Source organism: Nuphar pumila, chromosome 1 (assembly GCF_984573655.1).
Source record: "Nuphar pumila chromosome 1, dmNupPumi1.hap1.1, whole genome shotgun sequence".
In the NCBI taxonomy this organism is placed as follows: domain Eukaryota; kingdom Viridiplantae; phylum Streptophyta; class Magnoliopsida; order Nymphaeales; family Nymphaeaceae; genus Nuphar; species Nuphar pumila.
The window spans coordinates 24,069,459-24,140,300 of NC_143249.1; the positions used below are offsets into that span (position 1 = coordinate 24,069,459).

Below are 70,842 nucleotides of genomic sequence, written 5' to 3' on the forward strand. Positions count from 1 at the left end.
CATAGCTTGCAGCCAAATAAATGCATCTGTCACAGTTAGTGCTGTCTCCTCACTCATTTAATTAAAGATTTTTAAAGAATTTGATTTTTGTAGAAATTGCAAACAAAGAGTTGGGGACACAAACATGAATTGTAGGCTAGGACTGCACAACGAGCCAAGTAGCTCAGCTCAGCTTGAGCTAGTTTCTTTATTAAATGAGGCAAGCTGGAGCCTGAATATAGACTCGATTTAGTAAACATGCTCGACCTCAAACTTTTAAGCTCGTTTAACATGTATACATGTATATTTAAAATCCTCCCCACTTTATGAGGTATTAAAAAAATATGCATTTTCAATAAATCTTTGGCTCAAGCCTAGCCAAGATTGAACACTTACGCCCAAACTCGGATTGAGCTATATATTCTTCAATATATATGTTCTGCTCAAGCTTAAGCAATCTTGATGGGCTTACCCATGACTCGGCTCGAATAGCGCTGGCTTGTGCACACACACAATCGAACAGACAAAGGCGAAAGAATAGTTCGCTCTGTGCTCACCACGCAGCCCGTCACAAAAGAAACAAAACCTAGAAAAAGTGCAGATTTTGGATTTTACATAAAAAATTATCTATTGCAGACCAAACCATATATATATATATATATATATATATATATATATATATATATATATATATAGAGAGAGAGAGAGAGAGAGAAAAGAAAATGGATTTAGAGCTCATTCGTACATGTAAAATATGCTCAGTAAGCTGAACATTGACACAAGTGTTTGACTTAGCATAGCTCGTACCGGATTATTAAGTAGCATAAATATATTGTAGAGATATTTTATATCATACAATGCAGTGGTAATATTTAGTGAAGGTGTTTGGCTTCCACCAATTGGTTGAGTTGCTTCTAACATTAAAACCACGTTAGCTTGGCTCGATAGTTCTAGAGGTCAAATCCTATTACTATTACTTAGAGTTTTGAAATAAGGTATCTTTTATTTTGTAAATGAGCAATCTCAAGCTTCACATATAGCTCAAGCTCAGCACAGCTTGCCACAAAAACAAACCGAGCTTGAATACATATTCAGTTCGTTCGGATTGTTTACCAACCCTACCTGGAAGATATGCTGCTGAAAATCTGAGTGGCAGTTAACATTGAAGCAGAACAAGGGCAGAACACAACCATGGTCATATGGGCATGCGGCTGCTGGACCCGCAGCCAAAAGTCCTAACCAACGGTTCTCAGGTTTGATTTCCATAAGCAGGTTATCCTGCAAGCTTGGCCCTCAGAAACTAAAAAACATGGGTTTCTGATACAGTCACACCACACCAGAAGGCCGGAGCTTGTTAGAGTTATGAATGCAAATATTTATCAAGGTGGAAGCTCATAAAGTTGTCAATGTCAAATCGAGACTTGAAGATAAACTCTACCTGATGATCTTAAGTCATATCGACAACGGATTGTATTCCTCACCTACCTGTCAAATACCAGACCAAATATAGCTCATGCAGTCTATGCAATAAATCAACTTACACGCCCCTACTATTGTGCACATCTACTGTGCACATGAGTGCAATTTTGAGAATTGTATGCATCAAAAATTCAATAACTAAAGGGTTTTTCTTATCCTTATCATCCTCTTTAGATTTATGATAATGATTGGAGAGAAAATACTAATAATAAGATCTCAATAACAAGTTTTTGTGCTTTTTTAGGAGACTCATTGGTTTCTTGAAAATGAAAAAAGAAGCAATAAGTTTTATTATCTTCTACTGAAACTAAGTATTATGCAATAACTACAACAACAATGAAACTTGTGTGTTTAAAGAATGTTCTCAAAGATTTGTAGTTATCTTCAAACCTTCGAAAATGTATTGTGATAATAAAAGTGTAATTTATATAGGCAACAACCATATCTTTCATAAGTGAACTGAGCACATTGAGATGTACTATTAGTATGTACGTAATGAATATATGAGAGGAACTATTGAATTATTGTCTCTGTCACATGGATACAGGTATGGGTACGAAAAGTACGATACAATAATTTTAAAAAATGTGGGTACTGAAATATATATATATATATATAAATATAAATATATATATATATATAATGCCACATAAATAGAAAATAAATTCAAAATAAACTGAATATAATCTAAATATATATGCTATATCTAAAATATATCTTATATACTAACAATATAAAGTTATAAACTGAAAACATAATTATAAATTATAAATTGAATACAAATTTGTGTGTATGGTGTGTCCAAGTGTTGATGTGTCTTGACATGGGGACACGCGTGTCAAGACGGGTATGGCAGGCAAAATGAAGTGTCCGTATGACAGGTTGTTGTATATTAAGAAAAAGTACCAGCTTGCATATTTTTTCACCAAAACTCTTCTTGCACCTCGATTTATTTTTTTCTCAACAAACTTTCGATGATCACACTGTAAGTTTGAGAGGAAGTTTTAAAATATGTAATATCATAGTTATATACATGTATAATTATATTTATTGATGTAATAGACAATGACCACCAATGGTATTTTGGACATTTTACACATATAATATAGAGACTATCCATTAAGGGTAGTTTAGACTTTTTTCTGTATTTACTTCTCTTTATTTATTTTTTGTCTTTTTTAGTTTTTGTAAGAGTTCTATGGTCTTTTGACCGTAGACTCGTTGGGAACTTGGGATAGCCCCCTACTCTTGTTAGCTCCCCAAGGCCTCTATGTGTGTATAAATAGGGGGGGGGGGTGGTTCCCCTCCCTTGTATTATGCATGTCAAGATTTATATTTTTAAACTTGTATTCTCTTTTAACTCTTTAAAGCCTTTATATGTACTTTGTGCATGTGTAGTACCTTAGTGTTATTGTATTGTCCCTTAGTGAACTTGTGTTTGTGCTTGTGCACATTGTATCTTTGCTTTCCCCATATTTCATTACAGTTTTACACCAAGTCAGTACGAAGCAAATATTCTCATCGCAAAAGAGGATAACTGAGACAAAATGTTTCACAGTAAATGCCCAAACATAATGACACATGAAGCTATGTGCATGCTTGTCCGCACAGAGTAGCCCAATTAGTTAGGTGATGAGTGGGGATATCCAAGGGGGCAGACATCACAAGTTGGATCCTCCCTGGGCTCAAACTTGTAATAGATATGGAACAACAGTATGGGGCAGCTCCACTCTGCCAATGTTTACTACTATAAGGTGGGGCCAATAAGGGCTAAAAAATAATGGGTTCCTCAAGGAGGCATGTATTAAAGCCCATAAGCATGTGTAAGTCCACAAGTTGTGGAGATACCAAAAATGCTTGCAAAGCTAGCAATCAGGCCTACTTCCAAGCAGGTACCTGCTGTTTGATGAGATATGGCATATTTAGGGAGTTTGGTTGAGATTTTGGATGGTATATAGCAAAAGATACCCACCTTTTTACTTCTCCATTGCCATTGACTAAACTTAGGTATTGGTGAAATTTTGAGTTTGCCACCAATTGTATACGGTTCTCATTTTCTTGATTTTGATACTCATCAATATAGTGAGTCTTTATGCTAACAACTTTATGAGCTTCTCAAAATTTCGAGGTTTTGTGCTGATAGCTTTGAGTATCGGATTGTCATTAAAATTCTTGTTCGTTGAACTCATTGTTAGCTATATCTTGACAATTTTCTAGCATATACAACATATTTGTTGTTGGGATTGCTGTGTTTGGTGTTTTATGTAACCTTTGAATGTTGTACTTGGGAGATACTGAACAGAAGGTATCCAGGCAAGAAAATAAGCCTATCCAAGATTTCTATATAGAAATGCAACTATAGGATTCTCTTGCTTTAATAAAATCCAATAAGTGTGAAAAGTGTAAAGATGGTAAGACGTGTGCATAAATGGATAGTAAGGGATTCTCTTGCTATGATAAAATCCAATAAGTGTGAAAAGTGTAAAGATTGTAAGAAGCGTGCAGAAATGCATACTAAGGCAAGGAATTTGTCAGCTTCTCATAGTACTAAGTTTTGAATTTGATAATATGAGAAACCCTATGATTCATAGGGCCATTCTCCTCCTTGTTGCACAAGATCTTTTAGAGCTTACTGCTAAAGAAAGTAGGATGAACTCTTTTGGGACTTGCCTTTCAGAAAAGCTCTGATGGATATGGTGAAGAAAAATTGGGTTCAACATGCCCACATAAAGGTGACACGAGTTGTGTGACATGTCACTACTATACAGAATGGGAACAAATAAAGCAAACGTGTCTAACAATGAAAAAAAAGGTACTTTTGCATCCAGTGCCAGGAAACCCTTTTGTTACAGGGACTACTACTTTTGATGCACAACTATATGTCCACTTAAGGTACCACAAGAGATTAGCTTCTTGTCGAGTTATCCATCTCAGTTGCATCTTCTAGTACCTTTGGTACTGCCTTTGAAGCAGCCCCTCCTATACAAATGAATAACTAAATGTAGAAGAAGAATATAACATATTTGATTTAAAATTTGTGTCTTTATTTTTAAATGCCACATATTAAAGATTCTCTTATTGAATATAATGGGGTCGGTGTATGTGAATATGGATCAATCGTAAATACACTTTCACGACAGAAGTTCTGAACCTTATATATTCAGAATTGATCGATTCATTGAAGCATCACATGCTTATGTCGATTCTAGTAGAATGTGATGCCCATATCAAGACTGCACGAATAAAAAATATAAAGTTCTACCACTAATCAACTCACACTTGATTGGACATGATTGTTTCATGAAATATATTCAGTGTTATGTGAGTGTATCTCAAACCCACGTAGATGCAGTGCATGTACGTCATGATAAGAGTGACGATACAACAAAGATTCATGATCAGGTTGAAGAAATGGTAAACAATGTTATTATGGAAACAACATTAGATCCAGCTCCAGACGATGAAGAACGCAAGCCCCTTTAAGACTTAATGGGTGATGTTTAAAGCGATCTATATCCAGATTGTACAAAATTAACAAAACTAGCTTTCATTCTCAAGTTGTTACATATCAAATCAATGAATAGTTCAAATAACAAATTGTTCGACATACTAATTGATTTGTTGAAGGATACATTGCGCAATTGAAAAAGATTGTCAAACTCTTACTACAAGGCGAATACATTTGTGAATTACATCGGCTTTGATTACATGAATATAGATGCATGTGTGCTTTTCTAGGAGTAGCATAACAAGAAAGAAACGCGTCCAAAGTTCAATGATTCAAGATAGAAACCACACAAAGGCAAAGGAATAAAAAATCCTCAAAAGGTGTTATGATATTTTTCAGTAAAGTCGAGGTTGTAGTGCTTATTCATGACAATGAAAATAACATTAAATATGAGGTGACACGAGACCCGGCGTGCAAACAATGAGAACATATTAATTCATCCATCACATTCTATTGTATAGATATCTAAAGAAGACAATTGGCATACTTTTAATCTGTCAACGATATGTTTCGACGGTTGTGTGCAAGTATGTTAAGAAGAGATGCTTTAACAAAGATAAAAGAAAATATTTCAGTAATTTTATGCGCTTTGAAGAAGATATTTTCACCCGCATTTTTTACCATCATGATAAACCTAACAAAAAAATGCAAGTATTTTATATTAGAGATCTCACAAAAAGCAAAATGCATATAGCACAAAAGATAATACCAAGAAATGTGTACAAGATTTTACCATCTTTATCTGAACGGAACGAAGAACATGACAATGATATGTATCAGGAGGATGATTGTCGAGGGGTTGATTCATTACCCCCCAACACCATCAACGAAGATCTCATAACGTTACACCGAGATGATTTAGATGATGATTGATAAATATTCTGATACATAATTTCGTAGAAGATAAAGGTTGCAACTGAATCCAAATATCATCAACACAACCAGGCCGACTTTCATGTATCAGAAGCAAATCAAGCAACAAAAGACTTCAGTAACTATCAAACCTGGTACATCTTCGTACCTTCAAAGCTATCATATGAGGGTAAGTTTCTTATTCCCTAAGTTTAGTTTTTTTATATAATATAGTACTTATCATGATGACTCTAATAGATTCTTAATTCGTTATTTGCATACTAAAATAGATCGACAAGAATCGACGGCGAGTGTGTTCTATAAACTAGTGTATCCTTTTCATACCTCAACAACTATCATATGAGGATAAGTTTCTTATTCTCTAAGTTTTTTTTTTATATAGTATAATACTAAATATGTTTGATCTAATAGATTCTTAATTTGTAATTTGCATACTGAAATAGATTGACAGGAACTGACGATGAGTGTGTTCTATAAACTAGTGGATCATCTTCATACCTCTAAAAGTATCATACGAGAGTAAGTTTCATATTTTTTAAGTTTATTTTTTTATATAATATAATAATGCATATGTTTGATCTAATAGATTCTTAAATTGATGTTTGCATACTGAAATAAATGGACATGAACACTAGTGCAAGTTTTTATTTAAACTGATGTTTAAAATGTATTTTATATTTGAATAGATGTATATTTGAGAATGTTTAAAGTGTATGTTTGAATGATTGTATATAAGTTTTAGGATATTTGGCATGTATTAATTTTTACCATAATGAGATGTTGTAATTAGTGTGAAACTGATTATAATATATATTAATATATATATATTGAATTAAAGTTGATATCTTCTTGAATGTGAAAAAATATTTTATTATTATTATATTTACACTTTTTCAGATTCTCATGAAAGTGTAGGAAAAGGCGAAAGCATTATCAAGTCTTCAATCATAATGTGATTAAAATATTTATAAGTTATCAAATTGAATTCTCATATTGCTATCATCATCATTAACATTGTCATAATTGTTTCTTTTTATAATTTTTTTTAATTGTCAGATTATACTCATTCTTGAAGTGTGTTTGTTGAAAGTCTAGAGAAAATATAGGAGAGGGAGTTGGAGAAGATATATTTTGTTTTTTAAAGTGTGTTATTTTTTAAAATATATGTTTATATTTCAATATATGTTTGAAGGGGTTGGAGAGAATGAATGTTTGAGGAAGTTGGAAAAGTGTATGTTTATATTTAAATGGATGTATGTTTGAGGGGGTTGGACAGGATGAATATATAAAGAGATTTGAGAAGTTTATGCTTATATTTGAATGTATGTTTTAGGATGTAAACACTAGTGTATGTTTATATTTGAATGGATGTACGTTTGAGGGTGTTTGAAACATATATTTGAATTGTATTTACAGTTTTGTTTAATGTATTGTAAAAAAATTAAAATTAATAAAAAAAAATTATTTTTGTAAGTTTAAGGCATATAACAACGACATTCATGTATCGTCGTTATCGGCCTTAACCTTATATCACCGTTAGAACCTATAATGATGACTTACTTCTCACCATTATCGGTTATAACGATGAATTAATTCTCCCTATTGCAGTCTATAACAGTGATACAAAAATGTCAGCGTTATAGGGTATATCGCCATTATTGGTGTTCCCAATTCCGATGAGATTCTTTGCCAATGTTGAGTCACACATTAAAGGCGACCTATAAATGTCGTTATTATTCAATTGAGGCAAAAAATTGACAGTTATAGACTTATATTGGTGAGAAAACTCATCGTTATTGACCCTCATTCTTGTAGTGAGTTACAGAAGAGTCCTAAATTGAATCAGTTTGAATAGGTCTATCTAAAAACTATTTTTCAATAAAAAACAAAAAATCATAAAAAACAAAGAAAATTAAAAATAAAGGAAAATTATCTAAGACAAGAAATATACAGCTAAAGTAATTGATGATTTATAAGATCCAACCAATTCCAAAATACACATTAAATGCCTAAACAACATAATAACAAATGAACATCATAATTATCACAAAAACTTAAGAAAAAAGAACAATTCGGGCCCATTTGCAATCGAATCAAGAGGTGCCAATTTGATTCGACTCTGATAACATAAGTTACTTCTTGAGAAGATCCACATGAATGGATGCCCATTAACATGTGTAGTCCACAAAGTTATGGACACAAATTTTCCTACGGTTATAAGCATGTGTACTGAAATAGAAAAAGAACAATAGGATGCCTCTTATGGGCTTTACAAACACACTAAAGTGTGCATAAACAAACAAGGACCACTTATGGGTCAAATCATGGTCACATATATCACTTATATTTTTAAAATATCATGATATTAACGTCATAAATTAACAAAAAATTAATGTTAAAATATCCCAATATTTTCAAAATATCATGAATATATATATATATATATATATATATATATATATATATATATATATATATATATATCACGATAATATCGCTATCGCAGCACAGCAGTGCTTGCCTTTTCAAAATAGTTTAATGTAAAAGTATTTTAGGTTTTTTTTAAAAAAAGAAGATATGTATGTCTTTACAATTTTTTTAATAGGTTATTTTAGGTATAAGCTATAAAAGATATGCTTTTTTTTACTTTGGTTAGGGTTACTTTTAAAGTTTTAACTTAAAAGAAGAAACCAAAGCTCTGTCTCCTCCACCTAATATTACAGGCTTGTCTCCTCCACGTCCTCAGGTTCGTCTCGTCCACTTCAACCTCGCAGACTCGTCTCCACCTCCTTGCAGGTTCATCTCGTCCACTGCCACCTCACAAGCTGCTTCTAGACAGAGTCAACACGAGGAAAGAAAGAAAGAAATAAGAGAAAGAAGAAGGGAAGGGAAAGAAGGAAGAGGGTTGTCGTTTAGCAGTCATGCAAGGCTGCAACAATGGGCTGTCATTGGCGGCCCACGCAGCAAGGAAGGAAAGAGAAGGAAAAAAAGAAAGAGGAAGAGAAGAAAGAAAAGAGAAGGCAAAGAGGGGTTGTTGGTGGCTGCCCTGTGACAAAGAAAGAAGAAAACATGATCAATTTATTTTTTATTTTTTATTTTTTATTTTATTTTTTTAAATCCCAAGAAATTCCCAAGATTTATTAAAAAACCTATAATATTCTGATATTATACTTGGTCGAGATGTAGTCAATAGACTCGATACCTATATTTGTAGCTATGGGTCAAATAAAAGAATATACACACAAAGCCACTAATGGGCAAGAGACAAAGAGGTAAAAAATATAAATCATTATTAGAATAATTGCTTAAGACAACCTTGAAAGGAGGGAGAGATACTTTATATACAAAAAGGAGGCTCAACAGAGCTGTTGGGATGCGCACAGCCACTAGAAATAGAGTTGTAAGGAGCTTGTAATAGCTAAAAATAGAGTTGTTGGGAGCTACTGGCTCTATTTCGTCATTTATCAAATAGCCCCTATGAAAAGGGGAAAAAGAATATAAAAAATAAAGAAAAGATAAATTTGAACCTAATGGGCAGTATATTACAGTTGACTGAAAAGATAAAAGTCCCTAATAGGTATTACATATTACATCTTTATAAATACACACACACACACACATATATATATATATATATCATGAGATATATAAATAATCTTGCCGATATATCACAAAAATTGCCTAAAAGTTTAAAATGGCAGTTTCTCACAAGATTTTCAAACTGTAACAAATATTGCTATATTTATATTTTTACAAGATATTTTTCGTGAAAACCCCCAAGATTTTTATTTTTAAATGTGTTTTATTTATATTTTCTTATAAAATTTATTATTTTGTTTTTTATTCCCAAGATTTTGCCAAAATGGGGAGATTTATGAAAATTTTCAAAAACACCCAAAAAAAATTTTCTGCCCAGATTTTGCCGTTTTAAACTTTTGTCACTATGCTAGTAAGGTGCTCACATGCCCAGGTGCATTTTAACACATCAGTAAGTTGATGCAGGGGCATCTACTGAGTTCAGCTAATGCCACTACGCTTCTTATTTTTGTCTTTCTAAAATGCAAGTTAGCAATTTAAGCCTGTCAATGGCTTAGCCTTGAGCCGGACCCAGGCCCTAATTTGAGCTGCTGGATTCAAGCCCAGGTCCAGTTGCAATTAGACATGTCTTAGGCAGGAAGAGATCTCACTCTGAACCCAGATGGTAAGAGCCAGACCCAGTCAATTAGGTAAAAACACTTATTTTTTATTTTTTTACATGTACAATTGTTAGATCTTAATCGGATCTCTGGTCAGGCTCATGATTGATCTATAAACTTCCAAACAAGACCCAGGTTCATCTACTATCTAGCCTTTATGTGTCCAACTAATTCAACATACCTAAATTAAGCTCATGCCCTAATACTACCTATCTTTTTTCATGAGGAATATCAAAGTACCGAAAAAGGCCAAGCCTCAGGAAATAAGTATATCCCTGTTCAATTTATGCCTTACAACTTACAAGTCACATGTTTGATGAAATGGCAGAAGTACCATAAGGCCTCCTAGCAATGCACCCGCTTGCAAGTTGCATCAGAGCATTGCCACATCTTTGACAAACTTCCCTCCTAAAGTATATCAACTATTCTTGGCCATTATCTGAAGAAAAATTGTATTTTACACTTGCAAGGTACAGACCACAGGCAGGAGCCATGGGAGGAGCTTCCGTTATTGTCTTCGCATTCAGAATTCTTTCCACTGCATCAATCATCAGCAAGGATACCCCTTTTGGTGAAGTTCTAAAAAAAGGCAAGAAAATGACGGCAGATGACAAAAACTAACCATCATCGATTTTCAAATCCCCAGTGCCAACAGACTTAAGAAGACCAACAAGCAGCCGAACCTGAGAATAAACGCACGGTTCAAATATTAGCAATCAAATCATATTTCGAAAACAAAATCCAGAAATACTCCTTTACAAGTATAATTTTTGTTTAAGCAAAACAAATGCACTATATTATTGTAGCCATTGAAATGTTCTCTTTCAAGTCTTGTAACTAACCTACATTATAAATTTACAATGGTGACATCAAGTGAAGAACTACAAATTAACTCTGCCATTAGAACCTAGATGACAATTTCAGTGGTATCTGCAGAATGCAGCATTTAGAATTTACACAACAGCTACATTTGTAGCCCTGAAAACCAAATACAGTTTTATCCCTCTCAACAATGTAAATGAAGACTAATATAACCAGATGATGCAAACTTGTTTATTGGATATGCAGTAAGTATAAAATATCTCATTGATTGTAGAGATGATGATCTAGCACCTCTATCCCCCTAGGACAAAGCAAAAGAGCACTAGGTCCAATGAGAGCAGAATGGTTGGGTCACTGTCATAACCAAGGGATCTTGTGCTCATATCCCACAAGGGTTATCTCCCAGTTTGCCTATAAAAACCAGAAACACGTTAAGAAATACAAAAGAAATATTTCAAGGACTTCTCAGCAAATTCTAGTTTCGCGACATATAATCTAACATTTTGAGCCTCTCTCTCTCTTAAAGACACACAAATGCATATAATAACTGATGCAATTGCATAATCCCAACCCAAGCACATGAACCATGACCATTTGCAAACTATGTTCTGGATTCAGCAGATAGTGCACATTCAAGATTACAAATCTATGCAACAAGAGACGTGTAAAATGCAAAATAGAACTCTAAAAGATGGAGCAAGCTAATGACATGGTTATGTAACAGCTAGTTCAAAATATCACCAAAAAATGAAATAATTGCATATTTTTCAACTAATTAAACTGCAGTCCATGATTAAAATTTCAATGTATAATAGTATAAAATTATTTTATGACGAAAGACCTGGTGATATAAAAAGGAGGGTGCCCTTGCAGTTATCAGATAATAATGATGCCTTCTACTCTCACCAAAGTATCCTCCATATTCTGCATCAGATAAATTCAGTCTTTAGTTCCTCAGGCGGTTCAACATCGGACATTTTCAAGCATGCAATGTGAATTGGTTGAAAAAGAATTACTTTGTCCACTCTCAGTTGATGGGAAGTATGATGAAGGGATCACTTCAGACACATGTAGCTCATCCAATGTTTTAACAGGAGATTTTGCCTGTGAATTACATAAAAACTTTAGGTCATCATGGAAAAATGGGCAGCACTAACCAGATATGGATTATCCTTAATATGATTTTAAAGAAAGCTGACAGCATCACAAGTGTGGCAGGCAGCCACTTATTAGAACGGACAACTGAGTGCACTTATATGCAGAAAGCAGGAAGCCGCTTTACATTTTTTTTTGGGTGTGTGTGTGTGTGGGGGGGGGGGGGGGGGGGAGGGTGCACATTAGAGAGAGAAAGAGCTCATAAAAAATGTAGGAGACAATAATTAATCACACTCTTTTTCACTTTTAAAATGATAAACATAATCATAACATTGTGTATCAAACGTGGTGCATTATCATTGACTGGGTCAGACATGGATTTGACTATGTCTTGACCAATATGCAATAATATTGCAGTAAACTTGGTGGCATGATATCTCACCTATGTCACATGGACTCGCCTAGCAGGCTGATGCACGAGCATCGACGCAACGCAGGTGTCGCATCCGGAGTGGCTTTGTCCAAAATGGACTCGGTCAACTTTGACCGAGTCTATTTTGGTCCATTAAAAATTAAAAAAGAAAAGAAAAGGAGAGAACAAGAGAGAGCCTCAGCCCACCAAGGAGGAGGGAGCAGAAAAAGCGAAACAGAAGGGAGCAGGAGAGGAGGAGGCAGAACAAGAGAGTGAGAAAGAGAAGAAATAGAGGCGGGGGGGGAGAGAGAGGGGTACGTACCTGAATGGTGGGGTCCTCCTTGCTCTCTTCTATTTCTCCCTTTTTTCCGGCCCCTCCTCCACACTAGGTCTCTCTCTCTCTCTCTCCCCTTTCCCCCTTTTTTATTTTTTTATAGTTTTACAACACATGGCGCAAACAAGCAGCCAGGTGTTAACTAGGTCAGACTCAGGTCTGATTTAGATCTGATTGACTTGGATCTGTTTAGACTCAAGTCTGATTCAGACTTGGGTCAAAGCAACTCATATTTAAACTAGATCAAAACCTATTTTGACCTAAGTCAGACTCAGTCTTGTGTCAAAGCAGACCTAGGTCAGAATTGAACCTGGATCTATTGGGTTTGCTTTGACTTAGTATGATTCAGAAACCTAGGTTTGAATCAGTCTGGGTATACAAACGCAGGTCTGTCCAAGATTTATATATATATATATATATATATATATATATATATATATATATATATATATATATATATATATATATATACACACCCTCCCACACCCCCACACTCAAGTTTTTTGAAAGTGCCGCATCGCCGCACCCGCACCTATGTGACATAGTGTCTCACCTAGTACATGCAGAATAAAGGCATGCCCCTAAAAGCAATGAAGATCAACGATAACATACCAACACAGACATATCACATAGAATTCCGATTCAGGTTTTATTCAAATTTTGTAATTATAAGAGAATTTTCAATTTTTGGCAACTTGGGATGGACAGACTTCAGTTCTTCCACTCAGTGTGAAAGTCTTACTGTGTTTATGGCTTAAGTCTAGATAAGTAGCCCCTAAAAGATAGAAGCTCATCATCAAACTTTAACAACAAACACCTGGCCATGACATTAGAGATCCAAGTGCATAAAAGGTCAGAACATTTTGTTTGTCCTTTTATAGCTTTCTAGTTTTTCATGGCATTTTAATCTTGTTCCCCACTCTCTAATTGTTCATGGGCTAGAACCACGTGGCCTGGCTCCTGTCCCAATTAGCAATAGTGCATGATAGAAGAAAGTAGTAGGCTTGGAGTTAATTATTATTTGAACATTCTGAAGAAAGACATGGATAAATGCACACCCAGACTTCAGATTTTCATCAAGTGCTGCATGATACACTGAAAATCAGGTTAGGTTTCATGACTAAATACTTCTATGAGAGAGGTGCTGGAGATAGAAGAACAATTATTGCAGAGAATTTGCAAGATAATTACAAGGTTGGCTTCAATAGAACATTTCAGTCCAAATTTACATGACAAAGAAATGGACAAACTGGAAAAACAAGGTGAACAACATCTCAAAAGGCAAAAGTAGAGATAAAACCTGACAACCAGCAGACCTAAAGGAACTGAAGTCATGGTGTCCAACCAGGATGCTGCATGCTTTCTGCTTGAACCAAACAGCACATCAGTTTTTTGGAGATAGAAGGAATTTTAGAGTAAAAATAACAAGCAAAAGGTAAACCTGCATAGCAAGAAGATCTAATTCCTCATGTATGTGCCATGCCCTTTCCTTCTCAAATATTGACAAAGGCTCTTGGCCAGAGAGTATACGATAGTAGTATCTGACAAATCAGAAGAAAACAAGTCTATGAGCTCCAATTTATTCTTTAACCTCACTAAGCATAATATAGCAAAAATATAGCCATCTTCAAAGCATAGTTCTAGCCATTCTCTATTTTCTGTAGAAAGCTAAAGCCATTCATATCAAGATCAAAGAATGGCACTTCACAAGAAGCCTCATAACTCAGATTGACTGAAATAAATATCTGCAGTAAAAGAAAAATGTACTAGAAAAGTGTGCAATTAGGATCTCAGTGCATGACTAAGCACATAAGAGAACATATATGTTACCTACATGCGCTCTTTAGCATTGAATCTTGCATGAAAGTTTGCAGGAACACATCGAACATCAAGCAACATGATGTCACCTTCATTTTTCTGATATTAAAAGCGAATAAGTTCTAGATGTCAGAAAATATACCAACTCTACTTTCTCTTTAATTCATCTCAAATGAAGTTCCAGAGTCAAACTGCTCAATAATTAAATTTTACCAGGACTTCTTTAACAAGCACACATCTATTGAGCATACAACATTTACTAAGGTTAAGACTAGGAGTGACAGGTTGGATTTGGGCGGGATCATACTGTTAGCATGCATGGAGTGCACATGGAATACAATATTTCTTGGCCTTCTGTATTTTTTGTTCTTTTAATTCTTTAATGGCATTTAGTGTTAAAATGTGTATATATATATATAATTAGAATAGTCCACTAGTGACTATTTTGTTTTTTTTCTTTTAATTTATTTGACGAAGGCCTTTTTGGTCTCCATATAGTCGCTGGGACTCTCCCCAATGGTCATAAATATGACCGCTAGGCTATGTCACAGGGACTCGACCAACTAGGTGTCGCACCTGCATCGGGTGCGGGGGTGCCCGTGCACGTGCGGGTGCGGTCAACGCACCCAGGGTCATTTATGTCCAACTTTTGGACTTTATATAACTTTTTATATTTTTGCCGCACCCCCGCACCCGCACCCATGTGACATAGCCGCTAGGGAGCTTCCAACGGCTCTGTGGGAGCCCCCCCTTGGTCTCCTTTGGCGTATAAATAGAAGGTGTTAGACCCTCTCTTCTCTAATGTTTTTTAGCATCTCATCAATACATTGTTTATTATTTTTATGTTTTTGTTTGTGTGAACATTGTATCTTGCCCATTAGTGGTTTCTTGTGTGGTTGTGCACTCTCTATAGCCTTTTATGGCATCTCTCTTGTGCACTTTGATTTCATTACATTTAGGTCATATAACAAATATATTTTGATGACTTGATCTATGCCTTTTATTGCATGTAAAGGAAAAAGACATACATTTTTACCTGCCACAAGCCTCTTCTTCTTTTCATGGTATCATAGCTATCAAATAATCACTCGGGGTTTCTTTAGGCTTGTAGCCTATCAAACCAAAGAGAAGAGCCACACAAGAGAGAAGAAGATAGAGGGTTTCAAGAGAAACTTCATTAAATACGCAACGTGAAAGAAGCAATACAACAATAACACCCCACATGAACATTGGCATATTACAAAAGAAATGAAAAAGTAGAGATTTATCTCCATAAATAATAATATACACATAGAAGGGGTAGCACAAATCTAGGTAACACCATTGAGTATACATTTTAATACTCCCCCTCAAACTTGAGATGATGCTAACAGAATCATCTTAAGTTTGGAGAGGAACGACTGAAAATGCAACGGAGCTAAACTCTAGGTAAAAACATCTGCAATTTACTCTTTCAACCTCAAATGCTCTAAGGATATAATCTCATCCTCATATACCTACCTGGTAAAGTGACAATCAATTTCAGCATGCTTTGTTCTTTCATGGAATTCTGGGTTTTTTGCAATATGAATTGTACTCATATTGTCACAATACAAAGAGGTTATCTCGAAAACTGCTACGCCAAATTCATTTAAAGGTCATCTAATCTAAATGATTTCAGCAGTCACTTGAGTTATAGTTTTATATTCAGCCTCTGTTGTAGACAAGGCAACCCGTTGCTTTTTACACTTTAAGGGGATCAAAGAGATTCTAAGAAAAAACACAAAATTCAATAGTAGAAAGACAATCCCAAGTAGAAACCTCAAAATTAGCATCACAATAAGCTCTCAACTCTGTAGAAGAAGACAATGAATACAACATTTCATAGTGCATACTCTCATATTTAATGATCCTAAGAACTGCAATAAGATGGACAGTCTTGGGATAGCTTATAAACTGACTAACCACATGGACTACATAAGTGATATCCGGTCTGGATATAGTCAAGTATATCAAGCTCCCAACTAATTGTCTATCTACCATTGGATCTTCTAAATTCACTTTATCTAAAGCCCTTAGCTTTAAATTTTATTCCATAAGAGAACTAACTCTCTTTGAATCATCTGCCAATTTTGCCTTCATAACCAAATCAGTTGCATACTTATTTTGAGACACGTATAGAACCCTCTTCGAATATGCAATCTCTAAACCAACGAAATACTTCAGATTTTTCAGTTCCTTCATTTCAAAATAGTCAGTTTCTTCTTACTATCATCAACCTTTGCAGATCGTCTTCTTTATAACAGATTTGATCACAGGAGATAAGAAGAGAGAGAGAGAGAGAGAGAAATTCACAAATGGCTGGGGCGGCACTGCAATACTCGACCTCCAAAACCCTAAACATTATAAAGTAAAAACATATACATTTTACAAGAATGCCATTAATGAGATCCTATTTAACATGTGTTGCATATAATATGTGTATGGATCCAGATCCATACGCAGACTGTATTCTAACACCCTCCCTCAAGTTGTACGTGATTTTGGAGCATGTACAACTTGCTCTTCAATAGCCAAAATTGACGCCATGTTAATCCCTTGGTAAACAGGTCTGCCACTTGATCTTCTGTTCGAACATGACGTAGTTCTATCTCCTTCATCTCGACTTTCTGCCGTATGAAATGTTGATCAATCTCAATGTGCTTCGTTCTGCTATGCTGGATAGGATTACATGCAATGTTTATTGCGCTTTGATTGTCACAGAAAAGAAATGATCGAATAAGTGTCTAATCCATGTGGCTTCTGCCGTGCCTGCAGCCATCGATCTGTATTCAGCCTTTGTACTCGATCGTGCCACTGCCTTTTGTTTTTTGCTGCTCCAGGACACTAAATTGTGCCCAATATAAACACAATATCCAGAGACAGATCGTCTCTCATCTGGATCCCCTGCCCAATCTGCGTCTGTATAAGTGATGAGTGCATGTCCTCTATGCAGATTATCGTTCTTGCGATAAACAAGTCCGTCTCCTATAGTTCCTTTTAAATAGCGTAAAATGTGCTTCACAGCTTCCATATGACCCTCCGTTGGAGCATGCATAAACTGGGATACCTGATTGACAACATAAACTATATCAGGTCTGGTAAAGGTCAAGTACTGTAACATCCCCACGAGACTTTTATACGTTGTAGGGTTGATACAAAGATGACCATCTTCAGAGCTCAGCCTTTGATGTAATACACTAGGAGTGCTGACTGGTTTGCAATTCGTCATCCCTGCTCTTTCCAGAAGGTCAAGAGTGTATTTTTGTTGCATGAGTGTCAATGTGTCTTGTTGTTTGTCAACTTCCACACCAAGAAAGTACCGCAACTCCCCTAAATCTTTCATCTTGAAAGTTTTCATTAAAAACTATTTCACGTCTTGCACATGACCATCTGAGCTCGCAGTGATCACAATGTCATCAACATATATAAGAAGAAGTATAACAATGTCCGCCTTTTGGTAAATAAAGAGTGAGTGATCCAGAGAGCATCTTCTAAAACCATAACTCTGAATCTGCATAGAGAAACTTTCAAACCAGGAACGGGACGCCTGTTTCAACCCATACAGATATTTCCTTAGTTTGCACACCCAGGCAATAGGATCCTTCTCGGCATAACCAGGTGGTTGCTCCATATACACTTCTTCCTTTAAAGTTCCATGCAAAAATGCATTTTTAACATCCATCTGGCTAAGGCTCCAACCTTGATCGACTGCTAGGGATATGATAATACGAATAGTACCCATTTTGACTGCGGGACTAAAAGTTTCGTCGTAGTCTTCACCATATTGTTGTGTGAATCCTCGAGCAACAAGTCGCGCCTTATATCTGTCAATACTTCCTTCAGGCTTATATTTTATTTTATAAACCCATTTTGAGCCAACTACATTCTTTCCTTCTGGCCGAGGGACTATTTCCCAAGTCTGGCATTCATGAAGAGCTTCTATTTCTTCATTCATAGCTTCAGTCCAATGACGGGATTGAAGAGATTGATTAAAACAAGTGAGTTCATCCTGTTTTGTGAGTTGAGACATAAACAACTGGAAATCAAGGGAGAAGGTCTCATAACTCACTCATCGTTGAATAGGATGCTTAATGCGTGACGGCCTTTGAGCCGAATCATTGGCGATGCTTTCCTCCACATTCCTCGGCTCTGTATTTTTGCTCCGTCTAGTGTATATCTGTCCAGAGAAACGTTCTACTAGGGTTGGCTCAACTAGAGATAATTCAACATGCATTTGTGAGTCATTCAACTCCCTACTCAAGCCGAAGGAAGAACAATTTGTTTGACATGTTTCTCCTGTATTACCGAAAAGATTTGCGCTCATCCATGGATCATATACTTCTAATTCTCGAGGTGGCAACACTGCAGAGTCATTGACCTGAAAATTTTGTTCGTCAAAAACAACATTTCTGGAGGTCCTAATACGTTTTGTAGTAGGGTCATAGCATCGATAACCTTTGTATTCATCTGCATACCCAACAAATCTGCACTTGACAGCCTTGTCCTGAAACTTATTTTGCAGAGATGAATCAATATGTACATAACATACACAACCAAAAACACGCAGCTCATCGTAAGAGGGATGTTGTCCAAATAAAGTATAATAGGGAGATTTCCGATCCAAAAGTGTCATAGGAAGACGATTTATGATATGAACAGATGTGTGAAAAACTTCTATCCAGAGACTAACGAGCACATTGCTATCATGTAACATGCTCATCGCGCTCTCAACAATATGCATGTGTTTCCTCTCCGCAACCCCATTTTGTTGAGGAGTATGAGGGCAAGAAACCTGTCGGCTTATTCCTTTATCCCAAAGAAAGGCAATAAACTCATTCGACAAATACTCTCCTCCACCATCACATTGTAAATGCATAATATCACAAGCAAACTTTGTTTTGACCATCGAATGGAATTCCCGAAATATTTGAAAAACTTCATGCTTGTGTTTTAAAAAATATATCCAAGTATAACGGGAATAAGAATCAATAAAGACAATATAGTAACGACTGCCAGAAAGAGAAGGAATAGGTGCGGGTCCCCAAACATCGGAACAAATAATCTCAAATGGCTTTGAAGCTCTTTTATTTATAATATGAAAAGGAAAAACATGGCTTTTGCAGAGTTCGCATGAAGAACATTTATTATTATTATCAAAAAATGAACTTAAACTAGACTCTGGAAGGAGACCATCAAATATAAGATTTTCAACGAAACCTCGACTACAATGTCCCAAACGACTATGCCAAATATCCGGTTTATTACAATGAGATGAATTAAAAACTTCCAATGAAAGAAAAAACAAAGACTCTGAAGGTGAAGACACTGAAGAATGCTTGGACGACTTCAACTGGAGGACTAGGACTGAGGGCGAAGACACTGAAGGAATCTCCTTGAAGACGTACATGTTTCCTTGTCGCTCCCCCTTAGCGAACGTCTCCTTCGTTCGTAGATCCTTAACATAAACAGAAGAGGGAGTAAATTCGACGGAAGAATTCATATCGTCAACAAGTTTAGCTACAGAAACAATGTTCTTTTTAATATTAGGAGCAAGAAGGACATTTGACAAATGAAGTGAGGATTTTGACATAGGGATATGTGCATTGCCAGTATGACTAATGGAGTGATAAGTTCCATCTCCCGTAACTATACTACCTTTTTCAAAATAAGGCAATAAGTTAGATAACTTACCCGCATTACCCGTAACATGTGTGGCGGCACCTGAATCAACATACCATTAACCTTGTTCATTCTGCTTGATCGTCATCTGTGACAATGCTGATAACAAAAGTTGTTGCACATCTGTGGATGAAACTTTTGTGTCCAGAGCAGTAGCTGATTTATTCTCAATTTTGTTTATTTTTCCTCTATTCTGTGGATTGAACCAACAATCAGCTTTCACATGTCCTCTTTTGTTACATAAGAAACAAGTGGGCACTCTCCTCTGATTCCCTGTATTAAAAGCCCCTGAAATATTAGGTGTAGGCAAGATACCATGTCCTCCCTGCCCGAAACGTCTGCGGCCTCTGCCTCCTTGATGCCCTTCATTCCCTCGTCCAAAACCTACAAAAGTGTCCATGGTCAAAACTGAATGAGGACGAGCTGATTCATTTCCTTCTGCCCTTTGCTTCATAATCATCTCATGCTGAAGAAGTTTCGCTTGAAGGTCGTCAAAAGTAGGCAAGTGAGGGAGGCATGATAAAGTTGTGGTAAACATGTCAAAATCAGGACCCAATCCATTGAGAAGTTGTTGAACTTTATCTTTATCTGCAATAGCACTTCCAACAACAGTCGATTGATCAGTAATACTCTTCAAGCGGCCTATGTATTCCATGACTGTCATGGAGCCTTTCTTCAAACTTTGAAATTCATGTTTTAAGTACATAACTCGAGCTTCTGATATCTGAGAGTATGTCTGAGACAACTTACTCCACAGATCTGCCGCAGTGCAATCATCTGAAAGAGTAACCAACACTTCTTGAAAGAGTGTTGACGTAATATAAGCAACCAAAGACTGATCCCGCTTCCTCCAAGCTGTATACTCTGAATTCTTAATAGAAATGGTAATTGTGTCACCCTTCTCATCCTTGGTTTCCTGCAAAATAAGTCGTGGTGGTATAGGAACTAAACCACCCAAATGTTCATCGAGATCCTGACTCCGTATAAAAGGAAGGATTTGCCTCTTCCAGGTCAAAAAATTAGAATGAGTAAGTTTTTCAGTAACGAGCTGACTCAAGAAATTGGCAGAGGGGCCAGATGACGAAGAGAAGTCCATAGCAGTGAAATGATGAATAAGCAAACAAGATGAATGGGAAGAAAATAAAACAGATTTTGAGATCACTTAATCAATCAATAAACCTTGAATAAGGCATATATTTGTACTACCGAAAGTGTTGCACAAAGAACACTAAAACAACAATAAAACAGTCGTTGGTGTTTAGGAAAAGATGGAACCAACACAGGTCTGAAAACCAGTTGTTGATGTTGAGCAAAAGATGGAATGAATGAAGAAGATAAAGGTACCAACTTTCAGAATATGAAATTTCAGATTCAGAAGATAAGATAAAGAGAAGATGTCACGCTGGGTTTACTGTTCACGCTGGGGTTGATGTGAAAGCTGAAGAACCACGATCTCATGCTGGCTTGCTGTTCACGCTCCTCACGCTGGAACTGTTCACCCTGGGCTTTGAAGAACCACGATCTCACGCTGGGTTGTTGTTCACAAGAACCACGATCTCACGCTGGCTTGCTGTTCACGCTGAGCTTTGAAGAACCACGATCTCACGCTGGAACTTCTTCACGCACAGGATTAACCTGAGCTCTGATACCATAACATATTTGATCACAGGAGATAAGAAGAGAGAGAGAGAGTGAGAAAGAGAGAGAGAGAAATTCATAAATGGCTGGGGTGGCACTGCAATACTCGACCTCCAAAACCCTAAACATTATAAAGTAAAAACATATACATTTTACAAGAATGCCATTAATGAGATCCTATTTAACATGTGTTGCATATAATATGCGTATGGATCTGGATCCAGATCCATACGCATATGCAGACTGTATTCTAACACTTTAATCATCATATCATCAACATATATGAGTAATATGTATTAAAATGGTGCTCTTCCATGAAAGCACTTGAATCACATAAGTGAAGTGTCTAAAAAACACTTTAAGCAAGACCCATAAAAGGGTAAATATGAAAAAAGGTAAGAATGAAATAAGGAATTTTATTCATAATATGAAATGCTTAAAAAGCATTGTAGAAGTCACACTTTAGATTAAGGGATGCACCCCTACATATACACAAAGTGAAGAGGGGAGAAGAGGACTCCTAAAAGAGTCGTTCGATTAGGTCCAGCGGCTCTAATTAGAGTCGTTGGACCTAATTCCAACGACTCTTTATTAGTCAAGTCTTGACTAAGACTTGACTAATAAAGTTGGGTCTAGTTCCATGTGAACTAGAGACCCAAAAATAATAAAAAGAAAAAAAGGTAAAGATAAGAAAAAGAAAAATATTTATATATATATAATACTTACGGTACAATGAGCGAAAGTTTGTCTAAGAGAAAGTGAAATCTGGAAGCCGCAAGAGGTTTGGTGAAGAAATATACTAATTGATATTTTAATGTAACATATGGCAGATCAATGGTGCCATATAAGTATTTCTCTCTGACATAGTGGCAATCCATCTTAATGTGTTTTGTGCGCTTATGGAAAGTCCGGTTGCTTGCAATGTAGATTGCACTCTATGTCACATGGGTGCGGGTGCGGGTGCGGCACAATTTTAAAATTTTTGGACACGGGGACTCAGCAAAAATATATATATATATATATAATTTTATTTTTAAAATGCCACAGGTGTATGTGCACAGTCACAGACTGTGACTGTGCACACTGCAAAGACTGTGCACAGTCACAGACTGTGCACACTGCAAAGACTGCACAGTCACAGTGCCTTTTTTTATATATATTTTTTTAAATAAAAAATATAAAAAAAAAATAGTTTTTTAGGGACATTTTTGGACTCGGTCAAAGTTGACCGAGTCCAAAATGTGGACGGACTCGGCCTGGACTCGTTGACCGAGTCCGACTCGGCGTTGACCGAGTCCAACTCGGCGTTGACCGAGTCCGGGCCGAGTCCGAAGCCGCACCCGAGTTCGCACCCGTGTCGGGGCGTGTCGACTCGGGTGCGGCACCTCCTTAGCCGAGTCCGTGTGACATAGATTGCACTCTTGTTGACACAAGACATTTGTGAGGCTTGTGTTGCCTCAGCTCCCATGTCAGCAAGCCAAACAACTTTCATTGTGGTGGTCGTCATGGCTCGATATTCAGCTTCAGTGGAGAAAAGATAGACTTTCTGTTGCTTCTTGCACCTCCACGATATTAGAGATTCACCTAAAAATACATAAAAATCAGTGGTTGAGTGCCTATTATTAAGATCACCTCCCCAGTCAACATTAATATAAGCAATTAAATCTAAAGATGATGATGCAGACAAGAAGAGGCCTCATGAGAAAAAACTCTTTAAATATCTAATAATACGTGAAATAACTCCCATGTGAACAGAAGTGGGAGCATGCTGAAATTGACTAGTTGTGTGTAAAACATGTACTATGTCTGGTCTAATAATGGAGAGATAGAAAAGCGCTCCAACAAGCTGTCTGAACGGAGTAGGATCATCAAGAAGTTCTCCATCATCAATTTTCATTTTAACATTGACTACTTCTGGAGTGTCCATTTTCTTATCATCTGTAATGTCAGACCTAGAAACAATATCAAAAGCAAATTTAAATTGAGATATCAAATACTCACGAGGGGAATAAGCAACTTCAATTTCTAAAAAATATCTTAATAATCCTAAGTCAGATATTTCAAAATGAGTTTTAAGAAGAGTTTTGATATCGGCAACTCCTTGTTTGTCACCTCCGGTGATGATCATATCATCCACATAAAGAAGGAGAATAATGATACATGCATCAGATTTCTTAATAAACAAAGTAGTGTCAGTCAAGCAGGAGTGAAATCCAATATCAATCATAATATGACTAAATTTGTCATACCAGGCTTTTGGTGCATGTTTAAGACCATAAAGAGCCTTCTCAAGACGAAAAGTTTTACCATTAGGGATATTAATGCCAGGCGGGGCTTCCATATAAACTTCTTCAATGAGATCTTCATTCAAAACAACATGTTTGACATCTATTTGAAATATAGATCATTTTCTAATAGAAGCTAATGCAATTAGAGTTCTATCAGTGGTCATATGGGCCACAGGGGCAAAGGTTTCCTCATGGTCAATGCCATACTCCTAAGCATAATCTTTTGCTACTAGACGAGCCTTAAATCTTTCTAGGGTCCCATCACTCTTTTTTTTGACTTTATAGACCCATCGACAGCCTATCGGTTGCTTTCCTAGAGGAATGTCTTGAATAGACAAAGTGTTGGCATTTTCTAATGCATCTAGTTCTGTTTTCATGAATTCAATCCATTCTATATGATTTTTTGCTTCAGAATAAGATGAAGGTTCAACATAAGATTAAATTAATGCAATAGTTGCCCTATACGTGGGTGAAAAGGATTCCTAGGATACAAATTTTTCAGGAGGTCTAGAGATCCTAGAAGTCCTTCTGGAGGGGAACTTCAGAATATTTTTCTAATGCACATAAAGGGTTTTGTTCGCCATCTCTTCGTCTTGAATATTGTAAACCAACATCCCTATAGGTTTGGTCTTCGCTATCAACATCATTGTCAATGATAATAAGACTTTGATGATTGTCAAAGTTGCATTCAAAATCCCATTCAGTAGATTTTGAAGTTAAATCAATTAAAAAATAATATTCAGTAATATTTTTGGATTTTTTACTTTCAAAAGCACTTTTATTTAAAAAAGATACATTTCTGGATACATATAATTTTTCATTTTGAAGATCAAAGCACCCGTAGGCTTTCTGATTTTCAGCATATCCTAAATAGGCACAAAGAATTGCACGAGGAGAGAATTTATTATTTCTATTTGTAAATACAAAACATTTGCAGCTAAAGACTCTTAGCCTAGAGTAATCGGGAGATAAATTGAGAAGTTTTTCTATGGGAGATGTATTCCTTAATGACGAAGATGGCATTCTATTAATGAGATAGGTGACAATTAGAGCAGCTTCAGCCCAAAAACCTTTTGGAACTTGGTTTGCAATTAGCAATGTCCGGGTGGTTTCCATAATGTTCTGATGCTTGCGTTCGGCAAGACCATTTTGTTGTGGAGTGTGTGGGCGTGATCGTTGATGTGTAATACCATACGGATTAAGATAATCTTTGAATTCTTTAGACATAAATTATCCCCATGTATCGGTGCGAAAAATAAAAATATTTGAAAATTGTTGGCAACCATCTTATGAAAGATTTGAAAGTGAGCAAAGACTTTGGATTTATGTTTATGAAAATAAATCCAAGTGTGTCTAAAAAAATCATCAACGAAGATGACATAATACGCAAAACCACTTTTAGAGATAACTAGTGTGGGCCCCCATACATCCGAATGTATTAACTCAAGAGGTTTTGTAGAGACAAAAGTTCTACTAGAAAAATATAATCTTTTCATTTTACCAAGAATGCATTCTTTACAAGCAAAATTTTCATGATTACAAAATTTTCCCAAATTTGGAAAGTAGTGGATTTTAGACATATGAGGATGGCCAAGTCTTTTGTGCCATAACTCTGTTTCTATTTTCTAAACATTTAAACAAAATACATTCTTGGGCAGTTCCAAAAAGTCCATGTAATATAGTCCTCCTTCTCTATAGCCATCCCCAATCAGCTTCCCTGACTAGTGATCCTGTATCCAGCAACCATTAGAAGAGAAGGAGATATTACATCCGTAATCAGAAATTTGTGAAGCAGATAAGAGACTCAAATTTAGTTTTGGGATGTATCTAACTCCTGGAATACAAAAAAATTTAGATTTTTTAAAACTTTCAAAACATCATACTCCTTTTATTTCAAGAGATGTTCCATCCGCTGTAAAAACCTTTGAAATACTTGAGTTATTTTTAATACATTCGGATAGACTTTTAACATTTGGAGTCATATGAAATGAGGCACCAGAATCTAAAAGCCAAGGAAAGTTACCTAGATTGAAAACAAATACCTAGATCGAAAACAGATGCGACTGCCGCTCCAGTTGAGGCTTCAGTAAAAGAGGATACCCCTTTGAGAAGAGGTTGAAGAATCTCCATTAATTAAGCCATGGAAACAGGTGCATCTTGTTCTTTTGCCTCGATTTTAATGAATGCAACCCTCTTTTCGTCTCTCCTTTTTAGCTTTGGACATTGAGGCCTATAATGCCACAGTTCATGACAGTGGTGACAAATAACTTTTCTTTTGTCAAACTCATGACTATGTCTTCCAAAATGAGGTGGCCTATAAGTGCAAGTATGATTCCCTGGTCTAGACACAGCTAGAACGGAATCATCATCAACTTTTGGAGTATTCTTTCTCAGTCGATTTTCCTCCGTAGTAAGTTCTTCAATAGTATCCACAATAGTAGAAATTTTTCCGCGATGAAGAAGGGCCGATTTGGTGGATTCAAACTCCGGCCTTAAACCATTCACAAACTGGTAAAAGTGTTCCATATCGAGTTGCTTTTGGCGAAGCTCGATATCCTCGGCACAATGTCATTTTGGCTCTAAAAGAGTCAATTCTTCTTATAGTTCGGACAACTCATTCTAATACTTACGAATGGATTTGTGTCTTTGAGTCATTGTCTGAACTCCCTCTTGAAGATTGAACACATGTGCAATATCTTTAAGGAAATACATATTTTTAAGGCATTCCCATGCCTTATTGGCATGTTCAAATTTAGCGAGGCTAGAGCATTTTTTAATGTCTATGCTATTAATAAGCCATGACATAATTTTTGCATAACTCATCCTCCACTCTTTCCACTTCTTTTCGTACAAGGCTAAAGCCTTAGTCTTCTCCTCTTCCATTAGAAGAACTTCTTTATCACCCTCTTTCTTGGTGAGGGATAGTTTTGGTTCTGAATCGGAACCATCTACTATTCCCCACAAACCTTTTCCCCAAATGTGATGCTTCATGATTGAAGCCCACATCACATAATTAGTGTCGTTTAATTTCATTGGTATGATGGTGATTTTATCATTGTCATCCATCTTATACAAGAGTGTGAAGTAAGAAGATGAGAGAAGAAAAAAAAAGTAAAAAGAATAGAGAGAAGAGAATACAATACAATGTTGTTGTTCAAGTCCTTCTCTTCAAATAAATCCTCTTATAGTTGATAAAAAAACTCTCTTTTGGCAAGTGATGAAACACTCTTTACCAAGTGACGAAACACTTTTTGCAAGAACAAGGTGATAACATACCTTTGAAAATGAAGCACGAAAATCGAGGCAGAGGCTTTTCAAGATCTAAAAAATACTGCCGCTCTGATAACATGTAATAAAATGGTGCTCTTCCACGAAAGCACTTGAATCACACAAGTGAAGTGTCTAAAAGACACTTTAAGCAAGACCCATAAAAGGGTAAATATGGATGACCCTGGGTGCGTTGACTGCACCCAAGGTCAGGTTGACCGCATCGGGTGCGGGTGTGGCACCTAGTTGGAGAATCCTTGTGACATATAGGGCAAAAAAAAATTTAAAGTCCGAAAATTTTGACCAAAATGACCAGGGTCGGGTTGACCGCACCGGCGTCGCGTCAACGCGGGTGCGGCACCCTGCTAGCCGAATCCCTGTGACATAGCTGAGTAGCCTTATGGCAACTCAATATAAACCTCCTTATCCAAATCATCATTCAAGAAGGCATTTTTCATACCTAGTTGCCACAAGTTCCATTATCCTACTACAGCTACTACTAGCAAAATCCTTAAAGTTGTCATATGCGTCATTGGTACAAAGGTTTCTGCAAAATCAATTCGAAAGTGTTGACAATAGCCCTTTCCCACTAATCTTGCCATGTATCTCTTAATTGATTCAGTTGCCTTTGTCTTGATCTTATAAACTCACTTGCTCATAACAATATTCTTTTCAAGTGGAAGCGTTACCAACTCCCATACATGCATCCTCTCTAGTGCATTCATCTCTTCATCCATTGTTTGTTGTCACTCTTTCGAAGTTGCATCTGAATAGGACTTAGGCTCAACATATAAATGAATCAATACAAAAAATGCACAATGTTTAGGAAAGAAAAATTCATAAGACACAAAGTAAGAAAGACGAACAGATATTCTAGAACTCTGACGGACTTGACAAGGGAACGAAGGAGGAGAGAAAGAAGTGAAAAGTGACTCCAAGCTTGAGTGGTCAAGTTCAACCGAAGAAGGAACTAGATCACGATTGGCCTCAATATTTTCAAATTCTTTCGTTTTCACATGATGCAATCTCCATTATATTTTCATGTCTTCTAGAATAAGTTTATCCAAACCTATTGTCTCTCAAATGGACTTGCTCCCCCTGAACCTCCACATGCTCATTCATTTTTTTTCTCAAGAAATGGCACTAAAAAGAACAAATCATATTCATCTCCCACCTTAGAATGTGTATCCTCATGAAAGACAACATTTCTAGAAACCCAAACTGGATCATAATACTTATAACCTTTTTTACCATTTGAAAAACCAAAACAAGAACATTTAACAATTTTTGGGGAACAATTTGTCTCTATATCTATTAGATAGAAGCACAAAACAAGTACACCCAAACACCCTTATCATTCTATAATTTAGAACCATCACATATATAACTTCTGAAAAGGAGAAGTACCTATCATATGGGTATGGGTACGGAGGGTATGACATGGCAATTTTAAAATAAATGAGGGTACAGGGACACAACTATATATAGAGAGAGAAAGGGGGGAGATATAGAGAGAGAAACGAGTTTGGGTCTGGAACTAAATCAGGTTAAGATCAGAGACAGGTCTGAATCTGACCTGGATCAGATCCAGGCCATGGGTAACACCTGGCTGCTTGAACCAGTGTTTTAAAAGCTAGAAAGGAGAAAAGAAGAGAGAGACCCGACCCAAGAAAAAGGGTAAAGAGGGGGTTAGGGCAAGTTTTCGCAACCCCACCCCCTTCAGAGTCTCTTCCTTTCTCCCTGCTCTACTCCTCCTTCACTCGCTGGGCAGCAACACCAAGGCACACGAGCCCTTCTAGCAAAGTCTCTCTCTCTCTCTCTCTCTCTCTCTCTCTCTCTCTCTCTCTCTCTCTCTCTCTCTCTCTCTCTCTATATATATATATATATATATATATATATATATATATATATATATATATATATATATATATATATATATATATATCATGGTTGCCAGTTGAGGAAGCGGGAGCGGGAAGCGATACGGGAAGCGGGAGCGGGAAGCGAGGCACTTTCAAAATTTTAGGAAGCGGGGAAGCGTGGGACCACTTAGGAGCGATTCGGAAAGTGTCTCGGAAGCGACCTAGGAAGCGTCTCGGAAGCGACATAGGAAGCGTCTCGGAAGCGAGGGGGAAGCGAAAAAATAAAAATAAAAAATAAAAAATAAAAAAAACTTGAAAAAAACAGGGGAAGCGAGGGAGAAGCGTGGGGGAAGCGAGGGGGAAGCGTGCTTCCCATTAAAGGGAAGCGTGTCCCCTATTAAAGGGAAACGCGTCCCCCATTAAAGGGAAGCGTGCTTCCCAAAAAGGGGGACGTGCTTCCCAAAAAAGGGGGACGCTTCCCCCCACGCTTCGGAAGCGCGACGTTCCGCGCTTCCGAAGCGCGCTTCCCCTTTTAGCTAGGCGCTTCCGGTAACCCTGATATATATATATATATATATATATATATATATATATATATATTTCTCCTCTTCCTTTCCTCTTTTTCTTTCGTCTTCTTCCTTCTCCTCTTTCTTTTTCTTTCTTCTTCTTCCTCCTCCTCTTCTTCGTTCTTTTTCTTCCTCCTTTTTATTCTTCCTCCCTGCCTTTCACTGGCATAAAAAAATGGTTTGGGTTAGGGTTGGACCTGAGCCAGAGCAGATCAGGACTCGACCCACAACATACCCGCACTGCGTTTGGTACTCGCTGTCATGTTGACGTGGATACGCCAACTATTTTGGCATGTCCTGGTTACATAAGTACCCTTAAGAACACTTGATGGCATATGGCTTATCTGATAAACAATCAACTAAATTGCTTCAACCCAATAAGCCAAAATATGTTTGTTTTCCTTTTAGTCACTTCGTTCTACTGATGAGTATAGGGACATGATTTTTTATGGTTTATTCTTTTTTTCTACAAGAACTTCCTAAACACAAAACTAGCATATTCACCACCAGAATCAGTTTGAAGAGTCTTAATCTTAGCTGAAAATTGAGACCACGGAGTTGTGTTGACTCAAGTTGCTGATACTTGTTGAGGTGGGACAATATAAAATCCAAAATACTAGGATTAACTCAGTGAATTGAATCATTCATTATGACATCAATTCCATGTATGACATCACCAAAGCTTACCATGCATTTTAGACTGACCTTCGAGGCTTCAGCAAACTATCTATGAAGACTTCATACTCAATTGTGGCACGTGATGCATTATGTCAGAGTGATTTTGTTTATGGAGCTTACTTTTACATGAAGCAAGTGAATCCATTTTGCCAAATTATTCTTCTATTGTTCCTTTAATTTACTCAAACTATTTGCATTGTTGAGGGAACATTCTTTCTTGTTATCAAAGTTTGATGATAGCGTGCATAAGACTAGTGGTTTGAATGCCCAACATGTTTGTGATGTCTCTGAATTAGCACTTTCTTATTGTTTCTCCGATTCAAACTTTTATATTATCATGATATCTTGACCAGGTCCACAGGCGAGGAAAACATGTTCAGAAGAGTCATACAATTGGTAAATTATTCCACGTGGATCATCTTCATGTGCGTGTTCCATCTCTGCCTATCGCCTCTTTTGAGTTTGTCTAATTTCAGTAGGATAAGTCAACATTGCATAAACTTCCAAAACAGAATTCTTGAAAAGTTGTTAGGTAGCATCAGTTGCTCATTGGCTTTTGAATTAAAAAAGAAATAATGCAACAAACAGTGTAAATTCATACTTATGGAAGCCAGAAACTACAGCTAAGAGGAACCAATAATGGTCTTCTCAAATGAAGCACTTTCAACAATGGAAAAACATAACCTAATGCATCTTTAATTGCAATCCACCAACAACGTGGATCATCAAGGTCATAATCATGAAGCACCACAAAAATTTATGGTTTAAAAAAGAAACATGTTATGTGCATATGATGATAATGAAACACAAATCTTTCCCTAACTTGCACAAGAGGCTGAGAATTAGTCAAGATAGCTTTGTAAATTGCTACTTACAGAGCACAAGATTATTTTCTATCAACACATGGAATTGCATGATAACCTGTACTTTTATGTTTTGGCCAATACTGGATCAGGCTTTGATCTATCAGCTAGAAGATAGTTTTTATGTGGAGTTAAAAAAAAAAAGTTCCCAACAAAAATTCTTGTTTATATGAGTCTATGTCATATCCGCTTCCAGCTATCAGATCCATGTCAGACATCATAACCATTGATCATCCATATTCCGTCTATATGAGTCTCATCTTCAAACTCCCATTTCTCACTCGGTTTTAGTTATGACTAACTATGAGCACTTCAAAATTTTCCTCAAACTTCTCTTCTACCAGATCTATATTCAACTTAATATTGTGTAAAATGGTCATTGGGTGCCCAATAATCGAGGGATTCCACTTATCACATTCATTTTCGATTTTTGACTCAACCCTCTCAATGTTCTCTTCCACTTTGCACAATCTGTAAAAAAAATTAGGCGGATCTGCAGTCTAAGACCATCACAGACATAAAACACCACCCAAAAATTTTATCCACACTACTTCATGGTAATATGTATACAGTTTTATATTTCATAATTACAACTACAAGAGGATGAAGAGAAATGATGGATGTAATTAATTATCAGTTGCAAGTTATGATAGCATCATTAAGTATATAAAAAATAAACACATAAGATGACTGGCACATCATTCTTTCATTGAAAGCAAGCAAGATAACATAATTATACAGTGGAAAGAGTTGCATAAATGAAGAATGACCTGTAAGAAATGATTGACAGCTCTTCTTACAACTCCAGGTTCATGAGGCGGTAACTGCATTTCATAAATAAATATCAATGATACTGCCAACATTTGCAAATGCTAGTGGTACTAAGCACATGTCTGATACCATAAAGATGATTTTAATGTTTAGGATCACATTTTAACTTGTCACCAATTCAATGTTGGAAGTATATCAATGCATGTCGACAAATTGCAAATGGGCTACCTTATAAATGCAATCTTTTGATGAAGGTGATCACTTTTCCACCTCTCAAAAATCTCAAGTTGGCTCACCAGTGAGTAGCTAAAAACAAGATAAAATTGGACTAGGTAGCCAGAAAAAGGAAAGATGTAGCAAAGCAACCTTGCATATCTCCACAGTATATCTCCAGGGTCGATCAAGATAGCTGGATGGTTAAGTTGCACTATCATAACCACGGGATTGCAGGGTCAAATTCCATGAGGGTTATAACCCAGCTTGGCTATCAAAAGAAGGAAAAGAAACCTTGCATATCCCCAACCATGTGTAGAACATCTTGTGCTGCCAAAAAATGTAAAGCTTAAATTTGTTTACTAAGAAACATGTTTTGACTTAATTGATTTGATGTAAATTTTGATTTCTTTTAGTTATGAAAGGTTAGTGCATTGAGGCCATCAATTTCCAGATTCATGTAAAAACATGTACAAACATTAAAGTTTCTAGATTAATGCATGGGCTCAGCCAAAAAACTATGTAGATCATATCTGTATGCTCAAATCTGCAAAACATTTAATTGAAATATTAAAAAAATCAATGTGCCAGTAGATAGCATGGTACTACAGATAGTAGCAAAAATAAACTCATGTAAACACACAAACACACACACATATACATTCATATATGAATAAAAAGTTAAACATGTGACAAATTTTATTTTCCAATATCAGTCCGACCCAAGAAACCACAATCACATCAAAATGATTTAACGATCTCCAATGGGTCTGCAGGGACATGCCTAGCCCTTTCATGTATTGATTCTTAAACAACAGTGCAACAATGAACATAAGCATGTTATCAAAGGAAAACCACATAGATGGATGAGAAAGCATTGTTAAACAACATGAATTAAATTAAACAATAAACATCATGAAAAAGGTAATAGGTTTTGCATGATTACATAATAATAATCAGTGACTTGTTAGTTATCCTAGACTGTTGCTGAGTGTTCGCACTTGTCAATCTATTCGAAAAGAAAAAGAAAAATGGTGGACATATACCACTTCTCCAGGTTTCCTTTTACTTATGCGCTCAACATCAACATGAAAAACATTTGATAAGGCATGCACTCCAACATCCTGAAGAAGCAGATAAATTGTCAAGTTTCTTCAATAAATAAAATAGATCAGGTTAAACACAAAGAAAATAATCTGACTCAGATAAACAAGAAAGTAAACCAACAGGCAATATGATATAATTTATATCAGAAATCAGAATGATAAAGTGGTAGACTATGTCACAGGGATACTCCAATTTACTCTCTTGTCATCCACTTAGGTACTAGTCTTAATGAGAAATTAGAAAAGAATGGCATATCCCATGTCCTTTGCACTGTATCCTTGAGATATAGGCAGTAGACGAATGCAGTTAAAGAATGTTGAGAATCATATCAAACACAAGGGCATGCTCAGCACAAGGCATTCTAGAATTGAAAGTTGAATTATAGTTTTACAAGTAAAAAGAGAAGAGTCCCCATTTTATTAGTATCATAAACTTGATTATTGTGACACAAAGCAAGTACCTTGCATCATGTCTATCATGTCAAATGTACAAGTACAACCCATAATTTCAAAAACCTCAGCTTTCTTTTAGTGCAGTTTGCAGATCAGATATACCTAGAAAAATAACTTCTCTTATAACAGAAAGTACTTGAGATAACTACAAAGCTCTTGAGATAATGATTAAGAATCACAACCATAGCCAAGTTTTAAATAGCAACTTCCCAAGAAACTTGTTGGGAATGTTTCAAAAGATTAATTGTTTTTCTTTGCACAGAAAATCGTATGCAAGAAAATGAAGAAAGGAAACTTCGCCTTCTTTCCTTGACCTCCTTGCTGTTCTGGCCTTTTTTTTTCTTCTTCTTCAGGGAACTTCTTGGTGAATTTTAGTTGTTCTTGGGTTTTGCATAGGAAGCATCTTCGAAGGAAAAGGGGAGATTGGGGAACCCTCTCCTTACACTGCTGTCTCTTTCCTCACTTTTTTTCTGGTTCTTCTGTAAACTAGACACAAAATCTTCTAAGTTGAATACTTGTGTGTGATCTGAAATATCATAAGGTGGGTGTACTTGCATAGCATAAGGATGCTTCCTGGAAGAATGATGCAGCTTCTGCAGAACCCTACCACTCTTGCTGGACTTCATTTCCACTGTTTTTAATTTGTTTCCTTCTCTTGGCACTGTTTCTACAGAGCACTGCTTCTGTGTCATGAAAACAGGCGCTAAACATAACGAAATAGTATCAAGATCAGAGTTACCGGAAACACCAAAGTGGAGAAACACACTTCCCCCTCGCTTCCCCCTTTTTTCATTTTTTTGTATTTTTTTTATTTTTTATTTTTTATTTTCTCTTTTTTGCTTCCCCCTCGCTTCCTAGGTCGCTTCTGGTTCGCTTCCTAGGTCGCTTTCGAGACGATTCCTAATTCGCTTCTAAGTCGTCCCACGCTTCCCGCTTCCTAAAATTTTGAAAGTGCCTCGCTTCCCGCTCCCGCTTTCTCGACTGGTAACTCTAATCAAGATACAAAGGGCATGTTTGCCTTGGTTAGAGATGGGGATGAACAACCACAACTGAGAAAGTAGAAGCTGTGATTGTTGGTCACAAGGTCAATCTTGTGACCAACTTTCACAAGATTCAAGGAAAAACAATCGCATATGGGAATCATAATCACAACTTGCAGTTTTTTCATGTTTCACTAACCTTGAGAAAGTGTTGTGATTGTGATTTACAATCAGAGGATCTTGAAAAAATCCAAGAATCACAGGGCGTTGCAAACATGTTCTAGCTTTTCATTTGTGCGGAAATCGGGGGGTAACTCCCAGGTGAATCAAACCCAAGCCACCCTCAACAATGATGGAGTAACTTGACCATCCTCACATCATATCCATCCAGAATCTTAAAATTATCACGATGTAATTATGGTCAATAACACAGTTTTATCAAGAGGCACTCTATTTATCAAGACAAAGGATAGCATTAGAAAACATTTATACATATAAGAAATCTGTTGTGACATTTTCCAAAAAAATCAAGACAATTGTGCCCATGGCCCGTGACAGTTACGTAAGGATCCAAACATATTTGCAAGTTGAGAAGTACTAACAATATTGTATCACAATTTCCATCAATACATCACTATGTATTGATAAAACCAAGAATGCAAGAAAGCTTAAAAGCAACAAGCCATCACTAGCTTAGCCACAAGTTACCAAGATTTCGATGCTACCTTAGTTACAAGACCCTTACCCTTGTATGCCCTACCATTAGCCCTGTGTGCCTTATGTCCAGCATAGAAGGTTGTATAGTTTGCAAAATCTTGGTCCAGTCATGGATGGAGTTGAACAATAACAATCAGTGTTGATATCCTGGGTTTTTTTTACAACAATTTTCGCGGGTCGTAAATTAGTTTCTAATTGGAGAAAGTTACCTGCTCAGAGCTCAACTGCATTCCAAATTTCCAACCAATACGGAAGTCTCATTTTGACTTATGATCTTATCTATGTTTTACAAACAGTATAAAAGGTCAAGTAACTTCAAATTTAAGGTCATGAAATGTAATGAGATGGTTGACCAAAAGTAAAAATCTCATCCCCATCGACAAGGTGGAGATAGGAGGTCTTTGTATTCATTTACACACTTAAGTGTGGCATACTAGAGAAAACATTGTGAATGTAAGACTTAGATAATTCCACATCCCTTAGTATTAGTGATAATGCCTATAAAAAAATCCAATCATTTCCACCAAATTGAAATTTGTCCATAGGCATTTTCTTAATATTGACTGCATGAATGACTATCCCCAGCATTCGCATAATGTTTTCTCTGGTACATTAATATACATGTGTGTGTCGGTAAGCTCAATCACAAATTACACAAGAGAGTGTACATAAAACTGTATGTAGAAGGGGCCACCAGGTAAGGCAGTCTAGCAGGCCAAGCCAACCCCATCCTTTGGCCTGGTTTGGGTCTAAATTTTAGCCCTGGCGAGCTAAGGGGCAAGCCCAAAACCAGACTGCTTATTAACAGGTCGGACTCAAGTGGGCTCGTGAGCAGACAGCGACGATCAACCCACAAACTTCTTCTTCCTTTAGTTTTATTGTTTCCTTTTACACGGTCAGGGTACAGGTCAAGCAAGGTCATGCAGCAGATGGGCCATGGGCCACCTCTAGGACCCATGTCGGGCAAGAACCCAACAGAAACCCAGCCTGCAAGTAATGGGAAGCGTCAACCCAAATGGCTTAGTGGGCCAGATCTTATCAGAAACAGGTAAGGTATGTGCATCCTGATGCATCCTAGATGTTCTGACATAGCATAGTCTAGAATTTGCAACAAAACTTGCCTAAAACATAAGCAATCAAAAAGACAATGTCAAACTGGAACTAAAGCGAAATCTTCTAAGTTAATTTTCCAAGCATTAACAGCAGAAAACTTGTTTTAAGTACAAAGCTCAGACTTACCGTTCTACTAGAGAATGCAATTGCAACGGGCTGTCCAATGAATTTGCAAAATGCATCCTACACACATGACATCAAATAAAAAGTTTATTCCAGCAGAAATCGCAAATATGTCAAAACAAATACACAAGACACTCATATTAGCAATACTTTAGTGAGCAAGATAAAATCAAGACCTAAATCTCAGCCTGTTTTTTATACAGTTTTATTGGAGTACAACACTTCATTTTTCAATTTTAAGGACGTGAAATCATGCTAGCCAAGAACTTGCAAGTGTATCATGTTTGGAAAAATCACTTTTATTCCAACCAAAGCATAAGGCATAAAAGAGCACCAACATTAGAAACAGACTGCTGCATATGAACTAGTAACAAAATAAAAAATAAACACGAGGAAATTAAAAAAAAATGATCAAATGCCATCAGGAAATAATTAAAATTACCACAATTGATTTAACCTCCCTAATAGGTTATAACTTATAACATGGTTCAACAAGATGAATAAGAAACTTTCCATGTTGCATATTAGTGTATGGGATGTGATTTTCTATCTATTAACAACAAGATCAATTAGAATCTTTGCTTATTGCATTTTAGTGCTGCGGCGGGTTATTTTCCATCGATTCACAAAAGATCAACTAGAAATTGTGTGCATTGCATATTAGTGCTACTACGTGTTATTTTACATCGATTCAATGATGGGAAAGCACACTGTCCCAAACCAAAAGAACTGATCGCCAGCGAAAACATGAAATCCAACCGTCTGTGAAAAACAAAACAAAAATAGGAGGAAAAGCAAACGTGGATCTATAATCAAAATCCCATAATTAATGCAATATACAATATAGTTGTTCTCCTAGGAACCAATAAAGATCGATAATTAATGCAAGAGTAGGGCATAATTGACCTCTCCGTGATGCCGATAATCACCGCAACAAGTAAAAAAAGTCCACGAAAATCTAAAAATATCAATGATCGAGATAAATTTGAGAGATACGACCAGCGGAAATGCGAGAAATCGGGTACCTCGATAACTCCCTCGACGGTTCTGCAATTCGGCTGCTTCTGCGAGCCCGAGAATCGGGTTCCGACGTACTCCAGGGCTACCAGATACCTCTGAGAGTCTATCTTCTGAGTCTCCGGCTCGACGCTTTCGGGCCGTTCATCGCCCGAATCGGCTCTCGCGATCTTCGACGGCTTCGGCTGATGGACCGGAGAATCGATCGATCGCTTCGGTTGATCACCGGGAGGGGGAGGGCTGGAGGGGGATCGCTGCATCTCGGTGTCGCCGGAAACCTCTGGAAAGTAGAACTAGAAACCCGAAACCGTAGGGTTTTTGCAATGGAAGGAAGGAAGAGAAAGAGAGGGACGAGTGAAATTTGAGAAATGCGCGCCAATGTTTGAGGTCAATTCTGTCATTTCGCTGGCATTGGGCGGGGGGAGAGGTGTCGGATAGGGATGTCAGCGGGGCGGATCTAGGCATTACCGAATCCAACTTAATCGGATATGAGTTATATGACCTAATCGGAATTGGGAGTCGGAAGATCAGACTAGTCTAAAACCTGATATTCAGACTTAATTAGATTTGGATTTCAATGCAAAATTAATATCGAATCCAACTAATGAGATTCGGATTCAGGTAAGATATCGGATTGCATCTGACCAGTTGACAACCCTAGCTGGGATCACGGGCACCCTGTACAAATTTATCATATTCAGATTGATTCTATAGTCTGACCTGAATCCGATATGTTTTTCTCATGCATGGATCTTAAAATATAATCTGAATGAATCTTTGGATCAGAGTTGGATTTTGTTGTTAGAGTATTTTTCGGGTGTGGGCTTGCATTAGGGATGTAAACGGGTCGGATTCAGGTAGGATTTTGACATTACCAAGTCCAACCTAAATATGAGAACTATAAATATGGGCATTTTCAACACATTTTTTTTCAAATCCAACCATGTGGATGCGCTTGGCATGGTGAATTTGCTAGGAATCAACCATTGGATCATGTATTTTTTATGAAAAAAATGTGATTTTTGAATGCTTTAATATTTATGAAGATTATGAACCATTGATTTTAAGCCCTTAAAAAAAACACATTTATTCATCAAAAACAGATGATTCAAGAACAGATTCTTATAAATCCAAGCATGTAGATCACATCGGTAGGGTGGAAACCTTGCCCCATCCATAAAAACTCCTGCCCCACCCCATCCCATCCCCGTGCCGATCCCCCTTGCCCCGCTCTGCCCCGTCCCCAAACTTTCTTTAGGGATGGCAATGAACTGAGGGAAAAGGGGGGGGGGGGGGGGGCCTGCCTCGCCTCATTTAGACCGGAGATGGAGGACGTGAAATGGGGATGGAAGTTAAAATCAAAACCCGTGCAGGGATGGAGGGAAGAATTTTGAGACAAGGCGGGAGTAGAAACCTTGTCCCTCAATCCACTGTCATCCCTAATTCGTATCAACTGCCCAAATTGTGGTCTCCGTTAATGGAGAGCATGGCCCCTACTTTGATATGAAGTGTGGTCTCCGCCAAGGCTGCCCCCTCTCTCCCTTATTATTCAAGGTGATGGGAGAGGCTCTTAATGTTTTGTTTGCTAAGGCGAAGGCTTCTTGCTTTATCGACCAGTTGTCAGTTTTGTTGAATGTCCCTCACTTCTTCAATACACTAATGATGTTGTGTTGTTTGGGAATGCTACCCACTCACAAATTATTAGGATTTTTTTTATTTTAAGAGCTTTCAAATTAGTTTCGGGTTTCTCGATTATCGAATCAAAGTGCAAACTTGCAGCGGTAAATACATCCTCTAGTCATGTTCCTCTTGCATGAATTTTATTTAGGTGTAGGATTTAGGGTATCAACCTGTCGAGTTTGGTTAGGAGTAAGGTGGTATTAGACTTGGACCCGACTTTAGGGTATGGTATTGGGTCTGGAACTGGGGCTTAATTGGGTCTACTATAAGAAAAACTATACCCAAACCCAATAAGAACTACATGAACTATACATGGTCTTCAGGTATGGTATCAGGTGTAGACTTGGGGCCTAATTGGGTCTACTATAAGAAAAACCATACCCAGACCGAATAAAAAATACATGAACTAGACCCAGTTTTCAAGTATGATATTAGGTGTAAACCTGGGGCCTAATTGGTCTACCATAAGAAAAACCATAGTGGAGCCCAATAAGAACTACATGAACTAGACTCGGTTTTCAAGTATGGTATTGGGTCCAAACCAGGGGCATAATTTGGTCTACTATAAGAAAACCCATACTCGGACCCAATAAGAACTATATGAACTAGACCCGGTAAAACCATATTTTTTTATCATTTTTACATTGAAAATCATAGGTATTAATAGGAACTCAAGTCGGATTCGGGTCTGGTATAAAATTTCACAAACTATACCCCGATCCATGTATTAATCAGACCTTCAAGCCTAGACTTGAATCTTAATCGAGTCTTATTATTTATCACCCTACCTAGACCCTATAGGCTTTGGTTTAGGTTGGGTTTGGGTAAACCAGGCTCATCAACACCCCTATGTAGGATCACTGCATTACCTTTAGACTGCCCGAGACTCTAAATTTTGCAGAAGAGACCCTCGCATGAAGTGTGGGTGACATTGGAAGGGAAGGTTTGATCTCGCTTTGAGTCATGGCATGGGTTATATCTCTAAACCCGCTATGGTCATACTTATAAGACATGTTTTGAGTTGTCTTAAGTTTCACCATCTTGCTTTGTTTCATTTGCCAAAGAAGTTTGAATCAAGGCTCAATATAATTTTTTCCATTCTCTAGGGGTGTGGCCTTGTAGGTGGGTGGGGATAAGTGTCCTACCAAGGTATTAGTGAATTGGAACGAGGTTCTTTCCTTGGGTAAAATTTTTGAAGCATAAGTATTGTTTGGTTGGTTCCCCTCATCATTGGAGTGCTAACAACCATTGGAAGATGGGCATATCATACATCATTATCACCATATCATATGTCCAGATGAATACATAAAGGCTATAACCATATGCAATTCATGATCATGCTTAAACAAGCAACAACATGTGTAACAATTCACTTTACACTAATTATATCTTATGATATGCAATGTTCATTAACAATGCATGTCATATGAATGGTTATAAATCAAGAATAATATAGAATACATTCATTTTGCATGCATATCAACTTAAATTTCAGGATAAACATCCATAACCATGCTGCATAATATAAAATACAATTAAGCATCCATACAAGTCATAATATGTAAATTCGGATATCTGTTAACCTATTTTTGAAAAACCCACCAAAAATCACATAAACTGAATTATACTCCCCCATTTTTATTGGCAATGCCTCTATGTCTCAGGAAAACAATCCAAGAAATAGAACTGAAAAATTTATTGTAATAAAATCAAGAAAATTTCAGAACTAAACTATATTTAGAAAAAATATAAGACAGATCCTATCAATTGCAAAAATTTATCCCGGTTTGGAAAATTTCTCAAGACCTATAGAAAAAATGTTCTACAAAACCTTTTTTACAAAATCTTCTTATACATGTTACCTTTCACTCAGATTTTTTCCAATTTTATTTGATCAGCCTTAGTTGGGTCTTTAGAGCCATCAAAATTGTAGGTTGGAACAGTCCTGTAGACAGAGCAAAAAAATTATGCTCTATTGCAATGGGCATTTCGACCTCAATACTGATCCAAACAAAGCAAAACAAGATTTTAAATTTAATCCCTATATATGTAGAACCCTTCAATATTTTTATTTTAATTTATTAACTTTGTTTTTATGAAGATATCATTTTTTTTCTTAAACTCTTGTTAATGAATGACAAGGATGACTCCAATCTTGAAAAGCTATATCTAAGTCCTTCCACACTTTTTCATTGTTGTTGAATAACAAGGATGACTCCAACTCTTGTTCATGGTAGCTAACCCCTAGCGTCATTATCATAGTGGCTTATTATTAAATGGTTATGGATGAGTTTGGTATGAATTGGCTGCCAAACGAGACTTTTTTGGGGTAAAGGTCCATCACCTAGGCCCAATTCTTTGTATGGTTATTCAAGGTTGGTCATGTGAACACTTTGGATCAGTTGCAAAAATTGGGCATTCAACTTGCTAACTGATGTTCTCTATATGAGCCCGCTCTAGAATCAATTGAGCATATTTTTTTCAATCGATTTTCAAACCAGCTTGGAGTTGCTTAAGGGCACGTTTGTGTGTCATGGAAAATAGGTGTTTTTTGTGAAAACACATCGATGGGCATGCATTTATGTAGCGTGACAATATAAACATCATAAACATAGAGCCTGAGTGTGTTGTCATGGGCTCTGTTCATTCATTTGGGTTTGTTTTCAAGTTCTCGTATTGCATTCCCTCTCCCTAGCCGTTTGCTCTCCGTCACCACTGGATACTATAGACAGGAGGATAGATGGGGCCTACTTCACTGTCTTTGCTTTCGCTGGATCTGAAAAGATCGACTAAAGTTGTTTTTATCTCGCTTGTTGGACGTCACCCAAGAGTATTTAGCCTTGCAAGGTGATCCTTGCTGATTCACACGGGATTCCACATGCCCCATGCTACTCGGGTCAGAGCGTAAGCCAGTGATGCTTTCGGCTACTTGACTCTTGCCATATAGGGTGCAGTGCTCCACCGCTTCGTTTATGTGAAAACCCTTGAGAGGTGTGCCAAAATACATGCTAGAAGTGGGTTTTCCATAGAACGATTCCCGTTGAGGAGGATTCAATTCTATTTATGCGGAAGGTGTCCCCTTCCGTGACATGCAAATGCCTCCTAAATATTCAGCAAGACTGTCCCTGCTCCCTTAGATTGTTGATGTTGGGCCTTCCTTTTGTAAAATTTTCTAAAAGATGGCATTGGGCATGGAGGTGTTGGCTGGTTTCGGTCTGATGGGAGTGTAATAACCGACTTTTCAAGCACCCGAGGTCAGATGTTTTGAGAATGTTGCATGCTATTCAATCAGATTTGTTCTTTGGTGATCATGCAATTTGTCCCTTTGAGGATTTTTCCTGGTTGGGGTCCTCACTTATGGTTCCTTCTGGAAGGTGGCCTCTTTATACACCAGCCCCATGTAAGATCTCTGTATATTTATAGGAAAAAATATTTTCTATGTGTTTCTCAAGCATTTTACTTGAATAAGAAAAAGGGCCAAACGTTACACACATGCTTTCTATTTCACATGAGCCTAAAAAAGTCTCTGTATTCATTTTTTGTTTCACAAAATGTTTGCCTTCTCTACTTCACTTGTTGATTTGGACTCTCCCAAGACTTTTTTTTTTACATTTATACAGCAAAAAACACCTCCATGATTAGAGACCTAGCCTCGTTGTTTTTGCCTACCATACTTAACAATCATTGTTCTGGCAGCATAAAACTCCATGAACTTTACCCTTGCCTTAAGGAACTCTCACGAGACTTTTTACTTAAAATTAAGATCTAGATTAAAATGCCACATATATTTGTTCTATAGAGACAAATACCCCTTAGGTCAAGAGGTAAACAAATTGGATATCTTAGCAATATTTTCAAAATCGTTATAATCCAAAAAAATATGAAGATATCTGATAATGCATGAAATGCATATCATTTTTAATCATGAATTCTTGCATTTATATGTAAAAAAATGGTTTAAAACCCATGTTTGTGTTGTTTCAATGTGCGAGAAAGGTGGTTCAAATTTCATCCAAATCGGGCAAAAAATGGGCTCGATAGAGCCATTTTAAGGTATTTAAAGCGAATCACAAGAAGATTCAGGTCCAAATCCAACCCAAACCTCTAATAATGGATCTTGGATTAGATCCATAGCCTATCCAACCCAAGATCTGGTCGTTCTTAGTGCAACAAGTCTAAAAATTCCTCTTAGGTGGTGTCAACCTTGTTTTTAGAGATAATTCTAGTTTTAGATATTTTTTTCGGAAATTATTTTTTATAATATAGTGTTTTAATAAATTAAAACTAATTTGTAGTATAACTAAGAGAATTAGGGTTAGGGGCTGTCGTCTTTTGCCTAGGAAAATCTGCCCCCTTCTTTCTTTTCCTCCTCTTCAAGATTTTCCATCGGAGTTGTCTTCTTTCACTATTTTTCTTCTTCTTCGTTCTTTCCCGTGGCGCCATCTTTCTTCATTGTATACCCACATATCTCTTTCCTTATGCATGAAAAAACCTCAGAGGGGGTGTGGAGAGCTACACGTAGCAAGGCAAGATATCTCTAGCCTCTCCAATCCATTCGGGAACTAGCCGCCAGTAAGTTCCTTCTACCACTTCTTTGTTTTTTTTTCTGTATATAGATCAATTTTTTTTATTTTTTATTTTTTTTTGCATATCTAGATTTGCTTTATGCGATTTTTATGTATTAGGATTATTTAGGGTCATTTAGATTAATTATTTTATGTTTTAAATATTTCATGTGGGCCGAAAAACTCTTTTTTTCACCGTCCGAATTTTCTGTGTCAGGCCTGAATTTTCTGGTATGATAAACAGGCTGTTTCGGCCGACCTCAAAAGAGTTTAAGATTGAAATTTTAGTATGTGTTAGTTATACGTGTCTAGAGTATAGCTTTCAAAATTCAGCTCAATATGACTTGGGGTTGGGATTTTACGGTCATTTTACCGAAGCCGTTGTTTTTTGGTTTTGCAAAAAACCGACTTTCGGTTCCAGTTTTGGTTGGAGCGATTTTTGAAATTTAATTCAATTGTTGTTTTGTATGTCAGTAATTAAAAGTAATTTAGGTTAGTTTATTTATGTTCGTCAGTAGGTTAAATTAATTTCCAGCAAGTTATTTTATTGTTTTAGGAATTAATTCGTTTAGGGTTTTATTGATAATCGGGTATGACAATTTAGTAATTTTTCTTAGTTCTAAGTATAGTTTAGTGTTTACTTTTGCATTTTAGTTTAATTAGGATAGGTTATACTCTGTTTTTCATCAGAAAAACAAAGGATTTGATTTGTTTGAATTTAGTTTAATTAAGTCGTCTTTCAAACATAGTTTCAATTGTTTTTAGTTTTAGTTTAAAGTAGTTTAAATTAGATTGTTTATTACATTTAAGTGCTACCAATATGTATTTTCTAAAGCGTCACCTATTTTGAAATTGTTTTGATTTTATCAAAATGGTAGTAGCATGCTAAAAACATTTGTTTATTTTTTTGTTATATCTTTTCATTTTTATATATGATGATATTTTCTCAAGTCTTCTGCAGTTAATGGCAATGACATGCATATGCCTCTAACTGCACTGGGTTCATCCTCACTTTGCTTTGTTTTGATCTAGGAAGAGTGCACCTGCAGACATTAATCACTTCCATTTGTGAACCCTTGTCGTTTCAGTACTCGCCTTTTTCATCTTCCATGGGAGTTTTTAGTCTTAGATATGAACTGGTATCATGATAGAACATAACATACCACTCCGCTATAGTAGTGAGTCTGCATCGCGGTTGTTGTCATAGTCATAAGGGTTTCTTTCCAATTTCAAAAAAAAAAAAAAAAAATTGGGTGAGTGATCCTCTTACCCCAAACCTGCACAGGTGAACAAGTATACTATATTATGTCATTTGAAAGAATCATGTAGAAGAAACTCTGCAAAATGACTCAACTTTGGGAGAATGGGTGCTCTCATATTGAAGGATTAGGAAAGGGGCACAACCCAAGGGGTAGCGATTGTTTATTAAAAGTGGTTGTTTCGAATCTCTTCCAGATTGAACTTTCCATGTATTTAGTTGTTTCAAATCCCACCAATTTGCAACCCTCCCATGCCATTGTGAGATTTTCCTTGCTGAAAAAAATATCAATATGGATTCGGAAAAGGAAGAGATCGAAAAAAGAAAACGGAAAATTTCCATCCTTTTTAATTGAATCTGCTCTTTGTTTTTTGTCATTCAAGCTCTATTGCACTATAAGGGGTGTTAGAATCCCCGCTTGCGATGGAGATTTGGTACATCCTGCAAATGCTTATTTGGCGTCCGCCACTGCTTTGTGCCATCCCACGAAATAGTGGCGGACAGACACTTTGGACTAAACAAAAAACAAACAAACGTGAACAAGACAGGACAGTGCATCCGGTCATGTTCACGGATGTGCATGGATGTCCTGGCGCGTCCTGCCCACGAGCGAGCATCCACGATTCAAATGCACCCTAAGAAAACAGTTGGATAAACTTTATATGGACAAAGTTTATATAGAGAAAAAAATTGCATAATGTTTCCATATCAAACTTTTTTCTTGAAAAATGAAAAAAACTCGTCTAACGCGACAAGCTTTTTGAACAAAAACTTCTCATATTTGTTATTCACATAAAAAAAAAACATGGGAGATTTTTCTTTTCTCAAAAGTTTCCTTGCAATCGAACGGAGGCTCAACGCTTATCAGAAAGAAGACTTACAGTTTTTTTTTTTTTGAAAGGCAAGCTGGGGTTAGGCAGAGCCCTACCAGATTTCATTCAATGATTCAAAAAATTATACAAATGACTATATTTTTTCCATCGTAGGGAACCAATTTGGGTCCGGGATGGTCCTTTCAGGACTTTTGGATCCCCAACCACTCGCCGATTTGGCCAAACTACGAGAGCTATGATACTAACTTGTCACGGGCTTAGAAGTGAAGGCCCCTGCGACATGAGGGGTTTTGGGGCCTTGGGTCATTCAAGGAGTCTAGATATGCTGCTCACCAAGTTCACTCTACCTATTTCTATGATCACTTTCTAGAGTGCAAGAATATCTAATGCAAGGCCAATTAAATTCATTTTTTAATATTTTCAATGGAGTTACATAATTATCTAATATAATTTTATTTTTAATGACGCTTTGTTTGACGGTAAAAAGCGATCAGTTAAAAAACGATCCAGGGTCCTAGTTTTATTAAAGAAACAAATTCACCTAGTGAGTCGATTTTAACATTGGTCAAAAGATTATATGGGCAAGTGAGAAGATTTGAAATCATACGTGGCTAAGCAAACCAAACGTATCCTAAAATATCAAGGCCATCATTCTCGCCAACACCAACCTCGAAAATGAGAATGCAAATCCAGTCATAAGCCTTATGATGTGTGTCCTCTTTAAAATTACTTTTAATTTATAGCTAAAATATCCATCATTGAAAATCCTACTCATGGGTCTCAATTCTCAGAGCAAAACCTTTCCCTCAAACCGGCAAGCTGGGGTTAGGCAGTCTCACACCAGTTATACAACCATACCATTGGGTTTTGAACTTGCAACGTCCCCAACACAATGTAACGTGCACTAACTACTCATACCAAACTAGTGGGTGTTCCGGCACCAGATTGGCAGAAAGCCCCATCAAGATTTTCCTCATGTCTAGAGTCATATGAATCAGTATCACACGATGCTCCTATTTTCATTTAAATAAACAAGCAACTCCCATTCGTAATTAAAGACAAGTGAGTGCCCCATTTCCTACGACTCATTTTCTCATGCTTGTTTGGCAAATGCCAACGAAATTCATTTTCTCATTTGTATGAGAGTGAGCGATGACACGCTTCCTTACAAAGTAGCATAAAATTACAAGGATGATTATCATTTCTGCAAAAACTGCTCACTTTCAAAGCAATACAAACGTGCCCTAGGAGCCCAGTTGTGTGCCGAGTAAGAGGGCTCTGCGGCACCTCTTCGTCTTCCATTGAACCCCCCCAAAGAGAAACGTTTTCATTGAAACGGGAACCTGATGTTCGTGTTGCAGCTGTGGGCCCCGTGAAAACACATTGACCATGTGTGTTTTTGGCGGAAAGCTCCAGCTTTCTGCGGCACACAAACAGGCCCTAAATGCCACACATCTCTTTTCTTTTGTAGAAAAGGTTTGGTTCAGGCCCTGGTGGAACCAGACTTGGACCAGATTTTTTAGTATGGTATCGGGTCCACTATAAGAAAAACCATACCCGGTCTCGATAAGAACTACATGAACCAATCCCATTTAAACTATATATATATATATATATATATTTATCATTTTTACATTGAAAACCTGTGGGTTTTAAACAAAACTCTGGTTGGGTCACGTCCAAGTTTGGTTACAAACTATACCTAGGTCAGACCTTTTGGGTCTGAACCCGAGTTAATCGGGTTTTCTTATTTATTACCATACCCTAATCTATATGGTTTGGGTTCAGACCTTTGGGTCTGTTGATCTAGTAAGATTTTCGTGGTCACGTTTCACGGAGAGTGTCATCCGTTGAAGAGATAAGTGGGCTCACACTCTCTCTAATGGGTGAAACGGTCCAGTCCAGATAAGGGTCTTATCTGAAATGAAGCATGTTTCATTCGGACAAACTCAAATGTAAAACGGTTATACTTTTTTTTTACCTGGGTTATCTGCTACCCATGAGAGAGTAAAATCCTCACTTATCAACTCTCTTATTTAAGTAAGCGAGGGCTTACTCATCGTCGTCGTAGTGACAAAAGTTTAAAATTGCAAAATATCGGCAGTCAAAAACTCAAGAGATTTTAATTTATTTTTATAAATTTTGTGTTTTTTTTTGGCAAAATCTTTGCAATAGGAAATAAATTAAAAAATAAAAAAGTATTTTTTTTTTGTAAAAAATATAAATAAAACACGTTTAAAAATAAAAACTTCGATGGTTTTCACGATAAATATCTGCTAAAAATGTAAATATCAAGATATTTGTTTTTCTCACAATAAAAATCTCGCGATATTTGTCACAGAGTTTACCGTGCACATTGAAGATCGTGTGAGACCGTAAATACCTCTCTCAATCCCGCGGAGTTCAGGGTTTAGGTAAACTAGTGGCATCCAATGATTGAACGTACAACAATCCTATCATATGTCACCTTCATGTTAAAATAGGCATGAAAAGATTCTCTCTCTCTCTCTCTCTCTCTCTCTCTCTCTCTCTCTCTTATCAAGGCATTGGCGAAGACATAAGCTTTATTTCAAGTAGGGCAAAACTCAATGAGTCCAACTTTGTCAAAACTCATACAATTCAAGGTAAGAACAAGCAAAGCATGCTTTTTTAAAGGTAAGCTGGGGTTATACAACCATACCATTGAGTTTTGAACCTGCAACATCCCAACACAAGGTTAGCTTGCACTGGTAAAGCAAAGCATGTTACACTCGTCTAAAAACAAAGAAAAAGGAAAGAAGATTGAAGCATATTACCCCCATTCTTAAGATCATGCCTCTTGACATAGCCCTCGAATTTTATGCCTTCGGTCACGTATTATATCATGCCCTGCCGAGGTAAGTTGACAGTGAAAAGATGAAAAAATGGAAGTCACCAAGATGGAAATAATGAATACAAACCTTTGGAGGCAGTTAAAATTTGATCAGAATGTCTATGTAGATAACAGAATCAACTTGTTTGGACGGTAAAATAATCTAACCTTCACCAAAATAACATGGCTGACCAAAATCTTGGAGAACAATAAAATCCCACCAAGTAATTAGTTACTGATGAAAGGAGAATAATAAGCAAAGATGTAGTATATAAGGTGGACCATCCAACCAAAGGAAAGTCCAAAATCTATGACTGATGATAATTGACAGGGTTCCTACTTTAACGACCGAGTTTTTCATAGACTGAACTTTACATATTGGATTTTTATCATTCACTTAGTGAGCAACATGTTTTGTTTTATAAATTTTTGATGTTTAGATACATTTTTGAAAGTGCTAAAAACCAACCGCCCACAATACTTTGTATTGTAAAGTTTTAAATGCATTACGAGCCATATAGTTTTTTCAAGTTTCTAAAAACTTACTTATATGTTGTAAATTAAGTCTTTGTGTAAAGCAAATTTCTTACTAAATAAATTATAAAGAACAATTATATGAGATCTGATCGATGCTCAAGCATCAGAGAAGGAGAGTCGTCCTATCGTAGTTGGTTGTAAATTTTTGACCTTCTTTTGGTTGGATGGTGCCCCTTATATATATATATATATATATATATGCTCTATAAAAACCACAAATAATTACCCAAATAATGGTCATCATCATCTCCAAGCCTCCTTTCATCTACATAAGATTGGCATTGTGAAGGCATATTTTTACCCAGTATCAAGAGAAAAGAAGTATCATTTGAGTATCAAATATACAACAACAAACAACAACAACAACTATGCCTTCATCCCAAAACAATTGGGGTCGGCGATATGAACCAACAAAGAAAATCATTCTGGGTCTTCCACATGAATCCTGAGTATCAAATATATCCTTTGAAAAAAAAAGTAGCACTATTTAGAGAAATGAGAGGAGTGAATGAATGTCATGGGTGGATGGATGGCTAGGGTTTTAGCTGCTTCTCAATATATATAGAGAGAGAAAAAGAGAGAGAGCCATTCCAGCTTTCAGATGCACACAGCGTGGCACGGTTCAATGAGAGTGGTGAGTCCACCAACTAGGGATTGTATCGTGCCACCCTGCGGCTCTCAAAGGCCATGGAGCTCACACACTTCAATGGGGTATTGAGGTTGGTTGTGTAAAGCTCCTTCCCCCAACAATGCATATTTATACAGAAACACTTGGTAAGAAGATAATCAAGCAGGAAATTATCTCCTAATTAGAGCAGGGTTATTGCATGGAAACTTCTGCAAGGTAAAGTAGTGATACAGTAACTTGATATAAAACCCAAGAATCAAGCACCTTTGTGTGTAATACTGCCAAGTTGCATAAAAAAAAATAATGAACTCTTGTGGAATAACAAAAAGAGCATAAGAGATTCAAACTCACCGGTCGGACAGGACACCATTTTGAGATATTTGTTTTAGATGTGGATGGAAATCACTCACATGTTGAGACCTGACCAACTTTGTAGAGAATAAATAAAGTGGTACGTTGAGCATCTCCATCCACCTCGGTGCGTGTGTGAAGTGATGAAAAAAGCCTGTCCGAACTGTACTATATATTACGTACTGATCATGTTGAAGGCTCGTGATCCATTGAGCTACTGCACCCTGTGAGAGTGAGTGAGAGAGAGAGAGACCTTGGGCCTACCAAAGGGCTGTACTACACTACACCTTTATGCTCGGTACGTTAATGAAGTGTGAAAACTTTACAGACTGTATATGGATGCATGGAGATAAAAGACATACTGTCCAAGATATAAGACCCAGAAGAAATCTCTCGCTCATTTTACAGACACAAGCCCTCCAAGATAGTAACCTTGTGCATCATCATCCATTGCCTGAGAGAGAGAGAGAGAGAGAGAGAGAGAGAGAGATGGACATTTGTCAGTATCGCCCTGTATTGGCCGATACTTGCCATATCCGCAGAAAATCGATACGATACCAGCTCGGCTATTTTTTAATGAATGTAAAAAAATGCTTAAAATTACTTTTTAATACTATTTTAATGGTTTTAACACGATGTCACATTTTGATTGACATGCATTTTAATTATTTTTTAGCCGATTCAGAACGATTAACTTTAGAATCGGCGGATTCAGTGAATCATTGGCCAAACGATTCGGGGCCGATACCGATACTGACAACATTGCATTTGAGAGCTATTTGTACCATGATTTCGGAATCCTTACTGTTTGGTTGATATTTATCTATCTAGTCATACAAATGACACTCCATCTCAAAATTTCACCAAAACCTAGGGCACGTTCGGCTGCTCCTTTCAAAAAAACATGATCCAGAATCACTTTCTAATTTGCTTGGATCGCATGGGTCTCATGTGATTTTGAATCTCCATCAAATTAAAACGTGACTGAAATAGTAAATCAGAATGATCCAACAGAACGTGCCCTAATTAGTTTCTAAAAAAAACCCTAAAAGTTGTTTCACAGATCCCAAGGAAAGTTACTTAGGTTTACCCGGTAACCAAAAGGTGCATTATACATGAATTTAACAGGGATTGGAGAGAAGATCAGTTCTAAGGAACCTTTGGCAAAAACTGTCCTTGGTTGCCGTCCATAATGAAGATGAACGACAACCAAAACCCATTAAAATGGTGGTACCCACAAAAAGTTGCGACGCCGTTCATTTTCTGCATGAACAGCATCAACAGTTTAGAAATGAACGGCGAAAGTTCGAAGTTCCTTTGAAACTTCAAGCATTCGCTAGGTTTAGGGGTGGCAATCGGGTCGGGTTGGCGGGTTGGCGTGTCAGCATACCTCAACCCGAACCCGACCCGTTTATTAAACGGGTCGGCTGTGGCAAACACGAACCCGACCCGTTTAATAAACGGGTAACCCGACACGACCCGCCAACCCATTTAATAAATGGGTTGGGTCGGGTAAACGGGTTTTCAGGTTCGCGGGTCAGGTTGGCGGGTTGACGGATCGGGTTGGCAGGTAGTCAGGTTGGCGGGTTGACCCACCCGCCTAACCCGTTTATTAAATGGGTCGGGTTGGCATACCCCCAACCCGAACCCGACCTGTTTAATAAACGGGTTATGCGGGTCGACCGGTTTATTAAACGGGTTGGCTTAAGCCCAACCCGAACCCGCCTAAGAGGTGGGTTGGCGGGTCGTGTCAGAAATTGCCACCCCTACAACTAGGGGTGGCAAAACATGACACGACCCGTCAACCCGACCAGCGAACCCACCTCTTAGGCAGGTTCGGGTTGGGCTTAAGCCAACCTATTTAATAAACGGGTCGACCCGCCTAACCCGTTTATTAAACGGGTCGGGTTCGGGTTGGGGTATGCCAACCCGGCTGACCCGTTTAATAAACGGGTTAGGCGGGTGGGTCAACCCGCCAACCCGACACACTAACCCGTTGATCTGCCAACCCGACCCGCGAACCTGAGAACCCGTTTTACCCGACCCAACCCATTTATCAAATGGGTTGGCGGGTCGTGTCGGGTTACCCGTTTATTAAACGGGCCGGGTTCGTGTTTGCCACAACCGACCCGTTTAATAAACGGGTTGGGTTCGGGTTGAGGTATGCTGACCCGGCAACCCGTCGGGTCGACCCGCCAACCCGACACGATTGTCACCTCTACCCCCAACCATAAATATGACCGTCTGTGGCAACCCAAACCTAGCTAGGGGTGGCAATTTCTAACACGACCCGCCAACCCGACCCGCCAACCCGCCTCTTAGGCGGGTTCGGGTTGGGCTTAAGCCAACCCGTTTAATAAACGGGTCGACCCGCATAACCCGTTTATTAAACAGGTCGGGTTCGGGTTGGGGGTATGCCAACCCGGCTGACCCGTTTAATAAACGGGTTAGGCGGGTGGGTCAACCCGCCAACCCGTCTGCCAACCCGACCCGCCAACCTGACTACCTGCAAACCCGATCCGTCAACCCGTTTACCCGACCCGCGAACCTGAAAACCCGTTTACCCGACCCAACCCATTTATTAAATGGGTTGGCGGGTCGTGTCGGGTTACCCGTTTATTAAATGGGTCGGGTTCGTGTTTGCCACAACCGACCCGTTTAATAAACGGGTCGGGTTCGGGTTGAGGTATGCTGACACGCGAACCCGCCAACCCGACCCGATTGCCACCCCTACCTAGTTGGGGGCATCAAAGGTGCCATGGACAGTTTTTTGACTAGGGCCTTCGAACCTGATCCACAAGAAAGTAACAAAAGAATATATATATATATATATATTTGAAAGGCAAGCTGAGGTTAGGCAGACAACAGTTATATAACTATACCATTGGGTTTTGAACCTGCAATGTCCCAAGCCAAAGTGAAGTGCACTTACTGCTCCTACCAAACAAGCGGAGAACCCCGTTGGTAGCAAAAGAATATATTTGTCCATATGGAAGAGTTTAGTGTTTTAGACTTCATCCATGTAAGGGGTAAACTCTATACCTGGTGGGTAAGGAACCCATGAAAAAATGTGACTACTTATCAACTTTAGTAGAAATAGGGGTGGCAATCGGGTCGGGTTGGCGTGTCAGCATACCTCAACCCGACCCGTTTATTAAACGGGTCGGCTGTGGCAAACACGAACCCGACCCGTTTAATAAATGGGTAACCCGACACGACCCGCCAACCCATTTAATAAATGGGTTGGGTCGGGTAAACGGGTTTTCAGGTTGGCGGGTTGACGGATCGGGTTGGCAGGTAGTCAGGTTGGCAGATGGGTTGGCGGGTTGACCCACCCGCCTAACCCGTTTATTAAACGGGTCAGCCGGGTTGGCGGGTTGGCATACCCCCAACCCGAACCCGACCTGTTTAATAAACGGGTTATGCGGGTCGACCCGTTTATTAAACGGGTTGGCTTAAGCCCAACCCGAACCCGCCTAAGAGGCGGGTTGGCGGGTCATGTCAGAAATTGCCACCCCTAAGTATAAACCGGCTTTTGGATCATGTTTTTCTGACATATACGCAGATTTTAAAAGTGGTGAAAAATCAACGGCTTATATTGTACCGATTTTTCAAATCTCAAAAAAAAAAAATTAGATAGAAAAACTACTGTCAATGCCTATTTTATTAACCACATGAGGTCAGATTTGGTCAAAACAACCTCCTCTATGAGTTCCAAATGGGGGTTCCTTACCCACTAGGGTAGCAAATGCTATCCCTTTTTGTTGTCTCATTGGGTCCAGCCAAAGCATCCAAACAAGTTGCAGTAATCCCCACATTTTTACCCCTTCATCATACCACTTCTGAGATCCTGTTGTTACAAGTTGTTTTGATCACATCTGATCCCCTAGATGGATTGGACATGGAATCATGATTTTTTGACCAGAAATATGATTTTTGAATCATAAAATTTTGGTGTTTTTACAATTGCTGATTTTTGAATTGTGGGAAAATCCTATACAAAGGACATATTATACAAGATCATATTTGATCAAAACAACTTTGCAACACTGTGATCCCAAGGGTGGTAAGACAAAAGGGTGTGAGATTGGGGATAACTAAAACCAGCCGAGCAATTTCCAAAAAGTAATAGTTGCAGGTTTTTTTTTTTTTGTTCAATCCAGACTATAGTTGCATATTTAGTAGAAAAAAAAAAGAATTGATCGGCGAAGTCACAATTGAATATCTCGAAAAGATATTGCCGCGCGCCCACCATTAATAGATCAATGAAAGGTAGTTGCTCTGAAGATGATGATGTCAGATGTCATTAAGTTTAAAGGCACTATGTTTTCATGGAGAAAGTTTGTAATTATTCTGCTTATAGTCTCACTATAATTGAAGTCTAGTTCAATACTAAGGTGTGGAAAGATACGCCTCCGGACTGGTTCCCCACACTTGTAGACTTGTAAATGGTGAGAAATTGCAGTGTAATTGATAGGGTTCTTCCTAATGCCTGGTTTCTAATCCAAATAAAGAGAAGAATCTTTTATCAAAAGCTTTAGTGTGATATGACCCACCAATGTTTGCTCGAAAATCCACATCTAAACATGAAAAATAACCAATCTAATTTGTAATTTTATTGGGTAAACTGTGATAAATAACATAAGATCAGGATGGCTGCTCATGGTTATTTTGGCCGATTGATCTTTCAATATGCTAGTTTCAACAACTCTCGTTCCTTACACTTCTTCCTAGCTGATTGGCACACTTCTTCCTAGCTGATTGGCCTGTTGTAGGTATTTGGTTCACCACTTTAGGTATCAGCACTATGGCATTTAACTTAAATGGATTCAATTTCAATCAATCCATAATTGATAGTCAAGGTTGTGTTATTAACACTTGAGCTGATATCATTGGAAGTTATGCATGAATCACAACTTCCCTTTAGACCTAACTGCTGTCGAAGCTCCATCTACAAATGGATAATACTTTGATGTCAGTGTATACGAGTAGTTGAAGGAGCAAAACCTCTTGGCATGTTATGGGTTTGCCTAGATAACGAATACCTGGTTTTAGGTTATCTTTCAAGGCAGATACAACATAGTTTTATACGAATACTACCAAGAGATAGGGTTAAAATCGAAGTCAACCATTATGATTCAACAATGGGGGGGATGTATAATTTATAGAGTTCGCAATAAAGATTCAAACAATTAGGTATTTTTAATTTTCATGGGGATAAATTTTGAGGCTCAAACACTAACTTAAGGTTAAAGAGACTCATGTTCTTTCAAAGAGTGGATTCTGAATTAAGGAACAACAAATATGAAAATAAGAGTATTTGTTTGTAAGATTTGTGAAAAATGTAGACTGATCCATAGGCAAGGACGATAATGACTAGGGTTCACATCCAAACCAGTAGCTCTAGTGGACAAGTTTGTATTCCTTTTTTTGGCATGCTCCCGTTCAATGATATCATGCATGCATGCCAGTGGAAGCTTAAAAGTTATTCTTCACAGAGTACATTGAACCTCCAAGGCACATATTTGAGGTAAGGGAAAGAATTGAATCTATGTCTAAAACAGTGGAAGCTTAAAAGTTATTCTACGGTGGAAGCTTAAAAGTTATTCTTCACAAAGTGCATTGAACCTCTAAGGCACATATTTGAGGCAAGGTGAAGAATTGAAACTATGTTCAAAACAGTTTTTATATATATATATATATATATATATATATATATATATATATATAGAGAGAGAGAGAGAGAGAGAGAGTTTTATCCTTTTGGCCGTGGAAAAGAATATAGGCACAGTTCAAGGCAATGTATTTGGCTAAGTTCTTTTTGGATGTGTAAGATGGGACCAGCGCACCGGCCAAGAAACAATGAAAAGTTCATTAATTAGTCCCTTGTGAACAACTTACTAACATATCAAAGTTACTTAGAATGATAGGAACAATAATACAATAATTTGTATATTAATCAAATTATCCTTCACATGGTCAATTTTTTTTGCTTTAATCAATGTTGTGAAAAGCGTTGAGGCGTAACGAGGCGCTCCACCAAGAACTGAGGCGAGGCGTAAGCCTTGAGGCATAAAGCGAGCCTCAATTTTTTTTGAAAACATAAAAAAATAAAAAATATCCAAAAATATAAATAAATAAAAAATTATTTTATTGACAAATCAACAACTAATAAAAAATAGAAAATCACAAATAAATACTAAAAAATATGAGATTAACATATAAAAGTAACTAAGAAACTGATTATAACAGAACAAACAACAAAATATAATGTCCTAACATGTATATATATATATCTGTTTTCTACGTAAATACAAACAAATTTATATAATTAATTAAATATATAACATATATAATTTAGAAACTTCTTCTTCTTCTTTTTAATTAATTAAATATATAATAAGAAATAAAAAATCTTAAATAAATACTAAAAAATATGAGATTAACATATAAAAGTAACTAAGAAACTAATTATATCAGGATTAATAACAAAATATAATGTCCTAACGTGTTACACACAGATTTATATAATTAACTAAATATATAACATATATAATTGAGAAAGAGAAACTTCTTTGTCTTTCTTCTTCTTCTTCACGCCTTAAGCTGGCACCCTAAGGTGCAGAGGGCCTCGCCGCAAGGTGAGGTGCACCTTTTGCACCTCAAGGAGCGCTTTTAACAACACTGGCTTTAATACAAAATAATACTAGTTGCAACTTGGAATTGAGGTTCATTTGTACTAGTTTCTCCCCAAATCCATATTACGAACATGATTGTGATTAGATAGAGCTATCAATCAAGAGAATAAATCCATTGACAAGAGTGTGTTTCTTATGACAGTGATACCTGTATAAATATGTATAAATATGTGATTTGAGAGACTGAATAAAATGAGAAAAAAAGAGAGAAGCACGTGAGACTTTTCCGGTGAATGTAAGCCATTGGCTAAACCAGTAAATGTGTTATTTCTTTTTTTACCTTCCTTTTTTTCTGTTATTCTTTTTATTCAAATTGTTTTTAGCTTTCTTCTAATGGGAGGAGATGGGTGGGATGCATGTCATCTATTCGTTGGGTCATGACTTTCAACATTTGGAATGTAGATTTTAATACAATATACAAAATGAATTTCTTTTTTGGTTCATATCGCTGACCCCAATTGTTTTGGGATGAAGGCGTAGTTGTTGTTGTTGTTTATATAAGAAATGTTTTAGATTCAAACATTTTTTGTCATGGCATAAGCCTCTCTCTCTCTCTCTCTCTCAACAGGGCTGCCAATGGGTCGGGTATCCGACCCGCCTTTCCCTATAACAACTAGTCTGGTTCGAGTATATCGGGTCAAGAAAATGAAGACCAAACCTGACCCATACAACTTAAACTTAAAGGGTATTTGGGTCAGTATTTTCATTACTATACTTTGATATCTCTTGTTCGAGCATTTGACACCCAACTCCTTGGCAGCCCTAACAAGTAGTATGGCTTCATATGAAACCCATCAATTTTCGCCAATAAACTTGCACCCATGTTTGGGAATCAAAGGATTCTAACCTATGAATGCAGATCTAGATGATGGAGGTTTTAGATATTTGTAGGGTTTTAGTAATAACCAAGTGGACATTTGAATCACAAACTATTTATACGATGATGATAGAAAAAGAGGGATGATGGGTGGTGGATGGGAGAGGATAAAGACGAAAGAGGTACAAGGAGGATAATGATTGGGTATGGTGTTATGGTGGTATTGTTTTTATATTTTTTTAAGGCAAGCTTGAGTTGAGCAGACCCGTGAAAAGATTGTACCAATATTTGTGCATTAAGAACCTGATCACCTCCATCTTAGGTACAAGCCTGTCATTTGTGGGGCCCAAGGCCTGATGCAGTGCAATTAGGGGTGACAAATCGGGTCGGGTTGGCGGGTCAGAATACCTCAACACGAACATGACCCGTTTATTAAACGGGTCAAACGTGGTAAACATGAACATGACCCATTTATTAAACGGATAACACGACACGATTAACATGTTTAATAAATGGGTCAGGTTGACAAGACACGACAACTCATTTATTAAACGAGTCAACCCGATAACATAGACATGATAACCGCACAGGCGCACACTACCACTGGAGAGGAGAGGTCTCGGGCTCTCGACTGCGGCCGGGTACGAAAGAGTTAGGTGGGTGATTAAAGTGTAAAGTTAGGAGTTAGGGTTATTTTATATATATTTATATAAACGGGTTGCAAGTTGACGGGTTCGTGTAAACGGATTGACCTGCCTACCTAATCTATTTATTAAATGGGTCAAATGGGTTGGCATGCCTAACACGAACGGCCTGTTTAATAAACGGGTTAGGCGGGTTGACCCATTTATGACACGAACCCGTTTAAGCCAAACCCTAACCCGGCTAAGAAGTGGGTTGGCGGGTAGGGTCAGATTTTGCCATCCATAGGTGCAATATGAATGCCAAAATATTTGTGCACTAAGAACCTGTCTGGCATGGGACCGCAGACCTGATGGAGGAAGACCGGGTGCTTAATGCACAAATTTTTGTGTAATCATACTCCACCCGTTATTATTCAATCGTATCATTGGGGTTTTGAACCTGCAACATTTACATGGAGAGACGTACACTGACAGCTCCTACCAACAACGCGGAGCCCCCCCCCATTAGGATTGCTGTTGAAAAAGAAACGGTGCTTGCATTGACAGGTGGCGGGCAGCGGTGGTACTGATAGTGGAAGTGATGGTCATAGATAATCGCAAAAACAGAATGGCACAACGAGAGAAGTAGAAATAGAAGAAAAAAATTGGTTAAAAAAAATGCCTGATTTTTATTTTTACTTTTCTAATAAACCAGTAGCTCTAGTGAAAAAGTTGTGTTTGTACTTATAATATGCTCTTATCCAATGATATCTTGCAAGCCAGTAGAAGCTTAAAGTTATTTTAGAGATAATGTACATCGAACCCATGTTGTCAATTGCTCTAAAACTTGATGATGACAAAAAAATCAAGATTCTAGTCAAATTAGTTTAATCCAAACAGTGATTTTTGAGTAAATAAGAAGTGATAAATCCATCTAAAAGTTTAGATTATAGTAAATAAGGAGTTAAAAACATGGGTTTGAAGCAAATGAATTGGATTATATCTGGAGACATAGATCCAACAGAAATCAGCAATCTGAAACCACAAAAAGTCCAATCATATAAGTATGAACCCAGTCCAACTAGGCATTCAAATATTATTATAAGATAAAAAATCTGAGAATAATGCAACAGATTCAAAGTGGATGTCCAACCGGGCCTGACCCATTTGTACCACTATTTCCTATGCAATTTTTTTTTCTCTCTTTTGGCTAGCCAAGGGAAAAAACCCTCCTTGTCGACTGCACGTTAGCAAGCAACCCTTAAGGTCCCCCTTGCTCATTAGAGAGTATGCCCATCTTCAACTTTGTGTCAAGGAATGTCTCCTCTAGGTTTCGAACTCATGACATCCCGTCAACTTGGTGATATTCACAAGCCACCACATCAGATGAGCAGAGCAATTGTGGGCTCTATATTGACCAACAGGGCATCCTCTTATTTGGTAGGAGCTGTTAGTGCACGTCACCTTGTGTTGGCACATTGCAAGTTCAAAACCCAATGGTACCGTGTATAACTGGTGGGGTCGCCTATCAATTTTTTTTTGTGGGCGCTATATTGGTTTGAAGGTTCACAGCCTATCAATTTTCTGAGAGGAAAAATAAGGAAGGTGTTAATGCATGACAGCATTGTAAGCATTTGACTCGATTTAAAAGGCAGGCTCATAAATAGTATAATCCAAGAGTTGTTGCAATGGACCCATATAGGGATTGAGTTAGTACTCAATGCAAAACCCCCAAACCAATATAAAATAGATTAATTCAAAATTCAACCCCGTCGTCAACATCAATATGTCAAAATATATAAACTAGCATTAACCAAGATTTTCATAAGGTTTTTTGCAAATTTAACCCTGCAGATGCATTCAGCATGGTTCATTTGCTTGGAATCGACTATTGTAATCTAATCAAGAATTGTGATTTTGTAGGATTGAAGATTTGTGAAAATTTTGAGCAGTTGATTTTCAAGCCTTAAAAGATTATTTTTATGCATCATAATCTGATGATGTAAAAGTTTGTTTCTATGAAACAAAGCATCTAGATTACATCTGTATGGGTGAAATTTTAGAAAAAATCTTTGAAAATCTCGCTGCATACTAATGTACATAATTAGCTGATTTACATATTTCAATTACTATACATATATAAAGTAAAATATATAAACTGGGTAAATATGTAAACTTTTTTTGAACCAACATATCTCCAAATCAGCGGTTCATGTGCAATACCTTATTTTCCCTTTCCCCTCCCTCCACTTTCCCTACCTTCACCTCCCATTCATCTCCTCTCTATTGTCAGGTCTGCCTCCTGCCTCTGATGGATCCCCGTTGTGGGATAGTTCCAAGACCCCGCTTTAGGGGTCGATGGTTCTCCAACAGGATAATTGTCACAAAACAATTTTAGTAGTCTTTCAATATTATCCAAAATTTACAGCATAGTGACAAATTTGTGCAACCATATTCTATGATTAGATGTCTCATAACCAACTATGGACTCTGCTGCTATAGTGGAAGATGCAATGAGTGTTTGCTTGGCACTCCTCTAAGAAATAACTCATCCAACCAATAAAAAAATATAACTTGACATAGATTTGCGTCTGTCTTGGCATCCAAGGAAGTCAGAATAAGAATACCCAATGATCTATAACTGATTTGACTTCCTGTATGTGAGCATGCAACCTTTTATTCTTTACAAGTACCGTATAACCCGTTTGAATGCTTTTCAATTATCTATATCTGGGTTACTTAGATATCTGCCTAACATCTCAACAATATATGCTATATTCAGATGTGTACATACTTGAGCATATATAAGACTCCTCAGAGCATATGCATAAAAAATCTTTTCCATATCTTTAACTTCAAAGTGGTATTTGGGACACTGAGCGAGACTAAACTTGTGTTTCTTAGCAACAGGGGTGTCACTTGGTTTACAATCTTTCATGCTGAATCTATCAAGAATCCTTTCGATATAACTCTTTTTGCGATAATCCAAGAATACCCCAAGAATGATCTCAATGTATTTGAAACTCTAATACAAATAAAGCATCACCAAGATCTTTTATTTCAAATTTCTTTGTCAGAAATCTCTTAGTTTTATGTAATATGCCCATATCATTACTAGAAAGTAATATATCATCGTCATATAAAACCAAAAAAATATATTTACCCACACTGAATTTATGGTACATGCATTCATCAATCACATTCATCTTAAAACCAAAGGAGGGAACAACTTGATAAAATCTATGATACCATTGACGAGAAGCCTGCTTAAGTCCATAGATGGATTTCTTTAATTTGCAAACTATTTTTTTTTACATCGCCTGAGATATAATATTTTGGTTATACAATATATATTGTTTCATCAATATCACTATTAAAGAATGCAGTTTTTATATCCACCTGATTAGCTCCAAATCATAATGAGCCATAAGTGACATCATAATTCTGAAAGAGTCTTTCGTTGAAACTGGAGAGAAAGTCTTTGTATAGTCAATGCCTACCCATTAAGTAAATCCTTTTGCAATAAGACGAGCTTTATATATTTTCATATTACCCATTGAATCCCTCTTAGTTTTAAATATCCATTTGCAACCAATGAGCTTCACACCTTCAGGTAATAGGACAATATCCCATCCGTCATTGTCTTTCATGGATTTAATCTCCTCATGCATGTCATCTATTCACTTTTGAGAGTTAAAACTTTTTATAGCTTGATGAAAGTTGATTTGATCATCTTTCCTTAAGCCAATATCATCCTCATGTTCTTTGAGAAAAATAATATAATCATCTGAAATTGCCCTTCTCATCTCTCTAGTGGATTTCCTTATTGTTGAACATTGCCTTATTCTAGATTCGTTTGAACAACGTCAGATAAACAAAATACCTAACAAAATAACAATTAACTGTTTTGAATGCAGTTTCTTTTCATGTGGCCTATATGGCCTAGCCTCAACTGGACATTCTCAAATATGAAAATGATTCATACTAGGCTTTTTGCATGTTCATATTTCATATGGGGTCTTAGTTAGCTATAGTCTTTAGTGCCTCTCCCCAGAGAAACTCTGGTAAAGTAGAATAAGAAATAATACTCCTTACCATATCTTTTAAGGTCATGTTTTATCTATGAGTAACACAATTCATGCTAAAAATGCCTGACATGGTGTATTGAGAGAAGATAGAACATTCATCACAGAATTTGACAAAGGGCTCTGGACGTTGTTCACCTGATCCATCATATCTATCATAGTATTCACCACCACAGTCAGATCTGACAGCCTTAATCATTTTGCCAAGTTGGGTTTCAACTTTAGCCTTAAATGATTTGAACACATCCATGGACTGTGACTTTTCATGAATCAAATATAGGTATCCATAACGTGGATAGTCATCTATGAACATACTAAAATATTATTGACCATTCTAAGAAGTCATAGGGTAACCCACAAATATCTGTATGAATTAGTTCTAAGACATTTATTTTTCTTTCAACACCTATTTTTCTTATGTTTGTTCATTTTTCATTTATGCACTCAATACAAATCTGAAAGTTAGTGAAATCAAGAGAATCAAGAATTTCACTTGTAACAAGCCTTTTAATTCTTTGTCTAGAAATGTAACTTAAGTACTTGAACCATAATAAAACAGAATTCGTATTGGCTAATTTTTTTTATACCACGTGAACTTGAATGCAAGGTTTCATGATATGAGGCAACAATATTAAGTAAATATAGGTTATCAACCACAGTTAAAGAATCAGTCTCAACAAGATTCGAATTAAGAAATAATTTAAACTAACTATTTTCAAATAAACAAGAACAACCAAATTTATCTAATGCGAAAATAGAAACCAATTTTTGTCTAAATGACAATATAATGTATGTATTTTTTTCAAATCTAAATAATAACCGATCTTTAATAATAACCTAAAAGTTTCTATTGCCTCAACTTGAATTGATTTGTCATCGCCTACATAGATGTATCTTTCAGCATTAATTGACATTCAACAACTTAGGCATCCCTATATAGACACACTTATGTGAGTGGTAGCACAAGAATCCATCCACCAAGTGTATTTGGGTACAAAAGTTAAGTTAACCTCAGAACAAACCAAAGTAAGGAGGATATCTTTCTTTTCACCCCAACCATGATATTTGGTACATTCCTTCTTTATGTGACCTTCGCCTTTACAAAAAAAAAACTAAACTTTGGATCCTGATGTCTATTTTATTTCTTCTGCGATTGCGGGTCCACTGCAACTTCCTTATTCTTTTTTATTTTCTTAAATGTGTTTAGATGTAACTGTCAAGTGAGCACTTTCTGTCTTTTCTTTCTTCATGCTTTCTTTTTCTTGCATACAATGTGAAATGAGCTCATTAAGAGTTCATTTGTTCTTTTGACAATTATAACTGATTGTATTGTGTAGGAAGAGATATCAAAACTAAGTGCATGAGTAAGTCCTCAAGCAACTCCAACTTTAGTGCTTTTAGTTTTAAATCAAGATGTGACATTTTCATAATGTACTCCCTAATGTTTCCTTTACCTTTATACCCCATTAAAATAAGACTCGAAAGGAGAGTGCTTGTTTCAGCCTTTTCATTTTTAGCAAAATATTTTTTTATTTTCTCAAGGAACCTCTTGGCATTAACCTCTTCAGACATAGTGCCCCTCAAGGTTTCTGGAATTGCATGTTTCATGATCATAAGACTCATACGATTGAATCGATTTCACCGCTCTTGATTCATTTTATCTTCAGTGAAACTTTTATCTGTAAGAGCATGTGGTTGATCCTCTAGAAGTAAAAAGTCCAAATTCATACATCTGAGAACCAGTGACGGAGCCAGGGGTGGGCGGTCGCCCACCCCAGAATTAGAAACCCAAAAAAAAAATGGATCTCTCCATCCCCAACTTGATGTTGTCTGGGTTTGTCAAGCAGTCCAATGCAGGAGATTCGTGCAACTTCGAAAAAGACGTGCACCAAGACCTAAAATGTGAAGCACAACTAATATCACAAATCTCAGTATCAGGATTTTCTAGGCAAGGAAACATCTTGAAATAAATTAAAGATTTGCTTCATCCAGAAATCCGGAAAAAAGGTAAATAAAACATGAAAATAGGGGAAGACCTTTCACTTTTACAATTCTTCAACTGCCTCCGACGCCTACCTCTCAAATACGGAAGAAACCATGCCCAATCCAAACTGTATTTGTCCATAAAACTAGCCAAGCTCTACTTGTGGTGTCTCTGAACTTTCTATTAACGTGAATGCCAGCTATCTTGTCTGGACATCATGGAAACTAGACTCGACCATTTCACACATTAAGGCTCTGTTTAAGAGCATTTTTTTTATGACAAAGGAACCCTCACCAAGAACCAAGTCACTTAATGAGGCCACCTCCCTGCGATGTAAAACTCCAGATTGAGGACACGATCACCCAGCCTTACGTGCCCCAGCTGTGTTAAAGAAACAGCAGCAGCCGTGTGACAGTCAATAGGGGCTATATTGTGGTTTCCCTCGTGTTCTCATGCTCTCTCTGCTGTTTGGGAGCTGCAGTGTTCCCAAAACACAAAACACTCCATTGGGAATGGACTTGGCAGCCCCAACATCACATTTCAAGAACATTCATCAAAAGATGCTTTTGGCAACTCCATCTTCATACGCCACATTTTGGCAAAACCATATTTTGGTAGCACATGGACATGGTGTTTCCATCTCAGTGCAAGGCTCTCAAACATAGCCTAAATCCACAAAAAACACTGCAAATTTTGGTCCAGGCACAGTCTGAGATTAGTGAAATCAACAAACAAAACACTGTCAAACGACAACAAACAACATCAAAATGCTTATTTAAGTTTTATGTCTGCACGAACAACTGTGCCTCCAACGAGAAATTGTCCCCGAGACCCGAAGTCTGCCCACCCAACAAAAAACTTCTGGCTCCGCCACTGCTGAGAACAATAATAACGTTATTTTTCTAGTTTGTTAAGATAGAGCCATTTAAAATAAAGATCAAATTGATATTTGCAGATATAGTAGAAGCAGAAGTATTGACTGAATCAACAACAAAATAAACCACAACAAACTCACAATTAACATACATATTAATATGCATTAACATAAATCAACATATTTAAACTGTGGTAAACCTCATCACAAGATACCCAACACAATATTGACATTTAGCCTTTATACAAAAATATCAACTTGTAAGTGATATTCTTTATCATATTAATCAAAGATAGACAATTAATCTTGTCAAACAACAAGCCTTTCTTTAGACCAACTCGTTGTTCACATGAAAAACCTGATAATCATCTCATATTTATTATTGATATATATATATATATATATATATATATATATATATATATATATATATATATATATATATATATATATATAGAGAGAGAGAGAGAGAGAGAGAGAGAAAGAGAGAGAGATTCGGCCAAATAGTAATCTTCCTTTGAGTTGATCACTATTCGCATGAAACCCAAAGATATAAACATCTTAATATTCCAAATAAGTCAATCTACACACAAGATGTTACTTTGGTAACATGTTGTTTCAATCAACTCATTTTAGAATAAGAGACCCTTATTTTGAAAAGAATATCATAGTTCAAATATGTAAATACATGCATATGAACAAAAAAAAAATATAGTCATAATCCATATAGGGTTGAAAAATAACTGAAATCAACGCTCTAAAGGGACCCAAAATGCATAATTAATGGCTCTGAATTCAATAATGAAATATTCCTTAAATTTTTTTTTATTACGAGTTTTAGGGCACATGCAAGGGTCCGACCAGACCCAACTAGTGGGTCAAAATAGGCCTGACCCCGTCTGGGTCACACCCCAACACATCACAACCGAAAAAAATAGCTAGGTCATCAAGTCGAGTTCCACTAGGCACAACTCGCGAGTTAGGTAAAACCTGACCCGACAGAGGTTTGGCCCCCATCTGAGCCGGTCCGGTCCCCTTAACCTGATGGGGACCAAACCGGGTTAACCCAGAAGGTCGAACTCGGTTTGGCCCAACTGTGTCGGTTGTAGGTTGAACTGGCCCAAGCCTAATGGCTGAACCGGCTCACCCGACTGAATCGACTGAAGGTCGAACTGGCCCGAATCGCTGGAACGACTGAAGGCTGAACCTGAACGGGGTACCAGTTGCCACCGGCCTTGAAACACCCGACGACGGTGGCTGGGGCAAATCAGATGCCCCATGCACCATCGCCAGACAAAGCCTACCCTATATGGTTACCAACAGTGGCTGAGGCCCCATACCACCATCAATTTTTGACTGTCTGATCGTGATCTCCTTCGTCCGACAAATTGAATGGTGACTCACCCCCGTTGTCCGGCAATATGAAAAATGAACCCCGTCCGACGAATAGAAAAGGGTGAACCCCCCTTTCGTCTGACGATCTAAGCAGGTGATCACTCATCCGGCAAACAAAGAAAGGGGGACAGGGCCGATCGGCCCTCCCGCTTGATCGACAGAAAGCGAAAGTGCCAATCGGCCCTTCCTGTCCAGTCAGATACCCTGAAAAGAAAAGGGAGAGGAAGGATCAGAACCCGCCTGTCCAGCCTGCTGAAAGGGAGAGGGCTGATCGGCCCTCTCGTCTGTGGGTTTCAACAATCCAAAAGGGGAGGGCCGAACGACCCTCCCTTCCGTCCTGTCCAGTGATGCAAAAGGAGACGATCAAACGACCCTCCCTCCCGTCTAGGCACTGCTGAATGGCGTGAGGGGGGTCGATCGACCCTTCCCGTCAACTTTGTCATATTTACAAGCCACTGCTATCAGGTGAGTAGAGCAATTGTGGGTTCTATAGTGTGCGTCACCTTGTGTTAGCACGTTGCAAGTATAAATGGTGGGGGTCTGCCTAACCCCAGCTTGCCTCTCTCTAAAAAAAAAAACAGTTTGTGGGATCTATATTGGTTTGAAGTTTCACAGCCTTTTAATTTTCTGAGAGAGGAAAAATGAGGAAGGTGTTAATGCATGACCATGACAGCATTGCAAGCATCTTTACTCGATTTAAAAGGCAGGCCCATAAATAGTATAATCCAAGAGTTGTTGCAATGGACCCATATAGTGATTGAGTTAGTACTCAATGCAAAACCTCCAAACCAATATAAAATAAATTAATTCAAATTTCAACCCCATCGTCAACATCAATATGTCAAAATTGGAGACACTATTGACATTTGGGTAGAAGAGTAAAGTATTTGTTTTTTTTTTTGAGAGCGGGAGGAACCCTCGTCGAAGCGAAGAAAACCCTGGTTGAGGCTCCACGACTACCCTGCCTTTTGTGGCGCACCTCTGAAAGCTACAGAAACACCGCGGGTTTTGATCTGGTGCCTTCATCTCAATACCTTCACAACCACCCCGCTGACCACGTAGGCCGCCACCCTGAGGTGGTGGGTAGATAAATAAAGTGGTTCCCACACATGCCTAAAAGGAAAAACTTTGATAAATATGAAGTAGTCATTGTTAAATTATATGCTTTAATTAATTAATTAATTATGGTGATCCTTCAAATAAAATTTAATTAATCATGGTGACATGCCTAAAATGAAGGTGCTAAAAGACTTGAGCATTGTCAAGCTGTCTGTTAAAATTAATTAATGTGCACGAGGGATTTCCCCACACTTTCTTCCAAGATTTTGTTATGATTGGGGGTGGTGGCTTGCCCTAGTTTTTTTTTTAAAGGCAAGCTGGGGTTAGTCAGACCCCTATACCATTGGGAATTGAACTTGCAACGTCCCAACACAAGCTCCTACCAGACAAGCTGAGCCCACTTTGGTGGTTTGTCCTGCTGCTTGTTCCTTTACCTTTGCTCATCAGTCAGATAGGGGTGACTTGTGAACATCACCAAGTTGATGGGTTGTTGTAAGTTAAAAAAAGCCTATGAGAACATTTCTTGCCCCACTTTCAAAGCTAGGTGTACTCTCTAATAAGGGATGACCACAAGGGTTTTACTAATCAAATGCCCGATACCAACGGCTCGTCTGTTAGGAGCAGCTAGTGCACGTCACATTGTGTTGGGACGTTGCGAGTTCGAATCCCAATTGATATCGTTGTATAACTGGTAGGGGTCTGCTTAACCCTGGCTTGCCTATAAAAAAAAGTAAAAGGTGGCTAGTCTAAGGTCCATGAGAGGTCGGACTTTTCTTTAGTTTCAAACTATGATCATCCCATGTCAGGTGAGAATCCACAATCATCCCCAACCAAGAAGTCAGCCCTCATGGGCATATGGTTCTCTCTCTCTCTCTCTCTCTCTCTCTCTTCTTAATCGATAACCCGAAGAAACCGGCATCCGACATGAAGACCAACTGGTCATGTTGCCTCAACCTGCCATAACTACAGTAGTTGTAATGTGAAAGTTTTGGAGAAAGGCAAAGTTTTTGAAAGGGGGGGGAGAAATGCAAAGTTGAAAACTGCAAAAGGCAGGTTAGGTTTGCAAGTTGTTTTGACCCTTTGTTTATTTCAAATGAAATTTGAACTGGTTATAATAAGACAACAGTGAAAATGTATCAGCTTGTTTTGGGATGCACACACTTGTCCAGAAAAAATGAGATAATATGGGATATTTCATTATGGGAGAAAAATGATCAAATGAAATAACCAAGATTACTGTGTCAGGTTAATTAAGAAGGGACTAAATCCTGTTTGGACCCAGATTTTCTAAAAGGTTTGATAGGCAGGATCCAAGTGAGATTATTTTGGCTCTCAAGGCATTTACATCCCTGTCATAATCTAGGAAAAATATCAAAAGCATCATAATCCATTTCATATTGGGGCAGACAAAGAATGTATCCATGTGGTTGGAACTTTTTAGCTTATATTTAAGCCCAATTATTGGTGCTATCAAGAGAAAGCAAAAATATGGTTTTCCATGAAAGACGGGAAACCACCCTCAGAATCATAAACCTAATAGTGCCAGCAAAGCCTGCATCGTTGTCTCGAATAGGGGTGGCAAAATCTGACAGGACCCACCAACCCATTTCTTAGCTGGGTTTGGGTTTGGCTTAAATGGGTTTGTGTCGTAAACAGGTCGACCCGCCAACCCGTTTCTTAGCCGGGTTCGGGTTTGACTTAAACGGGTTTGTGTCATAAACGGGTTGACCCGCCTAATCCGTTTATTAAACGGGTCGGGTTTGTGTTAGGGGTATGCCAACCCGCCAACCTGGCTGACCCGTTTAATAAACGGGTTAGACGGGTGGGTCAACCCGTTTACCTGATCCGCCAACCCGTTTACCCGACCCTGACCCGTCCGCTAACCTGCCAACCCGCCCACTAACACGAACCTGACCTGCCAACCCGCCCGCTTATAACCCGCCAACCCGTTTACTCGACCCGACCCATTTATTAACCGTGTCGTGTCGGGTTACCTGTTTAATAAATGGGTTGGGTTCGTGTTTGCCACAGCCGACCCGTTTAATAAACGGGTCGGGTTCGTGTTGAGGTATGCTGACCCACCAACCCGCCGACCTGACTTGCCAACCCGACCCGATTGCCACTCCTAGCCTCGACAGTGTAAACCCATGTCACACTCCTCGCCCCCTGGGAGTCACCAACAGAGGGAAATAAACTCAATGATGATTAAATATCTCAATCAAGTAGAATAAATTTAAATCAACCCATGGCTTTGTCACATAGATACGCAAATTTACTCGTGTCGGATCCCCTTATATACTACTAGATAATCTGCCCCGCCCATATGACCATGCCCTATAAAATAACTAAAATGGTACAAAAAGATTTACATTATATAATGTATCCATTGAAAATAAAAAATAAATCATACAAATATTTGATAATTTAAAATATTATAAAATAGTTTCATTTTATGGATGTTAAAATAAGGTGAATAAAGACGTTTGAGACAGAGAGAGGTTATAAATAGTAATTCATTATTTTTTGAAAAATTACAACATGCCATGTAAGTAATACTTCTTTTTTAATGAAAACTCTATGCAAATGATCTTACAAAATTTTAATTATATTCTCAACTCAAATGACACCCATGTCAATTAAGAAAAAGTTATAAATCATCTAATTTTTTGCACTTGATACCCTTGCTTGTGCTTTTATAATATTTAGGATTTAAGATTAACCCTACAAACTTAT

The 70,842-nt window shown here is 37.5% G+C and overlaps 1 protein-coding gene across 1 annotated transcript; it reads right to left on the reverse strand.

The window, feature by feature from the left end:
* Nucleotides 1-10,104: 10,104 nt before the first annotated feature.
* LOC149848371 (uncharacterized) lies at nt 10,105-38,131 on the reverse strand. The gene is made up of 11 exons (XM_090004169.1): nt 37,880-38,131; nt 36,858-36,914; nt 33,409-33,486; nt 32,149-32,202; nt 14,533-14,615; nt 14,140-14,239; nt 13,999-14,061; nt 11,850-11,961; nt 11,699-11,799; nt 10,658-10,718; nt 10,105-10,573 (listed from the first exon to the last, which is right to left on the reverse strand). The coding sequence occupies exons 1-11, from the start codon at nt 38,129-38,131 to the stop codon at nt 10,458-10,460; spliced, it is 1,077 nt and encodes a 358-aa protein (XP_089860295.1). The 3' UTR covers nt 10,105-10,457.
* Nucleotides 38,132-70,842: the final 32,711 nt, after the last annotated feature.

What these genes read in the sequence shown, in the direction of transcription:
- LOC149848371 (XM_090004169.1), bottom strand. Translation starts at nt 38,131, where the DNA reads ATGCAGCGATCCCCCTCCAGCCCTCCCCCTCCCGGTGATCAACCGAAG. An exon ending in AAAGGAAACCTGGAGAAGTG is followed by an intron (nt 32,203 to 33,408) that starts GTATATGTCCAC and finishes TATGAAATGCAG; the next exon opens with TTACCGCCTCATGAACCTGG. An exon ending in TTCAATGCTAAAGAGCGCAT is followed by an intron (nt 14,240 to 14,532) that starts GTAGGTAACATA and finishes CTGATTTGTCAG; the next exon opens with ATACTACTATCGTATACTCT.